General features: G+C 38.2%; 5 protein-coding genes and 1 long non-coding RNA gene across 24 annotated transcripts in view; 5 read left to right on the top strand and 1 right to left on the bottom strand.

Moving 5' to 3' along the window:
• The window catches only part of LOC110936389, a 4,797-nt gene extending 921 nt beyond the window's left edge, over positions 1-3,876 (top strand). For 5 of the 8 annotated variants that reach the window (XR_004891045.1, XR_004891044.1, XR_004891042.1 and 2 more), the window contains 4 exons: positions 1-122; positions 345-416; positions 2,733-2,825; positions 3,104-3,876. The exon at positions 1-122 is cut by the window's left edge and continues 229 nt beyond it. This is a non-coding gene — a long non-coding RNA (uncharacterized LOC110936389). Of the gene's footprint in view, positions 123-344; positions 417-2,459; positions 2,619-2,732; positions 2,826-3,103 lie in introns of all 8 variants that reach the window. The other 3 variants (XR_002589961.2, XR_002589957.2, XR_004891043.1) reach the window with 2 other exon arrangements.
• Positions 3,877-17,515: 13,639 nt separating this feature from the next.
• Positions 17,516-21,291, top strand: LOC110936390 (V-type proton ATPase 16 kDa proteolipid subunit). Its single transcript, XM_022178769.2, has 3 exons — positions 17,516-17,835; positions 18,742-19,027; positions 20,879-21,291. Exons 1-3 carry the CDS (start codon positions 17,757-17,759, stop codon positions 21,009-21,011), a joined length of 498 nt encoding a protein of 165 aa, XP_022034461.1. The 5' UTR covers positions 17,516-17,756; the 3' UTR covers positions 21,012-21,291.
• Positions 21,292-23,590: 2,299 nt separating this feature from the next.
• Positions 23,591-34,359, top strand: LOC110936391 (protein ACCUMULATION AND REPLICATION OF CHLOROPLASTS 6, chloroplastic). Of its 4 annotated transcripts, none has more exons than XM_035988885.1 (7): positions 23,624-24,173; positions 25,026-25,250; positions 25,759-26,019; positions 27,270-28,206; positions 28,305-28,438; positions 29,179-29,474; positions 34,106-34,359. In XM_035988885.1, the coding sequence occupies exons 1-6, from the start codon at positions 23,649-23,651 to the stop codon at positions 29,467-29,469; spliced, it is 2,373 nt and encodes a 790-aa protein (XP_035844778.1). In that variant the 5' UTR covers positions 23,624-23,648; the 3' UTR covers positions 29,470-29,474; positions 34,106-34,359. The 4 variants fall into 4 exon arrangements, 3 of the variants coding, with proteins under 3 accessions (XP_022034462.1, XP_035844778.1, XP_035844779.1); XM_035988886.1 differs by lacking the exon at positions 34,106-34,359 and adding an exon at positions 32,402-32,752; XM_022178770.2 differs by lacking the exon at positions 34,106-34,359 and having other exon boundaries at positions 23,591-24,173; positions 29,179-29,608.
• On the bottom strand, positions 30,622-37,046 carry LOC110936392 (kinesin-like protein KIN-7C). The gene is made up of 13 exons (XM_022178772.2): positions 36,863-37,046; positions 36,222-36,311; positions 36,038-36,138; positions 35,479-35,592; positions 35,330-35,411; positions 35,078-35,145; positions 34,925-34,990; positions 34,702-34,826; positions 34,303-34,633; positions 34,097-34,201; positions 32,235-32,999; positions 31,366-31,616; positions 30,622-31,258 (listed from the first exon to the last, which is right to left on the bottom strand). The coding sequence occupies exons 1-13, from the start codon at positions 37,044-37,046 to the stop codon at positions 30,931-30,933; spliced, it is 2,610 nt and encodes an 869-aa protein (XP_022034464.2). The 3' UTR covers positions 30,622-30,930.
• A 5,455-nt stretch (positions 37,047-42,501) lies between these two features.
• On the top strand, positions 42,502-48,934 carry LOC110936393 (coatomer subunit alpha-1). Its single transcript, XM_035988884.1, has 4 exons — positions 42,502-42,954; positions 44,521-45,015; positions 45,363-48,355; positions 48,643-48,934. The coding sequence occupies exons 1-3, from the start codon at positions 42,747-42,749 to the stop codon at positions 48,308-48,310; spliced, it is 3,651 nt and encodes a 1,216-aa protein (XP_035844777.1). The 5' UTR covers positions 42,502-42,746; the 3' UTR covers positions 48,311-48,355; positions 48,643-48,934.
• Positions 48,935-51,043: 2,109 nt separating this feature from the next.
• LOC110936394 (coatomer subunit alpha-1) lies at positions 51,044-60,238 on the top strand. 9 transcript variants are annotated; one of them, XM_022178774.2, is made up of 8 exons: positions 51,044-51,254; positions 51,365-51,449; positions 51,547-51,608; positions 51,697-51,770; positions 51,984-52,213; positions 52,959-53,453; positions 54,832-57,823; positions 59,924-60,238. In XM_022178774.2, the coding sequence occupies exons 5-7, from the start codon at positions 52,006-52,008 to the stop codon at positions 57,777-57,779; spliced, it is 3,651 nt and encodes a 1,216-aa protein (XP_022034466.1). In that variant the 5' UTR covers positions 51,044-51,254; positions 51,365-51,449; positions 51,547-51,608; positions 51,697-51,770; positions 51,984-52,005; the 3' UTR covers positions 57,780-57,823; positions 59,924-60,238. The 9 variants fall into 9 exon arrangements, with proteins under 9 accessions (XP_022034466.1, XP_022034469.1, XP_022034470.1 ...); XM_022178777.2 differs by having other exon boundaries at positions 51,051-51,254; positions 51,697-51,749; XM_022178778.2 differs by lacking the exon at positions 51,697-51,770 and having other exon boundaries at positions 51,051-51,254.
• The last annotated feature ends 10,449 nt before the right edge of the window (positions 60,239-70,687 follow it).

Below are 70,687 nucleotides of genomic sequence, written 5' to 3'. Positions count from 1 at the left end.
CTCTTTTTTTTTTTGTTGTTGAAAAGGAATTTTACATTCTATTTTTGATATGTTTGCAGCCACCAGGAACAATATATGCTTTGAAGATTCTGAGCTTCAACAGCTAATGCAGGAATGAACATGTATGTACTGCTTTAATATGTTTTTAGTTCTCAACTTCGTTAGAAGTGAAGTGGAATTTATAAGTGTAGTCCACATCCCAAATTATAATGTTTCACTATAAATTATTCAGAGAAATCGGATTGTGTGTTAAAAATATCAATATCTCATATTTATATCTATTTGATTAAAATATATTATCTTAGACTTAAATTGTATACATCCTTTTGTTTCTTGTACTACAGGTAAGAATAAAGAGGCTTATTAGAAAAACTTTTAACATGATACAAAAACTTGCTGGCAATGAGAATAGAGAGGTTAGTAAAGATTTTGTTTTCTTTATTTGTTAAGGTGTATATCTAGAACTCTATGAAATAACTATGTGACTATAGGAGGTTCTTGGAGAAATTTGGCAAGGATACCATATAATTTAAGTATTCTCAAGCTGCCTAATTGTAGCTAAAACGTCCTTCACAAAATCACATTAGCTTATTTATCATATTTCTACGATTTAGGTTCATAAGCAAAAAAAAATGTTTTGAAGATGGCCCTCCAGTTTTTATTTCGCTTTGAGCCGACAAAATGGTTGAGTTGGCCCTACCGATCCAGAATCCGATTAAGGTTTGGGCGCGAACTCTTAAAGTGGCGTGATGCGTGTGTAGTGTGTATATAATTTAGATATACTATTAAGCCCTTTTTACACCTTTAGCCAAGTTTTAAATTTATAAAACACGATATTTACTAACACTAAACACACATATGGGCAAGTGCACCCATCGTGGACGTAGTATAGTGTTGGTAAGATACCGAGGTCGTCCAAGGACACAAGAGCTTTTAGTACCGGTTTATCCTCAACGTCTAATCAAATCAAAAAGTTAGAAAAATGTTTTAAACTAAGAAAATAAAAACTAACTAAATGCTGAAAAATAAAAATAAAATAAAAAACAGATAGACAAGATGAATCACTTGGATCCGACTCGTGTATTAGTATAACCTTTGATTATTTTCGCACTTTTGCACTTGTTTAAGAGATTATCTTAGTTATTGTAGTAGGCCCCTCTTTTGAAGGCGACGTTACCCTCAACCCAGTAGTTTGAGTCAGCAAGGATACAATCCTAAAGGGTTGGATTATTGGAAGATAATGAATTAAGTTATTAATGCAAATTATGGTAGGCCCCGCTTTTGGCGGTGACGTTACCCTCGGCTAAGTAGTCTGAGTCAGCAGGGATACAGTCCTAAATAGCCGGGTTATAGTATTAATAGTAGTTAACTTATGAGGGGGTCAAAGAGTTTGGATCCCCGCCATCCAATGGGCATTGAAGGAGATCCTACTAAATTTGACCCAGGTCCCTTGCAGGACCTCTAAACGCTGAACAAGGGCAAGACCCTTACCAAACCGTTCCCTTAACCCCCGACCAGGTAGCCAACATACCTCCATATAGACCGTGGAGATATGAATGGTGAAAATCTTTTATTTTATATAGACAGTAAAATAATGCCAAGACACCACGGACAAACGATAAGGAAAGATCACCTTCAACATAAGCAACTAGTTATTAAAGTCATTAATACAAAACCAAATAAAAAGTGCAAAAGATTAAAAATAAAAAAGTATTATACTAAACACTTGTCTTCACAAAGTGATGTAAGAGACTTAGGCAAACATGGCCTTGATTGTCAAGAACTCTTACTATCAATCTTGGATCCCGAGACGACTCACACACTCTACGATGGACAATGGATGATGGTGGTGGATGATGGTGTTATGGTGGTGGTGGGTGGTGGATGAAGTGTGAGAGAGGTGGTGTGCCAAGGGATGGATTGGAATGAAACCAAGCACTCCTATTTATAGGCTGAACAGAAGGCTGGGCACGGCCCCGTGTCCGCTGGACACGCCCCCGTGCCCGTCTGACACGCCCCCGTGCCCGTCTGACACTCTCTCTCTTCATTAATTGTAATTCGCAATTACAATTAATGCGCCTGCTCTACTTTCACCACGCCCCCGTGCTTACTGAACACGGCCCCGTGGTGGGCAATAGAAGCTTCTATAGGTTTGTCTTTTCTGCTGCTTCTTGGGCACGGCCCCGTGCTGGCTGAGCACGGGGCGTGTTCAGGCTTCTGTTTTCTCTTTTTTGCTTGGGAGGATCCCTTTGAGGGTTCGGGCAGTCTACTTTTATTCCTTTTCTTGTATTTATGTTAGAATTAGCTGTCTTTTTGCTTCTTTTGTGAATTTGAGCTCATTTCATCCTGAAAATACAAAAGGAAGACAAAAACACTCTTTTTCCAACATTAGTACTTAAAAAGGGTTAGTTTTATGCCTTATTTGATGTAATTTATATGTTGCATTTTACACACATCAGGCGGCGGCGGCGGTTCCATAGGCTTGGAGGGTGGTGGCGACCACCTCAGTCAGATCCAAGTGTTCTTTGGGTATCAACTCAATACACATATCAAACCCATACCCTGTGATGCTAAAGTTGTTATGTCATGAAAAGAGTGTATTTGTGAACCAACTAGAGGTAGTTTAATGATAATTGTTTGGTTTTCTTGGTGATTTCTATGGATAACATAATAAATAGAATTACTCGTTTAGTATAACTTTCTAAAGATGAATTATTGACGTTGTGATGCAGCGAGGAGATAAATCGCAGGGGAACAAGGAGGGTTAAAGGCCATATTGAAGAGAGGAACGTTTTCAGTAGGTGGTCATCGAAGTGTTTTTGAAGGTAATGACTAAATGGTATGGTTTTTTTTTTCTTTTTCCCAAGTTTTGGAGTTAAAATGGTTGTGAATGAAGGTGGTGTTGTTTGGTATACCCTGTTTTTGACTGATTATAGACTTGGTCATAGATAGGAAAACGTGATAGTCTTATGTATTTGAACTTTGAAGGGTATCAGCTTTTGAAACACGTAACCTTTTCTTAGATTAGTATTGGCATACCTGTATATTTTGCTTAAAAGAAAAAAATGTGGTTTTTTATTTGGGGTTTTCTATTTTATTTCAGCTGTTTAGTTTCGGGATCAAAAAGAACCATTAGAGACATGGTAACAGGTCCATACATTTTTGACTGAATACACAATCATGATTGGCTTTGAAATTGGTAACATCATCAAGCATGATACCTTGCCCAGGTGTTGATTTTATAAAGACGACCATGAATGAAGAGGAGCTCAATTTTTCGGATCATCCAACACCCCTCCGTCATCAGTCGTGACCTGTTTCCACCAATCATCACCCCTCCACGTTGTTTCTTTTCAATTTTATTTAGGCATTTTTTATGGTTTTTTAGTCCATGATTCCATGTTACGTCAGCGGGTCGGTTACCTTCAAATAAATCTACTTTTGTTAAGTGTTATGAATGAAAGAGGTGGTGGTGAATTTATTTATGAAATTATCTTGGTTATTTTCTGCTTGGATCAATCAGTCAGTTGTCTCTGCTATCTCGATTATGGTAATTCGAGAAGGTGTTCTTAGACACCGAGTTTTAGTGTTGGTGGTGAGTTTGTATCTAGCAAATAATATTGCAGCCCTATTTTGTAGACTGGTGAATTATGTAACCCAATTGAAGAAATCTTTGAATCCTCAAGTTGAAAGCCAGGTTTACAATACATTGTTAACAAGTAGTCAAATTGTAAGGTAACAAGTTAGATTGAAAGGGCCACATTTGCATCTTGCCCTTTGTAAAAAGTGAAACGGCATGTTATATTTCGTAGACAACTATAATTAATGTACGATAACGACTTAGATAATTGACTGAATGATATATTAAATTTACTACTATCCGAATGATAAATTAAATTTATTCATTAGTTATGATATCATTCAGACTTTATTAGTTATGATATCATCCAACTTTTAGCGGGTGTCGGTACTCAATGATACCGTAATAAATCAAATCAATTTCAACCGAAACTCCGCCGCAACAAGCGAAAGGGATATCACTAGTTCTATATAATACCAAAAGAAATGTGAATAGTAATATATTTATTTGTTTTTTATGGTTTTAATAAATTAATAATTAACAATTACAATACTATAATAACATTCTTTTTTATAATTAATTTATGTTTCTAACCCTAAACTTTAGGTGATTTATCATATGACCCCTGAACTCTAATAGTTATTTTTATATACGATTTACGCATTCCTCTGAACTTCAATAGACTAATCAAACGGAAGATTAATAATAATTCTTTTTTCGATAAACAATTTACGTTTTGATCTCCGAACTTTTAATACAGTTATCATACGGCCCTTGAATTTTAGTATAATTAAAATTAACTTTTAACTCTAGATATATTTACTTAATAATGTTAGGGGCCGTTTGGCAACTTCTGAATGATTAAGCGCTGAACCAGTAAGAAGTAAGAGGTCTGAATCATTAAGTGTTGAATCAGTAAGAGGTCTGAACCATGAAGAACCAGTATAATGCTTAACCGTTTAGAAACAAATGTCTGACCAATTCAGATTAGATGTCTTAACCATTCAGACTCAGTATAATGCTTAACCATTCAGAGGCAAACGTCTGAACCATTCAGACATTTGCTCATGAAACAAACAGCCTGAACCATTAAGTGTTGAACAAGTAAAATGTCTGAACCATTAAGAGACTCATTAAGAGATAAACAAACAGCCCCTTAGTTGTTTATTTTACCGTCATTGTCATTTAGATTAAAACTTACATGGTCTATACTAACCCTTTAATACAACATATAATAAATATAATTAGTTTTGATTTAACTCATCCATCCAATCTCAAGATTAAAGGCACAAAATCATTCCTACCCTTTTTACAAAAACAAAAAGTCATATATATATAGGGTCAGGATTTAGAGAAAACGGTGAAAAGTGTGAGAACGGTGAGAACGATTATGGATCGTCCGATCAAAACAATCCATGGACTAGATTGTGCGGTGGCGTTTTCATAAATAACATCAATATTATTAGGTGGGACGCGCTTCATTAAGGGTAAAAGGGTCTTTTTACCCTTCATATTCAAAACGCCATACAAAAAATAAAATGCCATTAAAAACAAAACGCCAAAAATTAAAAATCAAACACATTGAATATTAGAGGAAGATGAAACAACACAAATAACTGAATTACAGTTATTAACATTTATCAGAAAAAATTCCCTCCTAAATTACGCGCCAAAAACATCATTATATAAACAAACGTAAAAACAAAGCTTCAATAATCACTTCAATCTATCCATTTTCTGCAAAAAAAAAACATCTTTAACCAAAAACGCCAAATTAAACAAAACGCCAAAAATGGCAACAATCGTTTCGTGGAGATACACTCTTGGAATCAGGCGATACGTCATCCATTTTGACAACAGAAGGAGGGTGTATGTTAAGACGCTCAGGGCTATTCTGAAGATGGAAGAAGAGATACAGAGGCAAATCCTATCCATTGGCATTGTTAGGACCTGAGGCTCTTATAACTGTGCTTGTTTGCATAATTTAAACATTAAGTGCAACGGAAATGAACACAAACTTTGTAAGCACAATTTAGGAAGAAGATAGTTTTGATAAACACATGCTTTTCATAGAGTCGAATGATTACAATACAAAGCAAAAGATTTACAGAGCATGCTTACAAACTAAGCTCCCCCTCAGCTTGATGCTCCAAGGTTGATTGCACAAGATGAAAGGATTGGACTAGAGGAGAAGAATCCACTTAGTCAATCAAATGTAATAGTACATGGTGCTGTTACATTTATAGGCAAACCAAACCACTGAAGCATCTTAGCTGACGTTACCATGAAAGCGACATCTAACAAACTAACAGACTCCATCCACTGATCTATAACAACTGATGTCTAACTACTGATTACATAGACACTGTTATAACTAACTACTGACTCACTTTCCACTTTTGTATGCTAAGCACTGATGTTGAGCATCAGTGCTTTCTTTAAAGGGTGATCAGGCCTTGAACGAGCAGTACTTTAGTTCTTCATCAGTGCTTGGAATCCATCAGTAAATTGAGTTTCAGTCTTTAACCTTCATCAGTACTTTAGTAACAGTTGTCTTATTGAGTAGTGCTTTGAAGTCTGTTAGTTGCCAAATAACCACAGTCAAGGGGAAAGCTTAATGCAAACAGCTGATTATGATGAATCCACTGTTGTGAACCAGTTTTGGCTTTCATTATTTGTTCCTCTGGTAGGGTTCAATCCCAACAATCTCCCCCTGGAACAGATAATGCCAAAACTCTTCATTATTCTGGATTTTTATTTCTCATCAGAAGTTCCCTAACTTGTTCTTTAAATTGAATCTCAAAATCCTGAGAACTTGTGTCACCCTCATCCCTACACAGTGTAAGCTCAAGGAGATCTTGTAGATCTTCAACACCCAGGCCTAGTGCTTCATCCCTTGATATGTGCTTAACTTCTCCATTGGATCTGATCAGGGTCAATGCATGGGTCTTTTGATCAGAGATCCATTTTAGTACTTTTGAACCCAATGGGTTTCTTGGGAGAGGTTTATTCACTGATGAGTTTGGAGATATTGGCCTTGTGAAGACTTGTGAACTTTCAGCAGACATTTGTTTGAAAGCCATTTTTATGACATCATTTGCTGCAACTATATCTTCTGCAGTCTCTTTTTCAATCAGCTCTTATCTCTTCTTTTGATCTATCTCAATGGCTGTCATATCTGCTGAAGTGTTTGGTGATGCAGGTTCGTTTACTACCTTTTTGACAAGGTTTTGAAGTTTTGCTGAGTTGTCTTCATTTAAATCTATTTTCTTGATGGCTTCTGTGAAGTACTCAGTTTCCTTTTCTTTTTCTTCTTCATTTGTCAACAGTTTCCCTTTTTCTTGGTTTATCACAATGATAGGGGTATCTGCTGATGTGAACAGTGGTTTAGGATCGATGACCTATTTTGGCTCTTTGTGTTCAGGCTTTTTTGGTAAATTAGAATCTGTCACTTTTCTTCTTTTCAGCCTTTCATAAGCCTCATCTGTATACTGCTTTGTCCATTTTGCTATGGCTTTAGCAGTATCCACATTTGCATCCACTAACTCCTGTTTCTTTTTCTTGTATTCTGAAGTGAGTTTATCAATGGCCTGTTTGTATTTGCTCCAGTTTGGAGCTGTTCTTTTCTTACTAGGATCATCCTTGATTCTCTTGATCCTGTTTCCCTCATGCTTTAGTGCAATGAGTGGCCATTTACTGAATTGTTCCTCTTTAGCTGAATAGAATTTTTCTTTCATGATGAATTCAAGAAACTCCTTTCTCATTACCTTTTGTAGGGCAGCATCAGGTGGCATATTTGACATGTCTTTGCTCAGGTCTTTTGCATAATCTTCCATTTGTTTGACTTCAGTGAGCAAAAACTCCATTCTTTCAGAAATGGCATTATCACCTTGATCTTTGCATTCAATTCTAGCTCTTATATATGCTTGCCTGGCTTTGAGTTTTAGATACTCACTCATGCTTAATGGATTCCTGAAGCCAATGAGAGAAGGAAATCTTCTTTCCCAGGGATCATTTATTGTATAAAATTGTTTCATCTCATCCTTTACAGCTTCCAATTCCAGTGGATATTTCTCAGCAACAGATTTAATTCTAGTGGAGGATATTTGAGTGTGTGGTTGTGGTTGTGGATTGGTGACATTGTAAGGTGTGGAGGATAAAGGAATAGGTGCTGGTATATCATCAGCATTCTTCTGCAATTTCCTTTTCCTTGTGTAAAGCTTTTTGGGTGAATTGGATTTTGGTTGTGATGTAGAAATGTTGAGAGCAGTTGTGGATGGTTGACTAACAGCTGTTGGAACAACTAGTGTTTCAACCTCTGTTGGTTTTAGTGGTGGTGATGTGATTATAGATGATGATGACGGTAAAACAGTGGTTTTGTTGGTGTGTGGTGAAGTGGTGATTGTTGATACAGGGGCTTCAGTCTGGCTATCTTTTTCTGTTTCAATATAAATACCATCCTCAATTCCCTTCTTCTTCCACTTGATTTTCTCCCCCTTTTTGGCATTATCTGGAAAGGGTTCACTCATGAAGAGGACAATGGGAGGAACTTTTCCAGTGGTACTTTGGATGTGAGCCTTGATAGCTTTGATGTCTGCCTGAGTATCTTTAAATCTTGACTCCACCATGTTTGTCAGCATTTGTACATGTATTGCATGCTGCTGATCAGCCATTTGTTTTTGTTTTTCAAGCAGGGGTTGAAATACATTCCATAGCTCATTTGCAGTAGGTGCAGGTTGTGCAGGTGCTTGAGCTGGAACAGTAGTGGATTGTGCTTTTTGAGCTTTTAACAGCTGTTGTACCATATCCTTTATTTCAGCAACTGATGTTTCAAGATTTTCAACTCTGTCCGTCAATTCCTGATATTTTAAATCATCACCCAAGTTAATGGGATCATCTGATTTCCCACTAGCAGTGGTTGTACCAATGTGTGACTTAGGAAATGAATCCCAAAAGTCATTCATTGATTCCCCTTGTTCTTGGTACTGGGGTCTTCTTCCTTCAGCACTTGATAGCCTTTTAAAGGTACCAGTGGGCATAACAAACTCACTGGTGGTTCTCAGAGGTGCTATGGAAGGAATTGCCTTCAAGGGAGTCTTATGAATGTAATCACTGTCCAAATGTAAACCAGTGGGTTCAACATTTGTAGTGGTTGCTCCACTTGAACTACTATCAGGAATTACTTGTAATCCCTGCAGTGTAACCTCCTCAGTTGTTGCTGGGATAGCAGAGGTATAAACATCAGACCCAGTCACTTGTTGGAGCATACTCTCAGTGATAGGTGTTTGAGAGGAACTGGTTTGTGTTTGTGTTATATCAACTGCATGCAACAAAGGTATTATGGATTGTGGTAATGTGAGGGGTGAAGATAAAGGTGTTGAAAGAGATATGTCCTTGGGATCAGGACTGAGGAAGATGGATCCAATTGAATCCAGAGCTTCATATTGTGGGGTCCCTGTGTTTACAACCTGATCCTTTTGTGAGGATGCAGGAGGAGTTTGAGGCAAAGGTGGAGATCTTTCTTCCATCTGCTGTGAGGAAGTAGCAGCAGTGGTTATAGGTGACATTTGTGTTGTCACTGGCAGTGGCTCTGGGATCTCATCTTCCAGAGGTGCATTTGTTTTGGGTTTGGGGGGCTTTCTGGATGTTTTCTTTTTGGTCTTTTTGGTAATGGCAGGTGTGGGTTTCAAAGCAGTGGTTGTGCTGCTATGATCACTTAGAGCAGTGGTCTTTTTGGTGTTTTTGGTAATAAAAGGATACTACACCCAAGCGCGTGCGAGCGTTACAACTTACCATCCAATCAAGTCTTCCTACTCAGATACGAGATGCTCAGGTTGAAGCATTGAAACCAGAGAACGTCAGGGCTGAATCCTTACGAGGATCGAGGAAACGGTTACAACGAAAGAAAGACGGCGCCTACTACGTGATAGGGCGTATTTGGGCCCCACTCTATGGAAACTTAAGCGAGCTTGTGATGGATGAAGCGCATAAGTCTCGTTACTCAGTACATCCTGGTTCGGATAAGATGTACCACGACCTGAAGACTACGTACTGGTGGCCTAGCATGAAAGCCCACATAGCAACCTACGTTAGCAAGTGCTTGACTTGTGCGAGAGTCAAGACTGAATATCAGAAACCATCGGGCCTACTCCAACAACCAGAGATACCACAATGGAAATGGGAGCAAATTTCCATGGATTCCTTTACTGGCCTGCCTAGATCTCAACGTGAACACTATTTGGGTGATAGTGGATCGATTGACTAAGTCTGCACATTTCCTGGCTATCAAAGAGATGGATAAGTTCTCTACTTTAGCAGACGTGTACTTAAAGGAAGTAGTATCGAGGCATGGAGTGCCAACCTCTATTATATTAGATCGTGATGCACGTTTTTACTTCCGAACTGTGGCAAGCAATGCACAAGTCCTTTGGCTCACGTTTAGATATGATCACAGCTTATCATCCACAGACGGATGGGCAGTCTGAACGCACCATCCAAACCCTTGAAGACATGCTTAGGGCATGTGTAATTGATTTCAGCAACGGCTGGGAAAAGCATCTGCCATTAGTAGAATTTTCGTATAATAACAGCTACCACACCAGCATCCAAGCCGCTCCGTTTGAGGCATTGTACGGATGTAAATGTCGATCACCTCTTTGTTGGGCAGAGGTTGGCGACAGCCAGATCACTGGCCCAGAACTTGTGGTAGACACAACAGAAAGTATTTCCCAGATACGGCAACGAATGGCGGCAGCTCGTGACCGTCAGAAAAGCTACGCTGATAAGCGCAGGAAACCACTCGAGTTCCAGGTTGGGGATCGAGTGCTACTCAAAGTCTCACCTTGGAAGGGTGTTGTTCGTTTTGGCAAACGAGGCAAACTTAACCCACGATACGTTGGACCTTTCAAAATCATAGAGAAGATAGGCAAAGTGGCCTACAAACTGAACCTACCAGCAGAACTCAGCAGAGTTCACAACATTTTCCACGTGTCGAATCTGAAGAAGTGTCTGTCAGATGAGACCCTCATAGTTCCTTTGAAGGAGCTCACTATCGACGATCAGCTGCGATTCGTCGAGGAACCAGTAGAGATTACTGACCGAGATGTTAAGATTCTCAAGCACACCAGAATACCTCTCGTTCGAGTTCGTTGGAACTCCCGTCGTGGCCCAGAGTTCACCTGGGAATGCGAAGACCAGATGAAACACAAGTATCCCCAATTGTTCGAGAACAGTACAACCACTACTGAGGCTGAAGCTACTGCGGAATTTCGGGATGAAATTCCAAACCAACGGGGGTAGGATGTGACACCCCAGGAAAACCATACAACTTAACTAGCTTCCTCAGTGAGTACGTGCTAAATTTTGGGACGAAATTTCTTTCAACTTGGGGATGATGTGACAACTCGTATTTCAGAACCTATCTTTGTGCTTAGTGTAACGTGTTTGAACATTACGTGATTATGTGAACGTTGGTGATTAATGAAATGTTATGTTGTTATGTTAAGTGAGTGTGTGTTATATGTTTATGAAATGTGATTGCACAATGTGAACCCGATTGCACAAGCCCATTCGGGCTACACTTATTGTACTCGCAACCAAAGGGCAGCCCACGAATGGGTTCGGCCCACTCCCTTGTTGCGCATAACACTATGGGGAAAGAGTATACTCCTCATAACTTGCAAAACACAACACACACACAAACCCTACTCTCTCTTCATTCTCTCTCGAAGCCGACGGCAACAACATCCCTTTCTCCCGAAGCTTTCTTGTTCGGATCATTCTTGTCCTACCTTCGAATCGGTTAGTGTCTAATGGTTTTTGTTTTATTAGATGATATTGTGATTGATATGTTCTCATACAAGGATTTATGGATGTTAAATGATTGATTGTGATATGAATGAATGAGGTTAGAATTCATAAATTGGCTCACATGTGTACTTGATGATATTCATATTATTCGGATTGCATGATCTAGATCTAGAACTGAATAGATATAATCGGCTGTTATGGTTCAATAATCGAAGTGTTTGCATGATGGTTAGGATTTCATGTTGATATAAAAGTTCACTAATCTGATGATCCGGATTGAAAGTTTGATTATTGTTCATGACTATGATAAGTTAGGGTTTATGTGAATTGGTTGTAACCACCTTGTTTTGATCGAACAAAGGGTTAGATGGAAACTGTTTGATTGTTTTGACCAAGTAAATGCAGAATAGGAAACTGTTAGAATAGTGGTAACCAAATTGCATGATTTTAGGAAACACAAACGGTTCGCGTAAGACTAGTCGCACAAGTGCAAGCACACAAGCTCTTGAATCACACAAGAGCTCAATCGCACAAGTGTCTGGTCGCACAATACAATCGCACAAGTCATAGGGTGCAACTGATAAAACACTGGGTACAGCACCACATTGCATGATCGCACAAGACCTTGTGGATCGCACAAGACGGTGCCGATCGCACAAGGCTTGGGCTACACACACTATTTGGACATTATTATGTTGTCGGGCCTCAAAGCCCAATCCCAATCGCACAAGGACTGGTCAGTCGCACAAGTCCATCTGGACCGCACAAGTGATCCTTGTTTATCCGGTTGGGCCGTATGCTTTTTGGGCTTCTGTTACCAACTCGCACAAGATGATGGGCTCGCACAAGCTCGATGGCACAATCATCTGAGTCGCACAAGCTAGGCCCTTTATACACTTGACTGCTAATGTGTTATACGTGTTTGCCATGATCAATACGTGTTCGTAACCTGTTAGGCTATGTGTAAAACTTATGTGCACTACTTGAAACCAAAACCTGACTTGTATGGTAACCATGTTAGGACGTGGTTGACCACATATAGCTCAAGTAACCTTTTCGTGTATCTGCCGAGCAAACCAAGGTGAGTTCACACTCCTAAGGCATGGGATTCCCGGTGGGTTGGGAATGGGATTGAATAGCTAAGACAGAACTTGTACTTACACCATTACTAGACTACTTACCACTGTCCTCAGATTGGGAAGGACACCAGCGCTAAACCTACGTACTCGCTACGTACCACTGTCCTCGGATTGGGAAGGACACCAGCGCCAAACCTACGTATACACTATGTACCTCTGTCCTCGGATTGGGAAGGACGCCAGCGCTAAACCTACGTATTCTCATACGTACCTTTGTCCTCGGATTGGGAAGGACACCTATGCTAAACCTATGTTTTCAATACGTACCTCTGTCCTCGGATTGGGAAGGACACTTACAGATACATCTAGTCTAGTGGTTTACAACATGGGGTAGCCCCCGCCATTCATGGTTTGGAAAATATGGAAAGTTGATTTAACCTATTGATGAAAACAACTCATAGTTCTTGAAAAACTACTTTACAACGTACACCTCCTGTGAACTCGCTCAACTTTGTTGTTGACTCTCTGTTACATGCCTTGCAGGTCGTTAGGTATCTTTGGAGCTTGCATGGGAGTGTGCAGAGTCGTTGTGGGACATGGACAGCTGTGTGCCATGCTAAACATTTGAAACATTTAAACTTATGATTTGGTTTTAGACATTATGCTTCCGCCTGCAACTTAAACTATGTTTTGTTTGGACACCAATTGTATTGTTTTGGATTTTATAAACTACTTACATGCTTGTTCAATATGATTGGTGGCTTGATCCTGGTCAGTCACGCCTCCAAGCAGTGATACTCCGCATGTGGATTTTGGGGGTGTGACAACTGCCACCCGCCACCCACCGTCACCACCACCCTCCGTCGAGCACCACCACTGCCACCACCACCAACCATCGCCACCGCCACCCATCGCCACCGCCGACCACCACCGAGCGCCGCCACCTACCTCCGTCGCCGCCGCCACCCATCGCCGATTATAATCCTTCGTCTTATCCTGCCTACCAAACAACACAAGGTGACGATTCATTCCATTCCCATATGGTAACCAAACAAGACCATGGAACGATAATGATCCATTTCATTTCCTTGTCTATTCCATTCCTTCGTCCATTCCAATACCCCATACCAAACAAACTCTTAAGTAGTGTTTGGTATGCAGGAATGAGAGGTGGAATGAAATGGACTATTACGGGAGAATGAAAAAAACATGTGTTTGGTTGGTCAAGATAATGGAATAATCTATTATATAAGGTATTCCATTCCCTCAAATTCATTCCATCCACCACCCTTGTTTTTTTCCATTCCATTCCCTCTCACCCTTCTTCATCAACATCCTTCCCACCACTGTCACCACGCGCCGCCAACAACCGCCACCTCAACCATCCCCAAACATGTGTTTGGTTGATCAATGTAATGGAATAATCTATTACATAAGGCAATCCATTCCCTTAAATTCATTCCATCCACCACCCCTGTTTTTTTCCATTCCATTCCCTCTCACCCTTCTTCATCAACATCCCGTCCACCACTATCATTACCCGCCACCGACAACTGCCACCTCCACCAGTGTCACCCCCCACCCCCTCCATCACCGACCACCGCCACCACTGTCAACACCCGCCACCCCGCGTCGCCTCCACCAGCCACCGCCTTCGTCACCTTCCGCCACTAAACACCGGCGCCACCACCGCCTGCCACCACCACCAACCACCACTGCCCATTGCCGCCGCCACCCACCACCGTCACCTACGCTAACCACTGCCACCTGTTGTCACACTCTAACCGATGGCGGAAACATCGGAATGAGACGAAAATGAAATTGCTCGAGACTTTATAACACTATTGTGACAATATTTAACTCAAAACCGATTTCATTCATTTCATAATAATTGTCAATTACAACATGCGAAACCAACGTACAACATTTAAAAGGAAACTACAACATTGTTCAAGACAAATACAACAACATAATAATCAAAAGTACAACAACAATTCTAGTAGTCTAAGTGTGTATCTAAACCATCCCTACTAGATTTCGTCAAAATCAGCATCATCAACCTGCAACATGTTTAAAAGTATAGTTCAATACAAAAATGTATTGGCGAGTACATAAGTTTGATACATAGCATAAGTATAAAATGAATTAAACGAATCCACATGGCAAACTTAGTTATCAAGATTAACGTATGGCATGCGAATATTCAAGTCAATCCACTTATTATCGCAAGTTTAAAAGACTTAAGATGACTACAAGACTACGGGCGGTGCGTTACTCCTATAGCGCTATACATGTTAAGGGGAGGCTCGTATGAAGTTAATGACAATTTTATCACATAAGAATACTCTAGAAACATGAATCAAGTATAACGTATTCGCATGCATGATTGGATTGTTTATGATTGTATAAAATGTAAGTGTAACTGTGTAGGTTAATAAGTAAACATATTGCACCCAAAAGTGTTAAAGAAAAAAAAGGGTGTTGGAGTATCCTCACAGTTTTGCAAATCTTCGTTTGATAAATCGCGAGTCATTGAGTAGAGGATGAGAGCGTTGGGACACCGAGGTTACCTTACAGGTGGGTAAACGAAGGTGTGAGTTGTTGGAGTTGAATAGAGGATTTGGATTCGGAATTAAAAGTTTGTAATCATATAAGTATCGAAGTATGTTTAAAACAGAAAGTATATCTCGTCTAGGCACTCGTCACGACACTAAGTTCACTCTGAATTCACGGGTCCTGATTTGCCCATTAGAATCTGTGACGAGGAACGTAGAAACTGAAATAAACAGAAAACCGAACATCACAACTCATTCGTGCGAAAGGACCGTTCGCACGAAACAGAAAGGTACCCTTCGTACGAGAGGGAGTCCCCTTCGTACGAATGGCTTCTGTTTGTGTGGACAGAACTTTTTTTGAAGGTTTTAACTATTAAACAGTTACGTTCTGAGTCCAGTTGTGTTATTTAGGTATATTATATAGTATAGTAACAGTCCTAAAGTGATATAGATCACAGAAGTCATGCATGGAGGTAATAACCTCGTTATAGTTCACCAAAGCACAAGTTAGTAAACCAAGTTGACAAACCGGTTGGTCATGAATACATAATGTAAATAACAGAATGTAAGAGACATAAATTAAATACCAAACAACCAAACAAGGACAACCCAGGTGTGCCGTCTCAACATGGAAGGTATGAACCAAGTGTTGGAGGCTGGACAAGGTTAACTTATTCTTGGTCTAGGAGATTGTTTGGGTGTTCGTTTGCAAGTTTAAGTGATGCGGTGGAACTAGATTAGAAGCCAAGGCTTCCACGGTTCACACTTTGTTATCACAGAATCGTCTTTATCAAGAATAGGGATCTGAATAACATACAACATTTAGAAAATGTTGGAACGAGGTGAAACAGACCCTTCACACGAAAGGGGTGACCTTTCGTGCGAATGGCTCTGCTTCGGGATGAAAACGGTTCGGTTTTGTTTGAACAGTTCACCCTCTTGGCTGGAATCGAACTCAACACTAACCCACATCTATAGACTTAGATTGTCAGCTCGGTGGGTCCGTGATTCGGCCAATTTGATATCAAAAAGTTTGTTTTATAAAAGTTTGAAAGATAAAGCTTCAATCTTTAGCTTGGTCCTTATTATATTTGAGAGTTGTCATCAGATTGCCAAGTGACTTGGCAATCTGTGAAACCAAGTTGTTAAGACTAAAGAAATGTGGAAAAGATAGTAAAAAGTAGAAGAATATAAGAGAAAAGTAAGGTTTGTGAGCTTAGAACTCACTTAGGACAGTTCTCGAAGTATTTGATTGCAAGTGCACGATTTCAGTATTTGAAAGAGAACTCGTGGAAGGTGAGAAATGAGGGTGTGGGTTCGTATTTATAGGCTTAGGAGGAGTTTGGGACGACTGGGTTTCGGGCGAAAGGGGCCCTTCGTGCGAAAGGGGAGCCCTTCGCACGAAAGGGTCTGTTCCCTTTGCTCGAAGATGCAAGTTTGCCATTTTTGTGAGTTTTGCCGGTTTCAAGCATTTTAAACGTGTAAGTGCGATGCATAAGTGTAATGTATGAATAAATGTATGTATAAACTGCTTTTGCATGTATAGACAAGTATGAGTTTGCGTATAGTTGTATCGAGTTCGCATGTATAATGAATGTATAACAAGTATTGCGTAACAAGTATGTATGAAATAAGTATAACACAATGTATAAAAGACCGAGTTTTATTATGACTCAAGTCTCGGATTACAATGCTTGGGAATGAAAGACGAATACAAGAGAATACGAGTTCCCATAAATAGAAATACAACAAACTTTCTAAATAAGGAAAGTTCCAAAAAGTGAGGTGTTACACATGTCGTCACTGCCACCCGCCTGCCACCACCACCGCCCGACACCGATACCCACTGTTGTCGTCACCCTCCACCACCGCCGACCACGACTACCACCCTCCACCAGCGCCGACCACGGCTACCACCCGCCACCATCACTGACCACCGCCACCGCCCCCATGCCACCGACACCCCACCACCATCACCGCCACCTATTGTCGATTTTATTCCTTTATCTTTTATTGCCTACCAAACAACACAAGATAATGATTCATTCCATTCCCGCATGGTAACCAAACAAGATCATGGAATGGTAATGATCTATTTCATTCATTTGTCAATTCCATTACCTCATCCGTTCCATTATCTTGCCCATTCCATTACCCCATACCAAACAGACCCTTAGACTTTAATTAAAATAATTGAAACATTTTTGAATTATTTATACGATGATGACCCAAGCGTTACACACCTGGTTTTGGGGTCTTAAATCCATGAAATCTTATATATACATGAAATCAATATTCAATCCATATATTTATTAAGGAACAAGAAGAATTGCAAAAAAAAAAAAATGATAAAAATCATAAACTTTTTTTAAAAATATATGGTTTATAAAGTTGTAAGGATTTGAATGGGAATAATTTTTGAGAAGTTAAAATAAACCACAATAAAATTTTACCATATAAAGTTATAAACGAAAAAATTATCTTGTTTTCACATATAACACATGAATGACATGATATCTAAACAAATCATATGAGACTTGGACAATCATGTGAATCACACACTTTTTTATAGTTAAAGATAAAATATACAAATAAAAAAATATTTTTAAAGAGTGATTAAGCATGTGTTTTGTCAAAAGGCAGATTGGATTGATATCCGAATAATAATAAAACATCAAAACCTCGCATCCATTCAATCTGTGTTGAGATCAAAACCCTAATCAACAACCGACGATGTCTTCGACGTTCTCCGGCGACGAAACTGCTCCGTTTTTCGGCTTCCTCGGCGCCGCTGCTGCGTTGGTCTTCTCTTGTAAGTCAAATCGATCTTCTAATCCCCTAATTTTCATTTGACCTGTTGAAATCGTCGTCGTTTAGCACTGATCTGTTAGCGTAGATATATCCTTATATAAATTCGTATGGAAACACAAGGATACACTCACGCCATCATACGAGCCGTATACGGATTGTATGAGGTGTTGTGCTGACACATCCGGGCTAAAATGTTTATACGGCCGTATGAGTTGGTTTTCTCATGAATCATACGGGCAGTATGAGGTGTTATTTTAGGTGTTTGCAGTCTGGTTCGGCTGGTTTTGACGAAATTACTTGACCGAACCGATAAGTACATCTTTTTTTTTGTTAGTTAAACGGTAAACCGAAATGGCTGGATTGGTTGGGTTGGTCGGACCGGCCTAGTCGGTCAAAACAGTTTGGATTTGGCGGTTTGCCGGATTGGGCTATTTTTTTAGTAAAATGGTAGGTTTGGAAAAGAACAATCCTTTTACCTTTTGAGTATTAAAGCGTTTACGAAACAGAAAAGTGAAAATGAAAAATGAAACGGAATCAGTTAAATTAACGATATATGTATTAAATTATACATCATAAAATATAAAATACTTATACTAATTGTAACTGTTTGATTCCTATAAATGAAAAAATCTATTATATTTTTATTAACATTATATAGATTAAAAGAAATATTTGTTAATTAAATATGTAATATTTCGGCCAGACAGTTTTGGCGGCTGGTTCCAAACCGTAAACCGGACCGAACCGGCTGCTTTAAATTGGTTTGGGTGGTTTCAACAGTTTTTGAACACCTGTAGGCTGTAGGTGTTATCTTGACACACAAGTGACCGACAAAGTCATAGGGCCCATATGACCATTGTATGACGATGGGTGTGGTCTGTTGTTGATTATTGTAATACACATGTAGGTATGGGAGCAGCCTATGGGACGGCAAAGAGTGGCGTTGGAGTGGCTTCAATGGGAGTGATGAGGCCAGAGTTGGTAATGAAGTCAATTGTGCCGGTGGTTATGGCTGGAGTGTTGGGTATTTACGGTCTGATTATTGCCGTGATTATTAGTACTGGGATTAACCCTAAGGCCAAGTCTTATTATCTGTTTGACGGATACGCTCATCTTTCTTCTGGTCTTGCTTGTGGTCTGGCTGGTCTTTCTGCTGGTATGGCCATTGGAATCGTCGGTGATGCTGGTGTTAGGTAACTGTCTGATCTCTGTTTCTGTACTAGAATTTGGTTGCATTGTTTCATCCGACAAATGAGAAGTTAGTTTCCAAATTTGCTGTTTTTACTGGTTTGGTTGTTTGAAATGTTATTTTTTTTTTCACATTCATTAGTTTGTATTTAAAAATTCATAACCACATGTTACAAAAATGAAGAAAAATATATATAATAAAGCTTAAGCGGACGGTTCCAAATTTTAAACCGGACCGAACTGTCAAAACCGTGAAACCCTCAAAACTGAACCGCGAATCAAACCACCGGCCGAACCCGACGACTTGCTTTGGTTTGGGGAGTTCGGTCTGTTTCACTGTTTTGGACACCCCTAGATCTAATTGTTTATCAATATTGTCTTAAATGGTTAAAGATTAGGTTCTGCGTAGTTGCTTGCTTTAGAATAGTTAAGCGGACCTCTTTTCTCGATCGACTTATAACAATGTCTTTTTTCGTGGATGGATTTGTTTTTCTGAGGATTTGAGTTATTTGATCAGTGCAGAAAAAAGGTTATAGCCATACACTGATTGATGAATAGTATAAAACCACCATCCATGCAAAACCAGAAGGGAGCTAGCTAGCTTGCTCTTAACAAACTAACCTACGTCAATTACTTTCAAGTTATCTTAGGCGCTGTTTATCCTGATACTTCAAATATCAGCCATCAGGAACCTTATATGCATAATGACCATAGTAGTCAAAGTCGCAAGGTGCAAAGGGCTCGTGTGTCACCTAGGCATAAGGCACAGATAAAGCGAACACCTGAGGCAAGGAACACAATACTTAAAAAAAACTAGAAGACAATTTTGAAAAATATAAGCAAAGGTTATCGTAATTGCATATAAGTAAACGAGTGAGGCTCCTGTAAGAAGGACCTTTTTCATAAGAAGTGTGGGAAGGCATAGGAATTGACATTTAGGCATCATGTTTTGGACTTAGGCAATGATGTTTTGGGTTGTTTCGGCAAGAAAAACACCAAACATAACAATTTAAAACACAATGCAATGTATTGTAGGCATGAAATTTAAAACACAACTAAAACACACTGCTTAACACTTAAAACACACTACTTAACGTTCTTGGCATGATGTTTTAAGTTTTAAGCCTAGAATTCATTGCATTGTGTCTTAAATTGTTATGTTTGGTGTTTTTCTTGCCAAAACAACCCAAAACATCATGCCTAAGTCCAAAACATGATGCCTACATGTCAATTCCTATGCCTTCTCACACTTCTCACATAAAAAAATGTCTTTTTTACAAGAACTAGGACTAAGTATATAAACAGTTAAACACCCTTTGATTCTATGAATATACATAGAATTCAACTCTATGCATCGAATGATACATAGCTACAACATAAATATAAGCAAAAGAGTAATGATAGTTCAACTTCAAACGAAAATTGGGATTAACTCCGATAAAAGCCAAACATGGGCATTTTGTATCTCTTATTGGTTAGCTCTTGTACTGGCATGACGGGCGAGTCATTGGGGTTGGGTAATAGGTCAAAACAGGGTCGGGTTGAAACAGATAGTTTTCTAGTACAGGTCAAAACATGTTGGTGGGTTGGGTTGGGCTACCTGCTAACATTTCTCTGTATGTTAAAAAATTATAAATAATTAATGCATACATTATTTAACAATAACATTACACGTACACCTTGAATTCAACCCATTTGATCTTTCCCTTTAGCTGCCATTTTTCATTTGGCTTGCTTGAGAATCACGATAAAACACAACCCAAATCGATTCATTTACATGTCATGGGATTTATTGTTTCTTTTCTTACTGAGCATGGGAGTGTGATTAATCTAATGTAATTGTGTTGTAAATCCAGGGCTAATGCACAACAACCTAAACTTTTCGTTGGAATGATCTTGATTCTCATTTTTGCTGAAGCTTTGGCCCTCTACGGTCTTATTGTTGGCATCATTCTTTCTTCTCGAGCTGGTCAATCCAGAGCAGATTAGAATCGTTGATCGTGGGTCTCACTCACGAGTGCCTTAAATTGATCAATATTCTTCTCCTCTTGTTAGAGGTATGGTTTGTTTTACCTTTCTTTGGTGTAGCTTGTAGACTAGATTCTTGTACTCCCTTCAATAAAGTCATTTTGATGCTATTTTTTTTTTTTTTGCAAAAATAAGTCTTGGGACATGTCGAGATCTGGAAATCATGGATTGCGGTTTATTTGTATTGTACAAGTTATAATAACATTTTATTTTCAAAGTAGTTGTTTTGCCTATTATGTTACGCATATTGTTTGCAAGTAATTTCTTTTGGTTGATTTTAGATATGGGTGTGAATTTATGACATGACCCGTACCTAGCACAAAATTCAACAGGTTTGGGTTTTAGTTTAAACGTGTTCGTATTGGTGTCGGATTGAAACCGCGAAGTTCAAGGGTAGACCCTTTCAACCTGTGAATATTTTAAATATATTTTTTAAATTGTTTTCATGTCATACATTTTAAAATTTAAACGTAATATTTTATATACATGTGTAATTTTTTGTTCTTAAGTTGCAATCTTGGACTTTTAATATGCAAAAACTACAAACAGATTGGATTAAGTGGGTCACGTTCGTGCCAACCCGCAAATACGCATATCTTGTTTGGGTTCATGTGCCTGACATGATTTTTGGCGTGTGTTGTGTGCCTGCGTTCGGGTTGGACTCGCCAACCTACGAACACAACCTTACTAGGATTTCCAAAATTATGATGATGCAACATTTTTCAGGATCAGGAATGGCAATGAGTCAAGATTTGTCTGATTTCACTCGTTTTATATTAAGAACTTCCTGTTCTAGCAGGTTTTATTTTCACCGCTTAGAGGTGACAATAAACACCCATTTGTGGTTTGGTGGTTCAAGTTTCTGCTGCTTGGTTGTCGGCCTTCCAGAGATGAGATGGCGGATTTTAACCGTTGGATTTGGATGTGTGTTTCAATTTTAAGTATGTTTTAAAAGGGAGAAAAAAAGTTAAATAAATCCTGAAGAATGCCTTTAATATTATGATGTTAACTTGCTACATCCTACAAACCAGAAATCATACAATATTTGGCCAGTTTAAGGACCTATAAGCACAAACACCAAGAAAGAGGTTGCTTGTTGCTAGATGCATTTGCCGATTCATATACGTGAGTATCAGGAAGCAAACATGCGATGGGATGCACATTGGTACATATGAACATCGAGATGCAACATGCACCTACATACATAGACGGTAGACCTAAAGTTAGTCTATAAGATGTATAGCCGTATTTACTATTTAGTAGTTGATTAGTTTGTCGTTAAAAGAACATATAGACCTAAAGTTAGGAAAAGAACTTGTATTTGTCGACACACACATCCTATGCATCAAGTATGTTTATGCATTTCTGTACGTTTATGCGTTCGGATGTGTGTGAGCATTCATTTGCGAAGTGTATTCACATAGGTAGATGTATCAAATCACAAACTTATTTACACGAAAAAAATAATAGGCCATGTTCATGTAATCATGTTAACCTATTAAACTTGTTTAATTAAACACGTTGAATTTACTAACCCATTTATGATCGGTTTAACCTGTTTTTTACAACCTACTATCCAAGTAACACATTTACTACTTAATTATTACATGCCAACCAGTCAACCTTTTTTCGACACATCTAAATAAATTAGTAGTCATGTTCTGGTTACACAATTTTAAGTGTGAGCAGGTTATCATTGATGGTATTCCAAAAATAAAAAAATACAGGCCGTTTTAAGTTGAACAAAGCTGCAAATTCGTAACATGTTAGTCCACTAAGCCACCAACCTGACGATTGTTTCATTTTGTTACATTATGCTTATTGTAAATTCTTATTAAATAGGGGTGTGCAAAGTCGGTTTGGTTTGGTTATGGAGGTTAAATCATAACTATAACTGATGGTTGGTCGTCGGTTATGGATCAGTTTCAATCTGGATCGGTTTCGACTATGTTCGGTTAGTTGTCCAATGTATTTTTTTTTTTTTTTGCTTTGTTCAATTTGGAAATGGTTCGATTATGTTTTTCTATGCTTGGTTATACATGTAAATATGCATAGTTTATATCAACAACATAATCGGAAACAAGTTATTCAAAATGAAGAACATATATAAAGATTCATAAAATATAAAATATGAAACAAACTATAAATCTCGAACGATCTTTATTAGTTTTTAGAAACAAAAAATATAACTTATAAAAATAATAACGAGTAGACGTGAATTTAAAGTAAAAACAAATGTTTCAAGCTATCAAAAAATAAAAAAACACAACGTTTACCAACTTGAAGATTACTTATGGAAGATTGCTTAACTATAACCATAGCCAGCGACTCAGATATAGCCATACACCTAACCATAACTGATCAATTGGTCGACTTTCAATCAATTTCTTTCATTAACGGTTCAATTTTTGCACCCTCCTAAGTCCTTAATTACATTAAAAAAGAAAAAAAAGAAAGAAATCTAAAAATAACAAAAACTAATAAAAAAAAAAAGGAAATAATAAAACAAAACCTTGGACAAAAAAAAAAATCTACTCTCATTTCCCACTACAAATTAACCATCTTCTGTATATCAACAAACACAGACACAGCTCTCCAATGGAGTCTCTCAGCCACCTGAGAACCACCGTCTGCGTACCATTAACCACCCCATTCCCCCCATCAACCACCACCAAAAAATACTCAAAACCTAACGCCGTCAGCAGCACTAACGGCTCTATCTCCGGCAACTTCTCCGCCAGCAAATGGGCCAACCGCCTCCTCTCCGACTTTCAATTCCTCCCTACAACCGCCACCACTCCAGACCTACCGGACCTTACCACGCCGCCGTATCCTCCACCACTCTCCACCACCACCGCCCGCTACGTTCCCATGCCGATTGACTTCTACCGAGTGCTCGGAGCGCAGCCGCACTTCCTAGGGGACGGAATTAGGCGGTGTTATGAAGCTAGGGTTTTGAAACCGCCGTTGTATGGTTATAGTGATGATGCGTTGGTTAGTAGGAGGCAGATTCTGCTAGCGGCGTGTGAAACCCTAGCGGATTTGAGTTCGAGACGTGAGTATAATTTGGGGCTTGTGGATGATGAGTTTGGTACGGTTGTTACTGATGTTCCCTGGGAGAATGTAATGCTCTCATCTTATTATATTCTGTTTAGTTTACAGCTGTAGGCTTGTAGCATTGTAAATTAGGGATGTTCAAAGTGCTGGCTCGAAAGCGGCTCGTTTGTAATTGAGCCGAGCTGGCTCGGTTAGTAAACGACCCTAGCCTGTCGAGCTCAACGTTCAACGTTTCGGTCTGTAAGCGAGCTGAGCCTGAGCCAGAGCCAAGGCAAGCTTGGCTTGTTGGACTTGTTTAGCTGTCTCACTTAAAATAAACACCATATTTTAATACATATAAATTATAAATTATGTAGTTTATAAATTCTGCTGTATGTCGTAAATATATTATCTTTTATATATATATATACACCAACTAGGGTAGAAACCTGTGTAGACGTGTAGTACACGAGTTGAATAAAAAAAATAAAAAATAGTCAGTAATGAAGAATTGGGAATTATTGACTTTTCCAATTAACCTTTTAGGAAATAGTATATCATCATCATTGTTTTCGGTAAATCTCACCAATAGCAAAGCTAAGGTAGGGTCTGAGGAGGGTAAGATGTAGACAACCTTACCTCTACCCCGTAGGAATAGAGAGGCTGCTTCTGGTGAGACCCACGACTCGATAGTAGTTTTGCATCAAGCTTTGGACCTAAGGCACATAACACTTGGCAATCGCGACAAAGACCGATTGGTGCATGTACCCCTTGTCTTTCGGCTATCAACGCCACCACATGATGCATGATTAACCTTCCGTCGCTTTTAACGTTCATTTTCACGAAATTAGTAAAACAACTATAAAATTAGTGAAGAGGAAGACTGTGATTTGACATTTTGACTTACTAGCCCTGATTATAGCTACTAAATCTTTTAAGGTTCCTGGAGCCTTGTGTGTGTTACAAGAAGCTGGAGAGGATGAACTGGTTCTTCAAATCGGTGAGAATTTGTTGAAAGAAAGGCTACCCAAATCATTCAAGCAGGATGTCGTGTTGGCTATGGCATTGTCCTATATCGAAATCTCAAGGGACACGATGGCGATGTTGCCTCCTGATTATATCAAGGGTTGTGAATTGCTGGAGAGAGCGCTTAAGTTATTGCAGGTAAGACCTGTAATAAAATCTTCAATGTTTGTTTTTAGTATCCAAATTAAAAGACAAATATCTAGGTTGTTTGGATTCTTGAAATCATATGAAAAATGATGTGCGTATAAATGGCTAGTTTTTTTATTGTTGATGCATATTTGTCTATACGTTTGACTGAGTGCCATGCGTTTGAATGATTTCAAACGAATGAGACATTCGTTTAAGGGTGTCAATCGAATGTCCCAATCGATTAAACCTCCAAGTCAATAGGAATGGCCTATATATGTGTGCCATTCATTTGAACTCATTAAGTTTTTGATAAGTTTTGTTTGAGAGGAGAAATCCAGTGCTTTAAGATGTAAAACCTTTCGGTATGAATAGAATCTGTGTTGACTAATGTTATGCTGCTGAAATTTTTACCGAATTTGTTTATCTTTATTAAACTTCTGTCTTGTTCCCAATCTAACACTAATCATAGGATTTCGATCCTTAACACATTTTTTTATTTATTGTCTATCCCGTTCAGGAAGAAGGTGCAAGCAGCCTTGCACCCGATTTGCAAAAACAAATTGATGAAACATTAGAAGAGATAAACCCGCGTTATGTGCTGGAGCTTTTGGCTTTACCTCTTGATGATGAGTACCGATCAAGAAGGACAGAGGGTCTTCAAGGTGTGCGCAATATTTTGTGGGCTGTTGGAGGCGGTGGTGCTGCTGCTATTGCTGGCGGGTTTACACGTGAAGATTTCATGAGTGAGGCCTTCTTACGAATGACAGCAGCGGAGCAAGTAAGTAATTTGACTTTTTAATAAGATCCGTGCTGTTTCGACTCTTGGTTAAAAAAAGCGCGCCTTAAGCGCAAAGCGCATCCAGGCGCAGGTCCTTGCGCCTTATGTAACACAAAGTGACATCTGTACATGAAGCGCAACTGAGGCGCACTTTTTAGGGTAAAAATCGACCTGAGGCGCATGCTTTTTGTACACGGCTTGTTTTTTGTGCAGCTGAGTGTTGTACAGCAGGCTTTTTATGTTGTACATTTATGTTTTTTTTTTTCATTTTAAAACATATATAAAGCTTAATTATAGCTAAATCATAGGTATTGGATGCTAAACACTTATGGGGTATATAAAATAAATTATATAATCACTTTGCGCCTTGCGTACGAAAAGCTCACCGCTTTTGCGCTTTGCACTTCGGTTTAGGACCTCGTCGCTTTTGTGCGATTCCCGCTTTTTTAAACCAAGTTTCAACTATTTTTTTCCACATTGTTAGAGGTAGCAAATTCTAGGGTTACGTTGATGTCAAACCAATCAGGTTAAAAGTCACCTGGAGTGTATTTTAAATACTTAAAACCTCAGAAATCATTTATCATAAAGTTAAATTATTATATACCTTGTAATGAAAGGTTGGTGGCATAGGTCACGGACAAAAAGACAAAGCACCCCGTAAGGTTTCAAACTTGACAAGAACAGCCTCTAAAGTTTCGAAACTGACATTTACATCCCCTACATTTCTAAAATAACTTTATAAAATTCATTTTCACCCCCTTAAGTTCTAACTTTTCAAAGCCCCGTCTGGTCAAATATAATATGATTTCCTTCTTATTTCTGCGTATGTTTTAGGTTGGTTTACGTTAACTGTGTTCAGAAACGAGTCAGGTCAAATATAATACGTTTCCATCGACGTTATAAATTTGAGTTATTGTATGTTTTGATGCCCGCTAAGTCTTGATGCAAAGGTAAGGGTGGTGTAGTGGTTAGGTGGAACCCTCACTAAACGAACCAACTAGGGTTCGATTCTGTTTCTTTTGTAACCGCAATGCTTTAGATCGGTTACGTCAAAACACGCGTTTTCATATGGTTAACGTACCACATAATGTACCACCAGCTATAAACAACTAGGCGCCGCTGCCGCAACGCCCGGCCTATGCCAACAATCTAGTTGTTACCATATTAGACTCACCATCTTTTTTGTAAATGATGTAAAAGTGTTGGACAGAGGCTGTTCCTGATTTTGTTTCTACCTTTATATTTTTTAGGTTGAACTCTTTACCGCCACTCCACATAACATACCAGCAGAAAGTTTTGAAGTTTATGGAGTTGCGTTGGCATTTGTTGCTCAAGCTTTCACGGGTAAAAACCCGCGTCTTATTAAAGAAGCCGACGGCTTGTTTCAACAGCTTCAACAAATCAAAGTAACAGCCTTAGGCAATTTAACCTCAACATACAACACGACAGAAAACCGTGAGGCTGACTTTGCATTTGCATTAGAAAGGGGTCTTTGTTCACTTCTTGTAGGCGAGGTTGACGAATGCCGTTCATGGTTAGGCTTAAACAATGAAAACTCACCATACCGGGAACCATCTATCGCTGCTTTTGTTATAGAAAATTCTAAAAACGACCCCGACAACAATCTCCTTCCGGGTCTTTGTATGTTGTTGGAAACATGGCTCGTTGAGGTTGTGTTTCCTAGGTTTCGAGAAACAACAGACGTCCAGTTTAAACTCGGTGATTATTACGATGATCCTGTTGTATTGCGATATTTAGAACGGCTAGAAGGCGTTGGCGGTTCACCTTTGGCTGCCGCCGCTGCGATTGCTAAAATCGGTGCGGAAGCTACCGCGGTTCTTGATAGCGTTAAAATAGGGGCACTTCAGGCGCTACAGAAGGTTTTTCCTCTTGGTGAGACAGAGAGTGTTAAACGTCAGAATAACAGTGAGTTTGATGATTCGTTTGTGGCGGAGACTGATGATTTAATTTCTGAGGAAAATGATAACGGGAATCAAGGTAATCAAGAACGCGAAATAATTACTTATCAGATAAAAGATGCGGCTGTGAAGATCATGTGTGCGGGTGTGGTGGTTGGATTGATGACTTTGGCTGGCTTGAAATTTATACCGTCCAAAAGAGGCTCTACTAGTACTACTGCTCGTAAAGAAGTTGATTCGGCTCTGGCTTCAGACGTCACCAATGTGGGTATGATCTAAAATGACATTTTCATGTGTAATTCAAACACCTGTAATAAACAATTATATAATAATTTATGTGTAAATACGCTTCGTTCTTCCTTGCAGAGGATTCTAGGGTTGAGGATGCTGAAGACATTCCTAAAATGGATGCAAGATTAGCCGAAGGTCTAGTTCGTAAGTGGCAGAGCATAAAATCCCAAGCCCTTGGACCTGAGCATTGCCACTCAAAATTATCAGAGGTAAGGTCTTCCAATTTTATTCGGTTTGGGCGGTTCAGTCGGTTTCAACGGTGTATGACACTCCTAATATAGATGCATCAGGAAACTCATACGCCATTGGTCTATGATGTTGCATCATTTGACTTTGTACATAGGTTATGGAAATTGTTTTGATTGTATATCAACAATCTTAATACTGTAACTACCATTCACTAAAGACAAACTAGTGACCTTGTTGATTTCAATCAATATCATCAACTCATTTGTAATAATGATAGTGAACGAGTAAATTATATAATTTTATTGTTTTTCCGCATCTGGATCCAAAAGGTTTGAAATCTTGCCATTTTCATCTGGCTCGTTAACTGCATCCATTTTTCTCTGTTAAGTCAGCGATATTTCCGTCTTTTTTGTTAACTTAAGGGGCAATTTGGTCTTTTTCACTTTATGTAAACTCGCTGCAGATGTGTGAAAAAGACCGAATTGTTCTTTAAGTTAACAAAAAAGACGGAAATACCTCTGACTTAACGGAGAAAATTTGATGGAGTTAACAAGCCGGATGAAAATGGCAAGATTTCAAACCTTTTGGATCCAGATGCGAAAGAACAAACCTTTGGACGAAAGTCACAAAACTGGCCAAACCTCAGGGAAGAAAATGGCATTTTACTCATTTTTTTTATTTGATTCTTTTGAGATAAAACACACCCCATTTATAATGGGTCAAAATTCATAACTCTTAACTGACAGTTAGAAATATGCAGGTATTAGATGGTGAAATGCACAAGATCTGGCTTCAACGGGCAACCGAAATTGCTCAACGTGGTTGGTTTTGGGACTACACGCTTTTAAACATTACCATTGACAGTGTTACCGTTTCACTCGATGGGCGCTTAGCTGTTGTGGAAGCAACCCTTGAAGAGTCTGCCAAGTTGATTGATTTGACCCACCCGGAAAACAATGACTCCTATAATTTAACTTACACCACACGTTATGAGATGTCGTGTGCCAAGTCATCATGGAAAATCACAAAGGGGGCTGTCCTCAAATCATAACAGATGTAATTCTTTCTCACCTTTTCTGTATTTATCTGTTATTAGATTACTCAGCAGTTGAATGATATGTTTCTCCACCATTTCGATCATGAGTGTATCTGGGGCTGCTCATAAAAAATATAATACGAGTTTTTTTATAGATAATGTACTGCAAACAAACCGAAGCAACACGAACAAGACCTTATTCGTGTTCGTTTGTTAACCAAAATATATGTGTTCGTGAACGGTTTATGAACACTTACCGAACAAGATTTTATGTTCGTGTTCGTTAATTAATTTTAGGCAACTAATGTTCATGAACACAGATGGAAACAAACGAACAACAAAAGTTCATGAACATAATATATGATGCATGGATACTTATTAAGTATTTTATTTGTCGTAATTTTGAAGTATTTAAATAAATTATTAAAACTAATAACACTAATGAACTATTGAATACAAACGAACACGTTACTGAACGTTCACGAACATAAACGAACGAACACGGACTTTGTTCATGTTCGTTCATTTAACTAAATGAACGAAATTTCTCCGTGTTCGTTCATTTATTAAACGAACGAACGAACACAAAAGAACTCCCGCCATACGCTTCACGAACTGTTCGGTTTGTTTGCAGCCCTAGGCATTTGGATTTGCATTTTGGAAAACTATTATTCTGATTTTTTTAATGCAATAACCAACTTTTTGATATTTGGAAACAAGAACATATTCAATATCAAATATCAAATGATTCACTTTTAAAGCGCAAATCCAAACGTACTTGTAATACTGGAGCCTGGAGAATTAACATGCTGTAAGTACAATATTTATTCCATTAAGTTCAAATAGAAAATACAAACATGACTTAGTTATGATCCGTTTGGTAATGGATAAAATTTTACCTTAAATATATAACTGACTAACTGGCTGGTTAATGCTTGTTGATGCAATATCGCGTGCAATCAAATGGCTCAAGAACGATTGATTAATCAAAGATGATAAAAAGAACCGCAAAGGTTCAAGAACATTGTTCTTTTATTCAATTCAATCAAAAACTCACTAAAATATAAACCCTAGATCCTAATTTATAATGAATAAAAAAGAGATAAACTAGGAAATTGAAATCCCCACAAAATAGGCAACTAAATAAAAAGACTAAAATTCAAATAATAAAATATTAAAATTGTTTGTGCTTGTATCCGGATGCTCCTGCATCACTTGTACTCTAATATGATTACATAATGGATTTAAATGTAAAAAATTGGATACATGTGAAATATAACTATAGATGATTTTGTTTTTGTTCTAAAGAATTAAGGTTACTTGAGTTTGGTTAGAGGGTATGGACTTGATACTTTGACGGTATTTGGGTACGTTTGGTTCAAGGGTATGAGTTTGATGAAACGAGGTTGATACCCGTAAAATCAGGAATCCTTCATACCCATCTAAACAGTTAGGTTTAGGTACCTAAACGCCAGTTTAGTATCTTAGCAAGGAGAGGCTGTTTCTCCAGGTAGAGAGAAGGCTCTGTGATTCTTGTTTGGTAGCAACAGTCAAACCAAACAACTCCTTTGGCGTTTTGTCTGGTTCGATGAGCCCAACGAGCTTTGCAACTATCTCGGCACTGTTTCTAATATGCTCAATGTCATCTGTTTTTGTCCATAATAATTGAGACAGTTGGAATCTCCTGTTTCGGGATTCCAAATCAATGGCCCACTTTGCGAACATCTCTCGTCTTTCAGCTGAAGTGAATTTCTTCAAAAGCTTCCTGCTTAACATCGCCCTCTCAAGATTCAGTGCCCGTGCACTGTTAATTATCAATAAACGAGACAGTTAGCCATTTGAAGAGAAATGGGTTCGTATAATTTAATTAAGAGAGTGTGAGCTCTTAGCGAGCCGATCTCGAAATATCACCTTGCAACTTGATCTAGAGTTTTCTTGAGGAACGCTAGACGTCTAAGCTCGACTTCAATGTAGACGGAATCTGATGGATCGCCTTTAATAAGCAAGAAAAAGTAGGTCCTGTGAAGCAATGGTATGTTGCATTCATTCCAGAGTTCGATTATCTTCTTTCTTTGATCCTCAAACACCAAACTCCACTCTTTCCCAGAATCAAAACCCTCTAATTCATCTCCTGATTCAATGGTTTCGGGTGTAGCCTTCACCTGACATGAAAACGATAAGTTGTATCAGAGAGTCAAATGGGTCGAAAGTTGCCTAAAATATTTTATAACCGTATATGGCACATTAATTATTTATAAACAAAAAGATTTGTACAAAAAGTGTTCCAAATCAACCCATTAACTCAACCCGTATAGGAAGTTGCCCGTTTTATGAGACTACGCAGCGGTAAAATATCAGATATCGGTCAAGGATCAATATTTGAGATATAGGTTATCGCGGTGGGATATCCGTAATTTTAATATCATGTAGAATTTATATATATAACAATTTAACACTAACAATTCAGTTTACTCTCTTACCATTAACAAATTAACCTTTTGCAACTTGCAAAACGCTAACAATTGTAGCAAGTAGGAACTGACTAAGACTTAAAACACTAACAATTAACAATTAAGACTTGAATCACTAATAGCAGCAATAAGAAGAAAGACAAATGGTAGAACTAAGAAGAAAGGTACTAATATCGGGAAAATCGGTGAATGTTGCCGATGATACCGATACCGACATCTTGGCCGAAATTTTACATGGGGACCGATAACCGATATATCACCAATATATCACCGATATTAACTACATAGCTATGAGAGCAACATGCTTACCATGACCTTTTCGTGTGTGTTCGATGATGGAGAAGAGATGAAAATATCCCCATCAGTATCCTGCATTTCTTTCTCGTCAACACCTGTGATCGTCCTTTGAGAATCTTGTCGACATAATTTCTTAATATCCGACTCTGATTTTGATTCAACCACCACATTCTTTTCAGATACATGAGACGACGATGATAATACATCACCTTCAATAACAGCTGAGCAACTACTGCTTCTTGTTATACTTGGAGTTTTTGTTTCCGAAACATCTTCAAGAGCCGAACGAGGAGATTTGTCTACACGTGAATTTCCAAAATCACCCTCGTTTTGGTTTTGGTTTTGATCTTGATCATGGATATCATCAACATCATCTGCTTCATCTTTCTCAATACATACTTCTACTTCTTTGCAACTATCTATTGAATTTGTCCTTTCTCTAGCTTTTTGGGAAGTCTTGTCCCATTCCTGGGTCGGGTCTGGCCCGAAATACTGGTTCATAAACTCACGTGGGGTGATATTATCAAAAACATAGTGGTCTTCATTTGGATTACGCAGTTTATGGTTCTTTGGGAAACTATAAGTGTTGACTGAAGCAGTTGGGGGAAGTGGAGCGTTGACTTTGACTTTTACGTTGACTGCCACATCAGATGTGTCTGATGTGTAATGTCCGTCCCATGAACTGCCACGTAAGTGCCCGGATGCAGAACCTCCATCCCATGAACTGCCACGTAAGTGCACGGATGCAGATCCTCCGTCCCATGAACTAGAATCGGTCTACATAAAAATAAGAAATCAAAGATTAGATTACATGCAGTTATGTTGCGTGTTAGAGCCACTAAGTTGAGTACTTTTTAACCATCCCCGTTTGAACCAGTCAGTTATAGGTCGGACTGATTGAACCCATGAACCAGATTGGTTCTTGGACCTGATTTCAATTTTTTTTCCAACATCTCATTTACTACCTGAGGCCCTATATTTTATTTATTACAAGCTTCATATTTTATTAACATTGCATATCCACACCAAAAAAGAAAGTAGTTTTATATTTTGTTTTTCAACAAATTGTTGACCAATTGGTTTACTATTCATAATTCATAATTTGTTATGTACGACCCGCTTGCGGTATGCGCATATAATGTATATATGTGTGGGCCATCGGGGGGTAAAAGTGAAAGTGCACACTAACTTCGTGAAAATAACGTTAAAAGCTGAGGACGGTTAATTTTGCATCATGTGGTGGCGTTGATAGCTGAGAGACAAAAGGGTACATTCACTAATCGGTCTTTGTCCCTTATGTGCCTTATGTCCAAGGCTTGATGCAAAACTACTATCGAGCCGGGGGTCTCACTGGAAGCAGCCTCTCTATTCCTACGGGGTAGAGGTAAGGCTGTCTACATCTTACCCTCCTCAGACCCTACCTTTGCTTTGCTATTGGTGGGATTAACTGAGTATGATGATGATGATGATGAATTCATAATTTGTTATGTCTGGTTATGAAAACATTGACTAGAACCATCTTAGTAGAGACCGTGTCAATTTGGGTTATTTTTATGTTCATGTGTATTCTTCTAAATCATTTTTTATTAAAAAAACAGACTTTTATTAGAATCATATAGTTTTTCATTTTGTATATTACATATTTTTTTTTTATAAAAAAACAGACTTTTATTAGAATCATATAGTTTTTCATTTTTTATATTACATATTAATAATTTAAAAAGAACCACCTTTTGAGACAAATATTGTGTTTTATGTGCACGCTAATTTGTATCTTACCAAAAACTTACCCAGTTTATTATAATCAACCCAATTTTTTACCACCCCTAAAAGTTACGGTTATTAGCTTTACAAGAAAGATAATATTAACATACCCATTGCAGCGAATTTTGATCGACTCCAGCTGCTCTTAATAATTCATCAAGCCGAGATCGAGCCAGATCACGTTCCTGAGTCAACTCTTTTATCTCTTGCTCCATCTGGCAGGCGGTAAAAGAAATGTATCAATTTTATTTGACGGTTAGAGCAACAATTAAGCAATGTAACCGTCTAGGACACAAAACAAGAATTAGTTACTGACCTTTTGTATTTGGAGTTCCTTTTCTTTGATTATAGCCTCGGAATCATTTGTTGTGCCAGACATGTTTTTCAACTCGTGTTCCAGTCGAGCCATTTCTCGTTGCAACTGCTTCACCAATACTTTCTCGGACATGACTACATTAACCTGGGCACTTGTCCTGACTTCCTTGGCGCAAACCGCAAACAAAAGTGTGTTTCTTGACTGCTCAAGATGAGCGTGTGCGGGGCTGAGTGTGCATACTATGGCTGTTTTCGCATTTCCTCCAAGAGAGTTTTGTAGTATTCTTGTTAGCTTTGAGTCTCTATATGGTATATGACCGTTTGGCTCTTTGCTACATCCAGAAAATATAATACGTTCATTAATTTGAGAACATGAAAATGAAGCTATAGAGGTACACACCTTAATTTGCGGATAACTGTGCCTAGTGTTAGTAAACTGCGGTTTATGTGGCCGCCTTCTTTCAGTCGTTTACCCACTGAATTGGTTTGCGAAGCACGTTCACTTCCTGCTAGATCGACAAAATTCTACAAAAAACACATTCTTTTGTTTTTTTTCATTTTATTGTCGAGAATTTATATACAAAATAAATTAAATATATCGTATTTATAGTAAGCGTCTGTACCACAGTAGCTGCAAGAATGCTTGCACTGCCAACCCCCGAGACTTCACTGGGAGAACTTTCAATTGTCTGAAAAATATAACAATGAATCATCATGATCCAAAAATCTTTTAAGTTTATTCGTGTTGGTAAGTAGTTGGATTATCAAAAGCTTACCAGTCGAATAATCTGGTGAGATCTCGAGCTCATTTCATTCATTGATGTTTCCCCGATTTTTCTTTGAGCTGTAGATGTAATTCCAAATGAATTATCAGTATATGCTTTTTACCCATTATGGGTAAACAGGTCAGCCCGCTATGGGTAAATGGGTCAACCCTTGTATTCAAAACGTTAGTTACAAGTTAAATTCAACAGGATTTTTTTTTGAGTCAGCCCAGTTCGATTGACCCGACCCGTAAAAAAATTCACCTTCACAGACGGCAAGGAGCTCCATTAGATGGGTCCAGTCCTCCAAATGGATCTCTGTGAGTTTATCTACTATTGTTCCTTTCTGTTTGCATAAAAAACCACTGAATTAACTTCAAAAATGTTTGTATAATTGATAAGATAGTACTCACCTCTGGATCATCAAGGAGTCTAAGTGGAGTGGCGTCTGCACTGAGAAGGTCTCTAACGCATTCATTGTATATTTCAATGGCGGAAAATTTCAAAACAAATTCTCTATCGTCTTGCTGGAACCAAAAACATAGCTATAATCAATGAGTCATACTCACGGGTGGACAGGGCGAACCTGACACGAACCTAAAATTCGTGTCAGACATATGAACCCGAACACACTGTGTGTTGACAAGAACATGATCCGTTGAACACAAATTATATTCCATATTGATAATCCACAATTACAGATTTACATAAAAATATACAAATGTATAATAAAATGATTATGTTTATATTATAAAACTTAGTTATTAACCCTTAAACCCATCATGTTGACGACCTGAACATGCCCTGTTTAGCTAAACGTGTTTGCGGGTTCAACCCAAAACCGAAGAACCAATTTAAACATAACTCAAACCCGTTAATGTCATGCAAATTTTTTAATTCCCATAAGATTTAAGTTCTGAATGCAACGATCTTTAAACAGACATATTTTTGTTTTGGAGTTAAATTACCTACCTGGTTAATGTGGTCAAATATGTCTGAAATTGCATATTGAGTGATGCCAGTCATGGTGTATGTCTTCCCACTGCTTGTCTGCCCATATGCGAATACACTTGCTGAAGAAATAATTTAATTTGCAACATGACATATGATATGGTTTTGTATCACAAGCCAAAATTCCAATGCTTATAAGACTCACAGTTAAAACCATTGAGAGCTGAAAGAGCAATTCTTTTGACTCCCTCCTCGTACACTTGTCTTGTTGTACTGTCACAACCGTATACTCGATCTGGTTCCAAAACAACCGCCATAGCGAAGATATCAAAAAATATAAATATACGCTTAATTAGCCCAATGCTCAACGGGTATTGCATAGATACCAACTCAGGTTACAAGTTTACGAATAACCTCATTTTAAACACCGAAAAATGGTCACGTTACACCAGCTCTCGCGCACTTTCATGTGGTTGCATATTTAGTAGGAATGTTCACAGTCTGGTTTGGCAGGCTTGGACGAAAATTATCGACTGATTCGTCAGTAGTTTCAGGAGGAAACGACAAACCAAACCAGTCGAAATTGTAAGTTTAAAAACTTTCAAAATGATGATGATGATTTATAGATATAACACATACATAAATGCATATTCTAAAAGTAATATTAATAAGGTTAAATGGCTGGGTTGGTTTATATGGTTGGTTCCAAGTTTCAAACCGGTGACCCCACCGTTGAGCACTTGAGCTCGAAGTCTCGAACTGTATAATCTTAAACCGCTGAACCGGTCGAATTGTTTTGGTTTTGGACACTTGAGCCAGTTTCACAATGAGATGTATATTGCTTACCAAATGTGTAGGCATTTGGGTACATTGATCGCTCGGTTAAGGCCTTAACGTTCTTGTATATGATGGTGTTGTTGCTCACACATTCCCAATCAGAAACATCATTCTTCGCGATTTCTTTTGCGTTCAAAGGCCTCACCCTCACCGTCACAAATATCTTCTCTTCTTGTCCATCGCCGGGATCCATCTCGTCTCCACTTATCGACATTGTTGTATTTCGTTATCGAAGATTTTGAAAATCATATGCTGTCCCTCTCTTCACAAGGACAGAGAGGGAAGAAAGCTTAAAAGCCTTTGATTTTCTCTATATCTGCAAAGAAATCATAAATGTTACAAGTTATATGATCATCATCAATCAGTTAACACAAAACAACTTTGAGGGGCATGTTTGGCTGGACTGAACAAGGTTACGGAATGGGTTATTAACTTATTATCATTCTGTTGTCTTGTTTGGATTGGGGTGGCGATCTCTAACACGACTTAAAACACGAAATAGGGTTTTGGGCTGCTATGTTTAACCCATTTAATAAACATGACGTGTTTGAGTTAACCCATAAGTTGAGCCCTGGTCCAGTTTAAAAAGCTCGTGGATCGAAGCTCGCTCGAAATTGACTCATCGATAAACGAGCTGAGCTGACACAACCTATAAATAAGCCGAGCTTGAGCCAAACGAGGATCTAAGGCAGGCTCACTCTGTTCATAAGTTATACCTTAATTTTCCGTATAAATAAAGCCCACATAATATGATACATGGCCTCTAGAGACCATAATATTAATTTTAATATATTTTTTTACTTAAATATTAAAGTAAATGTGAAATGTGGTTTTAATTTAAACGAGCTTAGGTTTTAACTAGGGGTGCAAACGAGCCGAGCCGAGCCCGAGCTTGACCAGGCTCGAGCTCGAGCTCGATTAACTTTATGTGAGTTTGTTTTCAAGTCTCGAGCTCGCTCGGGCTCGGCTCGTTTATTATCTATTAATTAATAATTTTAAGTAAAAATAATATAAATAATAGACTTTTTAGGCTCGTGAGCTCGATAAGTGAAGCTCGGGCTCGAGCTCGTTTACTAAATAAGCTTATTTTTAGGTTCGAGGTCGGCTTGTAAACAAGTTTGAATAAGCACGGCTCGACTCGGCTCGTTTACACTAAGGCTCGATAAGGCTTGACGAGCCTAACGAGCTTCACATGCGAGGCTCGAGCTCGGGCTCGATAAACAGACGAGCTTTATTTTAGGCTCAAGCTCGGCTCGGGCTCGATAAGGCTCGGCTCATTTCGAGCTTTTTCTCGAGCCGATCTCGAGTAGCTCGCGAGCCGCTCGACTCGTTTGCACCCCTAGTTTTAACTCATTTAGAATTAGAATAACGAGCCAAGCCAAGCCGACTCATTTAGCTTTGAGCATGAGCCCTGGCTGAAGCTGGCTCGGCTTGCTCGTTAAACAACCTACCCTATGCGTATCAACATCGGAATCCCTTCTCTTTTTATGATTACGAACTGGATGAAGTTAAACTTATAATCAAGAATATGATAAACCTCAAGCTCCATTCCCATGTTAACAATTTGAAAACCATAAGACACCAAAATAATTGAAATCCATAGCGTAATTTCATCCGAAACTAACAATCAGCGATGCAATAAACGCTAATCAGGGATCATGAATTTAAATCCAGAATTAAAATCAAGTGTCGGTTAGGTGACGAAATAATAAGAAATTTAATAAAAAAATACCTCTTGGGGATAGAACCACGAGGTTAGAGCAAATTATGCTAAAATACAATGTAAATCGCTAAAATAAGAGAAAAAAATAGAGTCAGTTGACGTGATTCTAGAGAGAGAAGTGCAAGAATGGAAGATATTAATTTGTGGTTGTTTAAGGTGAAGGAATGGAAGATATTAATTTGTGGTTGTTTAAGGTGAAGGAACGAAAGCAACGGATAACCAATAAAGAATTTAGTTTGAAAATAAACCGCCAACTTCAACGATAAGTGAATAAGAAATTTAAATTTGAAAGAAGAAATTGTTGGGAACGGATTATTATTTTTAACTATTTTTTTTTTTTTGAAATCGCGCGTTGCGGTGAAACCGAGCAAATGATAATATAAAACAAACGTGATTTGAAAATAAAGCATGTTGTTTAGAAAGTCTGACCATTAGAACAGTTTAGTTTATCATCGTACCGTTTTACTTTTATAATATCAAATAAATACTTTATTTTGAGTACAACTTCGTTTTTAACAAAATTTATAACGGAATATCAGGGAAAAATTAAGCATAACTACGTACTTAAGTTTTAGAAAAAAGTTACAAACGTAAATAATTAAAGAAGTATTAAATTAATCGATAAATAACATATGTTCTAAAAAAGAAAAACAACTACTAAAAAATGGTAATGGAAATATATGGTTTTAAAAAAAGAAAAAAATTAAAAATATATCATCAAAATTAAATATAATAATAAAGTATTATAATATATTAAATAAAAAAAATAATAAAAAGCTATATATTATTATAAAAATAAAGTTACTATTCATCGCCTTTCGTTACCTATATATATAATTTTTATCCAGCCCATCTATAAACCCTCCACACACCCCTTCATTAGCAACCCAATCACCTCCGCCGCTCCTATGGGCCTTCAAATCAACCAGCCTTCCACCGACCCCATAGGCCTAACTGTGGCGGCCCAATCACCTGCATTCCCATCTCAGCCCAACTCGTCTATCCCTCTCTCAAAAAGCCACATCCTCCCACCACCAGGCCCAATCCACTCTACCGAGCCCGGATGTGGTCGGGTGTGCTTTTAAAATGATGGTTATTTTTAGGTTGTTTTATGCACTAGTTCAAGTTTTAATATTTAAAAAAACACGATATGATACTATCACACTACAACTCACATTGGTGTAATTTAGTGATGGTAAGATACCAAGGTCGTCTAAGGATATACGAGTTTTAGTACCGAGTCGTCGTTAACGTCTAACCAAGTCCAAAAGTTGAGTTTTAGAAAGAATAAATAAAAGAAAAAGAAAAGAAAATAATTGGCTCAAGAGGAAAATAAAAAGGCAGAAATCAATGATAGGAAAATGGGTATTTAGGCTCAACTTATCTCTTGACGCCTTGTTAGCTAGATCGGACCATGGGGTCGCAAGGGCTCGATTGTCAGACGAGGAACTATGGGTGTCAATGGGTATTATTGTGCAATATCTGGTTCAGTTTCCTAGCACGCTCGATCCTTCCAATTTGAATTAGCAGGGAACGCCACTCGAGGCCGAAATATAGTATTAACTAATTAGATAGTTTAAGGAGTTTATATTACTAGTTTTTATTAGTCTGTCGGTGAGTCTCAATTCCCTTAAGCTAGTCACTTTTATATAAACTAAGTCCTTTACACTTTGGTATTAGCTCCGCGTATAGGCATAGACATGTTTTCGCATCCAAAACATTTAACCTAGTCAAGTGCATCAACATGTTTTCGCTCTACATAGACATAGAAAACATGAACGACACAAATCAATGGCGACGTAAGATTGTTGGTAGATTTTAAGGATTAGGTGGAAACTCTAATGATCCAAATCAATGTGACACTATTATTTCACTCACTTTCAATAAACTATTTAATTAGATAAAGTCATTAACACACACACACACACCTTGCTTACCCATGATCTTCCTTAGTTAGCTTGACATCAAGGGGATAAGTTTCTCCCAAACACCCTCAAGAATCTAGCCAATAAAGGCCATGGAAGAAGATATGATCAAACTTGTAAAGATTATATAAATCATAAAAAGCTTGATTACACTCATGATTCTTGAGTTCTTCCTAATAATTACAATGACTAGAGAGAATGGGGTAGACGAAAAGTGTATCGTGGAGAAGGGGGGAGAGAACGAGCAAGGAAGAATGGTGGATTGAAGCTCTTTTTATAGGCAGGCTGTCACAGCCCCATACCACACCCTGGACAGGAGCCGCGATCAGTTACAAGTGGTATCGGTGTTTATTAAATTCGCAGCGGAAAAAGTTTCGTCAGGATCGTAGTTAGGAAAATTTCAGAGTTTGTAAAACACCACATTTTTTAATGTTAAACAACCTGAATAAAACCCATATTACAAACAAAGGTTTTAATAGGTTTAAACCCTATTTTGACAAAACATAATTCCCTTTCTTTAATCTGGTGACATAGCCACTTTGTTTAAGCCTTCAGTGCTTCATAACATGTTCCTTTACTTTCACAGTAAATTACCTGAAACGCGTATAAAAATATTTGATCAGCAGGAAATACTGGTGAGTTCATTCATTGGTATAAAACACATTCTTATAATTACAACATTTAGAGTTTTTACATTTGTTTATCTTACCAAACTACTATTGGCTAACTCATTGTCCAATAGTAAAAAAAAACTCTTTTAGATAGTATTTGTCACTCGGTGGCAGTTCCTGTGATTGTGGTCATATCACTCATTGGCTAACCCATTGTCCAATAGTGATGCATAACAAGTAATGTATACAAAACCCCACATACTAACAGTAGTTTCCTAGTAAGAATACAAATACTTAATCACTATAATATAAGTAACAATCGGAAAACATTTAGGGTTTTGAAAGAATTTGATAAAAAGAGAATGACTCACTTTGCAGATTTAGGGTTTATTACTATAGCCTCCTGGTGCTAAGCCTGAGTTCCTAATAAAAACACAACGCAACACGTATCAGTGCATCAACCCAAATCATACTTTAACGATACATCACGAGATCAAAACCCCAACGTAGTTAACAAAGTATAGCCTTATCCAGGTAGCACTTTGACATCCGTTGCTGGGTTTCAGATCGATCGGACAGGGTATCAAATCAGTAATTAGGGTTAAAACACTTACAACGTGGCAGAGTTTCGCAGTTTAGGGGGGTATTGTTGCAAAGAAAGGCAGAACGAGAGATCAGAAGATCATGAAATTCAATCGTAAATGTGCAGAAACTTCAGTCCCAAGCTGCTGCATTTATAGCCCAACTGGGCTTCTCTCGCACGTCGCGGAGGGAGACTAGGATTCTCCCGCATGTCGCCGGGAGGGTCGGCCTAGCTTAGACTGCCATGTGTCCAATGTAGGTCTGACACGTGTCCCTGGCCGCCTTTTTCGTCCAATCGCACGTTTTCCTCGATTTCTGTGCTGATACTTATCGCGTATGCTTGGTCTTGATCCCAATTGGTTCGGTTTTTAATTGTGAATCTAATAAGGGTACTTTTGTGCGGGTTGGTTCATTAACCATCAAGTTTTCTTAACCGCTAAGTTCTCTGATTGAGTATACAAGTTTCATCATGCGCACTTTTGGTTTTGATTACGGGTTGTCGTTGGGAATATGTTTTTGAGGGTTGTTATATCCTCCCCTATCTTGTTTTAAATCTCGTCCTCGAGATTTAGGTTATGATGTCATTTTCGAGTTATACTACCATAGCAAGTTACCGCATGAAATTTACCATCCGAACAATATCCATACCATTATACTAATACATTCGTTTTTATTTCGTTTAGTTGACTATTATACCGAATACTAGTACCATAACATAATAACGATACTGAAATGAACCAAACCGTTACCAACCCGGAACAAGTTCCACTAGTTACAATCAAACCAGCTACGTAATCATCATACGAAGTTGACTCATAACACTAATTTTCATTTCAAGTTCATCAAAATCAACTTTTTACACAACTCATCTTCTCAGATCCAACACTGTTTTTTCACACACACACACACACTGTATCCACCTATATTTCATTTTCATCCTCAGATCTACGGTAAACAACAACAACTTCCTCTAGGTTTTCATTCATCACAACACGATTCAATTTCAATTGATCGATTGATTAATTAGGGTTTGAGACGAAGAGTAATCGAAGATGTTGACGAAGTTTGAGACCAAGAGTAATCGAGTAAAAGGCCTGAGTTTCCACAGTAAGAGGCCGTGGATTTTAGCGAGTCTTCACAGTGGTGTGATTCAGCTATGGGACTACCGTATGGGCACTCTCATTGATCGGTTTGACGAACATGACGGCCCTGTTCGTGGCGTGCATTTTCATCAGTCGCAGCCTCTGTTTGTTTCTGGAGGTTTGTTACGTTTGAATTGATTGTGATTTCAGGTTTTTAGGTTATTGTTAGATGATTTGTTAGATGTAGTTGTATGATTTGTGTAAACTAGTGTTTTAAGTTTGTGTTACTGGAATGATTTGAATGGATTGTGATTTTAGGTTTTTTTGTTAGTGTTAGGTGATCTGTTAGATTTGGTGGTATGATTTGTGTAAAGTAGTGTTTTAAGTTTGTGTTTTTGGAATGATTTGAATTGGTTGTGATTTTAGGTTTTTTGTTAGTGTTAGATGATTTGTTAGATTTAGTTGTGTGATTTGCGTAAATTAGTGCTTTAAGTTTGTGTTATTGGAATGATTTGGATCTGGAAGGGTTTGATGCAATGCATATGAGAAAGTGGTGTTTATAGGTGAAATTAAATTAGTTTTGGAAAGTTGGAGTGGTTTTGTTATGTTTTCTGTATGCATAGTGTGCCTCACCATGTAAAGAAAATTTAGGAATACGTTTTTGTTCTTAATGTTCATGGTAAGAGTTTCTAGAGACGTACGATTAAGGTTGAGGACTTTTATTAGGGGAGGGTACATATGATTTGTGCTATGCAGTCAATAGCGTGCTATAGCGGTGCTATAGCGCTTAGCGGACATACGATGTCATGGCGGTTCAAATAGCGGTGCTAAAGGCTGCTATTCTGAAACCCGTATAGCGGTCGTAGCACTGCTTTTAGCGGTTTTTGTATTTCAGCCCGAAAGCCCACATTAATCAACTATTTGTTTAAAATAAACCCAAAGATAAAGGCCCAAACCCAAAATTAAACCTAAATGTAGGCCTAAAGTCTTCTTCGCTGGACGCTGGTTGCCCGATTCTTCATCGTTCAACAAAATAAAACCTAAATCTAGAAATCGTTGGACTTCCACTTCCTAAATCCTAAATCGCTGGAGTCTGGACTCTCGTGGCTGGACTTCCTAAATCGAATTTTGATATTACTATTAATAATTTTCAAATATATATATATAAATACATAAATTATGCATGATATAAAAATTACCACTATACCACCGCTATAGCACCACTATAACCTATATATCGTATAGCGGACCTTGACCGCTATTTGATTTTAGACCACTATAACTGCATAGGATTTGTGTTAGTGTTATTGGAATGAGTTAATCGATTTAGTTATATGATTCGACAGATAATTGTTTGAAGTTTCTGTTATTGGAATGATTTGGAACTGGAATGATTTGATGCAATGCATATGGGCAAGCGCTGTTTATAGCTGAAATTAAGTAATGTTTTGAATTTTAGGTTTTTGTTACTGTCAGAAGATTTGATTTAGTTATCTGATTCATAGATATTATTGTTTTAAGTTTGTGTCATGGGAATGATTTGGATCTACAAGGATTTGATGCAATGCATACGCGCAAGTGCTGTTTATAGCTGAAATTAAGTTATATTTGGACAGTTGGAGTCAATTTGTTATGTTTTCTGTATGCATATATATAAACAGTTGTTCTTCATATTGTTAGTGCCTGACTGTCTAAAGAATATTAAGGTATACCTTCCATTTTCAATGTGTAATTGTACATGCAGGAGATGATTACAAGATCAAAGTATGGAATTACAAGCTGCATCGGTGTTTGTTTACGCTGCTTGGCCACCTTGATTATATTCGGACGGTTCAGTTTCACCATGAGAACCCCTGGATTGTTAGTGCTAGTGATGATCAAACTATCCGGATATGGAATTGGCAGTCTCGTACTTGTATATCTGTTTTGACTGGACACAACCATTATGTGATGTGTGCTTTGTTCCATCCAAAGGAGGACCTTGTGGTATCAGCATCATTAGACCAGACTGTTCGAGTTTGGGATATTGGTGCCCTAAAGAAGAAAACAGCTTCCCCTGCTGATGATATCCTTCGGCTGAGTCAGATGAATACAGATTTCTTTGGAGGGGTTGATGCTGTTGTGAAGTATGTATTAGAGGGCCATGATCGAGGAGTCAACTGGGCATCGTTTCATCCCACTCTTCCTCTTATTGTTTCAGGAGCTGACGATCGCCAAGTGAAGATCTGGCGAATGAATGGTATGTGTTTCATTATCTAATCTTTTGTTGGTCCTGTAATATGTCCCTTATGATAAACCTTGCTATGTTGGCTATTGAAAAGAAGGCTAAGGTAATTTGTGTGTTCAGTCAGTCAGTAAATGTATCCCACTCAAATGTTTATCTTTTTTTTTATTTATGTGAAACCAACATTATTTTTGTGTGGTGTCTCTTTCTTGGAACTGGCTTGGCAAACATGCTAGTTCAGCTGTTTCTCTGCATTAGAGTGAAACCTTAATGAAATTTTCATCTGCTCTTGTGCAGTACGGACGTTATTACCAACATGCCACAGCGTTTTGTTGCTGAATCTAATTTACTTTGTTTTTCAGATACAAAAGCTTGGGAAGTAGACACATTGAGAGGTCACATGAATAATGTATCATGTGTTCTATTCCATGCAAGACAAGACATCATAGTATCTAACTCGGAGGATAAAAGCATACGTGTTTGGGATGCTACAAAAAGAACCGGCCTTCAAACATTCCGCCGTGAGCATGACAGATTCTGGATTCTCGGTTGTCATCCTGAGATGAACCTGTTGGCAGCTGGCCATGACAGCGGTATGATTGTTTTCAAGCTAGAAAGAGAACGCCCTGCTTTCTCTGTTAGTGGTGAATCATTGTACTATGTAAAAGACCGTTTTCTACGGTTTTACGAGTACACTTCTCAAAAAGACACTCAAATATTACCTATCCGCAGGCCTGGCTCCGTTAGCTTGAACCAGGGCCCAAGAACCCTCTCTTACAGCCCAACTGAAAATGCGATACTAATATGTTCCGATGTGGATGGCGGATCTTATGAATTGTACATCATCCCTAAAGATAGTATTACTAGAGGTGATACAGTTCAAGAGGCGAAACGTGGCGTCGGTGGGTCGGCGGTTTTTGTGGCCCGAAATAGATTTGCAGTCCTCGAGAAGAGCACCAATCAAGTGTTGGTCAAAAACATAAAAAATGAGATTGTGAAGAAGAGTGCCCTTCCTTCTCCAGTCGATGCTATATTCTATGCTGGTACAGGTAACTTGTTATGTAGGGCAGAAGATAGAGTTTTTATCTTTGATCTTCAACAACGGTTGGTTCTCGGGGACCTACAAACTTCATTTGTAAGGTACGTTGTTTGGTCAAGCGATATGGAGAGTGTTGCCTTGCTTAGTAAGCATTCAATAGTTATAGCTGATAAAAAACTGGTGCACCGGTGCACCCTTCATGAGACAATCAGAGTGAAAAGCGGTTCATGGGATGATAATGGCGTGTTCATATACACAACGTTAACCCATATTAAATACTGTTTGCCTAATGGAGACAGTGGAATCATTAAAACCCTTGATAATCCGGTTTATATCACAAAAATATTTGGAAACACACTCTTTTGTTTGGACCGTGATGGGAAAAACCGGCCAATAGTTATTGATTCAACTGAATACGTCTTTAAGTTATCTTTACTGAAAAAGAGATATGACCATGTAATGAGCATGATAAGAAACTCTGAGCTTTGTGGGCAAGCCATGATTGCATATTTGCAACAAAAAGGTTTCCCTGAAGTTGCCCTCCATTTCGTAAGAGATGAGAGAACCCGTTTCAATTTAGCACTCGAAAGTGGAAACATCCAGATAGCTGTTGCCTCTGCTAAAGAGATAGATGAGAAAGATCATTGGTATAGATTAGGGGTTGAGGCCCTTCGTCAGGGTAATTCTGGCATCGTTGAATATGCATATCAGAGGACGAAAAACTTTGAGAGGCTATCTTTTCTGTATTTGATAACAGGAAACTTGGATAAGCTGTCTAAAATGATGAAGATTGCTGAGGTGAAAAACGATGTTATGGGGCAGTTCCATAATGCTTTGTATTTGGGTGATGTTCAAGAACGAATCAAGATTTTGATCAATGCTGGCCATCTACCACTAGCATATGCTACAGCTAAGACCCATGGGTTGAATGAGATTGTTGAAGATCTTGCTGATAAACTTAACGGTAATGTTCCTAATTTGCCCAGTGGTAGGTCTTCTTCTCTTTTGTTCCCCCCAACACCGGTCTTGTGCGGTGGGGACTGGCCATTGTTGAGGACCATGAAAGGGATATTTGAGGGTGGTCTTGATAACGCTGGAAAAGGTGGAAACGAAGAGTATGAAGATGCTGCTGATGCTGATTGGGGTGAGGAGTTGGATATTGTGGATGTGGAGAATATTCAAAATGGTGATGTCAGCATGGTGCTGGATGATGAAGAAGCACCTGAAGATAATGAAGAGGGAGGTTGGGATCTTGAGGATCTCGAACTTCCTCCGGATGTTGAAACCCCAAAAGCCACCACTAGTCGTTCTGCTGTATTTGTAACACCGACTGCTGGTATGCCTGTGAGTCAGATATGGGTGCAGAAGTCATCTCTTGCTGCTGAGCATGCAGCAGCTGGCAACTTTGACACCGCCATGCGGTTACTGAGCCGCCAGCTTGGTATAAAGAATTTCACACCGCTGAAGTCCTTGTTCATTGATCTTCACACGGGAAGTCATTCTTACTTGCGTGCGTTCTCATCGGCTCCCATAATCTCATTGGCCATCGAGAGGGGTTGGAGTGAGTCAGCAAGTCCTAATGTCCGGGCCCCGCCTGCACTCGTGTTCAGTTTCTCTCAGTTAGAAGAAAAACTCAAGGCCGGTTACAAAGCCACAACCACAGGGAAGTTCACCGAAGCTTTACGCCTCTTTTTAAGTATTCTCCATACCATCCCCCTGATTGTTGTCGAGTCAAGAAGAGAAGTGGATGAAGTTAAAGAGCTGATTATTATCGTGAAAGAATATGTTTTGGGCTTACAGATGGAACTTAAAAGGAGGGAACTGAAAGACAACCCTGTTCGTCAACAAGAACTGGCGGCTTATTTCACTCACTGCAACCTTCAGCTACCGCACTTGAGACTTGCCTTGATGAATGCTATGACTGTGTGTTACAAGGCTGGTAATCTGATAACAGCATCAAACTTTGCCCGGAGGCTTTTGGAGACCAACCCGACTGCAGAAAACCAAACCAAAACCGCCCGTTCTGTTATGCAGGCTGCTGAGAGGAACATGAAAGATTCCACACAGTTGAATTATGACTTTAGAAACCCGTTTGTTGTTTGTGGGGCAACTTATGTTCCTATTTATCGCGGACAAAAGGATGTGTTATGCCCTTACTGCAATTCACACTTTGTTCTTTCCCATGAAGGCCAGCTTTGTACTGTTTGTGACCTTGCTGTGGTCGGATCAGATGCTTCCGGCTTACTTTGTTCTCCAGCTCAGATCAGATAATTTTGTTAAAGTTTCTTCACAGTCTTGCCAGTTTCAGTTCTTTAGGTGATCTTCTTTCTCTTGCTGGATTCTTTCTTTCTTTCGGAATTATTTTATGGTTATCATCAGCAGACTAATTTTGCTTGAAAAAAAAGAATTATCCTTAGAAATCTTTAACATATTCCATATAACTGTCTATATTAAATAAAAGATATAGAAAATCCTCAACAAAAACCTTAATTGCCTCTAGTTCTAAGCAGTGATGTCACTCTTGGTCTTCTTATAAGTGTGATTATTTGAGAGCATTTGTTTAACAGACTTGTTTTTGGCTGACCTGTGTTAATTCCTTACAGTTTAAACGTGTCTGGATTCCCGAGTAGAGCAAAAGATTTTTGTCTCGTAGCTGATGTTTTATGCTGCTGCTTTATCAGGGGGGCCATCACATTAGACTGTAGATTAGATTTCGGTTATGGATTTAGTTTCTGGAATATTCAGATATGAGTAATGTTTGTTTTCTTGGAATCTGTTGAAGTTGGGTGGTGTTTAAAGATGTGGGCATGGCATTCACAGCGGTGTCGATTTGGGAATGGTGGTTGTATGTAGTCGCTTTTGCAATAATATTTCAGGACTTGATATTTTTACTTAGGTTTTTCAATCCCTTTGATTTTTTTTTTGTTTCTAGGTATTAATCTGGTCATGGCTTTTAAAGTTGGGTTTAGGCCATAGTTGAATCCTGTTAGGTGTAAAACGAGCATATATATCCAACTTATTAAGCCTTCAATGTATACGTAACATACCAGCTGTAACTATTTAATTCAATAAAGAGTTACATGCATTAAAATATATTTAGGGCTGCAAACGAACCAAACGTTCGGCGAACAGTTCGTGAACCGTTCAGCGGGAAGTTCGTTTGTGTTCGTTCATTTATTAAACAAACGAACACGAACAAGAAATTTCGTTCGTTTAGTTAAATGAACAAACATGAACAGAGGTCATGTTTGTTCGTTTATGTTCGTGAACGTTCGGTAACATGTTCGTTTGTGTTCGATAGTTCATTAGTGTTTTTAGTTTTTATATTTATTTAAATACTTCAAAATTCCGACAAATTAAATATCTAATAAGTGTCAGTGTCAATGTATTATATGTTCTGTTCATGAACGATTGTTTGTGTTCGTTTGTATTCATGAACATTAGTTTGTGCTCATTTGTGTTCGTCAACGTTCGTTTTTGTTCGAGTTGCCTAAAATTAACAAACAAACACAAACGAACACGAACAAGTTCATTTCCTTAACAAACGAATACGAACATAAAATCTCGTTCGATAAGTGTTCGTGAACGGTTCGCAAACACATATATTTCTTAACAAACGAACACGAACTACGTCTTGTTCGTGTTCGTTCGGTTCGTTTGCAGCCCTAAAAATATTGTATGTGTTAAGAGTGTTTCTTACTCAACTCCTTCCACTTAAACTTTATTCAGAACATAACACATACACCAATTCAGATCATCACACCTACACCATCATCTTCATCATCATACTCAGTAAATCCCATCAATAGCAAAGCTAAGGTATGGTATGAGGAGGGTAAGATGTAGACAACCTTACCTCTATCCATTAGGAATAGAGAGACTACTTTTAGTGAGACCTAGTAAAAAGCACATTGATTCGGAACATCACACCTACACTAATAACTAGTAACAACACATTGATATTATATATAAAGATTCAAAATGGTCAAATCTTTTACCTTCAAGCTCATTTGCTCGGGAAGGTGCATTGCTTTTGATAGGGAAAACTTCACAATGTGAAAAAAAAAACAGAAAAAGCCAACGAGCCAACAAAGGGGGATTGTCAAAGACAGTTGACTCTAGAGTAATCCCTAAGCCTCATAACCAATGGACCTGATGATGAGAAACGACACGTAAACCGACATGAGATCAATATGTGCTATTTGTAGCTCTTTGTTATAAGTTGCCATTATTTTACCGTTTACTATTTCTTACGGTCTAAGCATTATGTTATGGATAATTTAAATATGTATGAATAAACGATAAGATCTAGAAGTTTAATACGAACTAGAAAGTTGAATCACCATGATTCCTTATTAAAGGGGGATTTTATGATTCTCCTGTTGTGAAAGATGATTAACGAGTTGTAGGCATGTATAAGTACATGGAGATGAACACGCCGAGTACATGGAGATGAACACAAATATATGAAGATAGGACTTGTCAAAAAGTACGTTGTATGTCTGTCATACTAAAAAATTCCACCCACATCATACTTCAAACGAGTTGAGTTATATCTATCTAACATTTTTTGTATTCTTTTCTCTAGTAAATTATATATGTACAAAAAAAAATATCGTTGGGACTGTAACAAACCGATCCAAAACTGGTTAAGTTCCCGCTACGTATCGAGACCGAACTGATTCTGACCAAACACCGTTGAAAACGAGTTGTATTCAAGATATAGTGGTTTTTTTTTTTGTATCATAAGCTATAGCGAGTACCGGTAACATGCTAGCGTCGCGTGAACAAACAACATTGATATCGGTATCAATGCTATCGGAATCGTTACCGATACTCGTTCTATGGTTTTCCATCGATGTATAACACACACGATATCTTTTAAGCATATATTTTTTTTGGTTCTCTTTTAGGTGCTATACTGAGTGTCGACAATATGCTAATATCATAATAAACCGAACCAATACCGATAAATAAAGAAATTATACTAGCTACAATCAAATCAGGTAGACAGGTACGTAATCGTCACGTTTCCATCTTAATGAAGTTGACTCTTTTAACACTATTTTTCATTTCTAGTTCATCAAATTCAACATTTTACACAACTCATCTTCTCATATCTCATACTGGATCCATATACCGTCTCATTAATCTCCAGCCGATCGATCCACCGACTCACTTCTTGAATTTAGGTCATTTCATTCTCAGATCTAAGGTAACTGCATTACAATTAGGTTTTTGTTCATCATGAATTCACGATATAATTGAATTACGAGTCACATGATCCAGTTGATCGATAGATTATCTTATTGATTGATTGATTAGGTCGGGAACGGTATTAATCTTCACACGATCGATCGATCGACCGATTCAGTTCTCGAATTTAGGTCATTTCATTCTCAGATCTAAGGTAACCGTCACATTTAGGTTTTTGTTCATCGTAAGTTTACGATATGATATGATTGAATTGCGAGTTACATGATCTAGTTAATTGATTGATTAATTAGGTCACCTGATCGATCGATTGATTCAGTTTTCGATTTTAGGTCATTTCATCCTCAGATCTAAGGTAACCGTCACATTTAGGTTTGTGTTTATTACGAATTCATGAAATGATTGAATTGCAAGTTACATGATCTGCTTATTTGATTGATTAGGTCGGGGACGGTATTAATCTTTACTTGATCGATCCACCGACCGACTCAGTTAGGTAATTATCATCAGATCTAAGGTAATTATCACATTTAGGTTTTTGTTTATTACGAATTCACAATGTAATAAGAATTGCGAGTTAGATGATCTGGTTCGTTGATTGATTGTTTGATTAGGTCGGTTACGGCATTAATTTCATTTTCAGATCTAAGTTAACTACATCACATGTTTATTACAAATTTAGGAAATGATTGAATTGCGCGTTACATGATCTGGTTTGTTGATTGATTAGGTCGGGGCGGGAGGTAGCGAAAATGTTGACGAAGTTTGAGACGAAGAGTAACAGAGTGAAAGGTCTGAGTTTTCACAGTAAGAGGCCATGGATTTTAGCGAGTCTTCACAGTGGTGTTATCCAGCTATGGGACTACCGGATGGGTACTCTCATTGATCGGTTTGAGGAACATGATGGCCCCGTTCGTGGCGTGCACTTTCATCAATCACAGCCTCTTTTCGTTTCCGGAGGTTTGTTACATTTGAATTGCATTGATGTTAATGAATTGCTCGCGAATTTTAGGTTTTTGTTAGTGTTAATCGATTTATTCTGGATATAATGTGCATCAGTGATAATTGGATTTTGCAGCTTGTTTTTTGTGTGGCTCATTATCTCGATTTAGTTATCTGGTTTATCAAATTAGTGTTTTAAGTTTGTGCCATGGGAATTTTTTGGATCTGGAAGGATTTGTTGCAAAGCATATCATGTTTTAAAAAGCAGGCGCCTAGGCACAGGTGCTGTTGCCATTGTGTAGGAAAGGCGAGTGATGTACAAAAGGCGCAGCTGAGGTGCGCTTTTTGTAAGGGGTTGGATTTGTGCTTCAGGATGTTTTACAACCAGATTTTTAGGCTGTACATAGGTATTTAGATAGTAAACCATGTATAGAACTTGTTTTTGTCAAAGTTTTGGGTAAATGATGCTACAAACCTATGAGAAATATATAAAAAGTTTCTATAATAAATTGCGCCTCGGTTTTAGACCATGTTGCCTCGGTGCGCTTCCCACTATTCAAACCAAGATGCATATGAGCAAGTGTTGTTTATAGCCGAAATTACATTATGTTGGAAAGTTGGAGTCATTTTGTTCTGTTTTCTCTATAATAAACAGTTATCATTGTCTTTTCTTCATACTGGTTAGTTTAAAGCCCATACACGTGTCTGAGTGTCTAAGAATATTTAATAATACTTTGCATTCCCAATGTAATTGTACATGCAGGAGATGATTACAAAATTAAAGTATGGAATTACAAGCTGCATCGGTGTTTGTTTACGCTGCTTGGCCACCTTGATTATATTCGGACGGTTCAGTTTCACCATGAGAACCCCTGGATTGTTAGTGCTAGTGATGATCAAACTATTCGGATATGGAATTGGCAATCTCGTACTTGTATATCTGTTTTGACTGGACACAACCATTATGTGATGTGTGCTTTGTTCCATCCAAAGGAGGACCTTGTGGTATCAGCATCATTAGATCAGACTGTTCGAGTATGGGATATTGGTGCCCTAAAGAAGAAATCAGTTTCACCTGCTGATGATATCCTTCGGCTGAGTCAGATGAATACAGATTTTTTTGGAGGGGTTGATGCTGTTGTGAAGTATGTATTAGAGGGCCATGATCGAGGAGTCAATTGGGCATCATTCCATCCCACTCTTCCTCTTATTGTTTCAGGAGCTGACGATCGCCAAGTGAAGATCTGGCGAATGAATGGTATGTGTTTCATTATCTAATCCTTTGTTGGTCATTCATTATGTTCCTTATGATAAATCTTGCTATGCTGGCTTGTAAAGAAAGGCAGGCTAAGGTAGTTTGTAATGTTTACTTTTATTTAACAACTATGGTTATGGTGATCTTATGTGGACTAGTTAAAGTTGGAGATTTTTGCTGAACACGCTTCATAAAAAACTATTGGTATGCTTTCATGCGTCAGCCTCACCAAATAGCCTTTGGCCCAGTGTTATCAGATGTCTAAGACACCATAGGCTGTGAGTTCAAGTCTCCTTAGGGGTAACTGTTTGTTGACTAGTGAGGCCCTTTGCTACAGTGTATGAAAGTTCTATTTCGCTTACCTATAACGGTATTTACAAAATCTAAAACACTTACATATGCCATAGTTGCAAATAATACTTAATAGTAAACAGCGCTGTGTTGCAAATTATTATAAATAGGAGGGCTTGAAATTTGAATGGACGGTGCTTCTTATACTCGCATGCAATTTTGTTTCTCACACATGTTTATATGTATAGTTTTTACTTAAGAGGTGGCAGGCCTCCTGTTTGAACGGCAATCACCTTTGTTTAATTGTTTCTATTAACAGAGGGAAGAAAGTTGACATTCTTTTGAAACTAGGTGTTGTAACTTGGTACCTCATGTGTTTTTATCTTATTTTTCAGCCTCCAGTCTTTTATAAATCAAATGTGCTTTGGTGCACCACAGTTGCCATACCGGTTACCATCTCTTATGCATAGTTGTCAATTTTCTTAAACCAAGATTGAGAATTACTATACCAATTTCCAACATGAATAGTTTGATGTTAATTGAATTGCAGACTTGCTTCAACTTTTTCTGGAACAACTACTTTAAATGCATAAATGTAAACTGGAAAATTAAACGTTGAAGTGATGTGTAGACACAAAAATGCTGATCAGGAGTATGTTTCTGTCCAGTTAGTGACTTAGTTCATTATAGCTTTAGCAAATGCCAACAAAAAGACCTTTGTGCCCATGTGGATGCTAAAGAGTCTTTGTTAAGATACTCATCCACAAAAACAACACACATTAGGTATGAAATCTAAATTAATCTTTTATAGAACACTACGCAACTCAGTTTGCCAATGTAAGTGTGATTTTCGGGTGCAATGGTAAATCATAGAGGTGTTTCTCCTGAGTATTCATGTGAAACCAATATTTTTTTTCTATGGTGTTTCTCGTTCTTGGACATGGCATGGACCAACATGCTAGTTCAACTGTTTCTCTGCATAAGAGTGAAAAACGTGAATGAAGTTTTAGTCCGTTCTTGTGTGGTGCATTATTACCAAGATGCCGCATGATTTTTTGTTGAATCTGATTTACTTACTTTTGTCTTTCAGATACAAAAGCTTGGGAAGTAGACACATTGAGAGGTCACATGAATAACGTATCATGTGTTCTTTTCCATGCAAGACAAGACATCATAGTATCTAACTCGGAGGATAAAAGTATACGTGTTTGGGATGCTACAAAAAGAACCGGTCTTCAAACTTTCCGTCGTGAGCATGACAGGTTCTGGATTCTCGGTTGTCATCCCGAGATGAACCTGTTGGCAGCTGGCCATGACAGCGGTATGATTGTTTTCAAGCTAGAAAGAGAACGCCCTGCTTTCGCTGTTAGTGGTGAATCTTTGTACTATGTAAAAGACCGTTTTCTACGGTTTTACGAGTACACTTCTCAAAAAGACACTCAAATATTACCTATTCGCAGGCCAGGTTCAGTCAGCTTGAACCAGGGCCCAAGAACCCTCTCTTACAGCCCAACTGAAAACGCGATACTAATATGTTCAGATGTGGATGGCGGATCTTATGAACTGTACATCATCCCTAAAGATAGTATTACTAGAGGTGATACAGTTCAAGAGGCGAAACGTGGTGTCGGTGGGTCAGCGGTTTTTGTGGCCCGAAATAGATTTGCAGTTCTTGAGAAGAGCACCAATCAAGTGTTGGTCAAAAACTTAAAAAATGAGATTGTGAAGAAGAGTGCCCTTCCTTCTCCCGTCGATGCTATATTCTACGCTGGTACAGGTAACTTGTTATGTAGGGCAGAAGACAGAGTTTTCATCTTTGATCTCCAACAACGGTTGGTTCTCGGGGACCTACAAACTTCTTTTGTCAGGTACGTTGTTTGGTCAAGCGATATGGAGAGTGTTGCCTTGCTTAGTAAGCATTCAATAGTTATAGCTGATAAAAAACTGGTTCACCTGTGCACCCTTCATGAGACAATCAGAGTGAAAAGCGGTTCATGGGATGATAATGGCGTGTTCATATACACCACGTTAACCCATATTAAATACTGTTTGCCTAATGGAGACAGTGGAATCATTAAAACCCTTGATAATCCGGTTTACATCACAAAAATATTTGGAAACACACTCTTTTGTTTGGATCGTGATGGGAAAAACCGGCCAATAGTTATTGATTCAACTGAATACGTCTTTAAGTTATCTTTACTGAAAAAGAGATATGACCATGTAATGAGCATGATAAGAAACTCCGAGCTGTGTGGGCAAGCCATGATTGCGTATTTACAACAAAAAGGTTTCCCTGAAGTTGCCCTCCATTTCGTGAGAGATGAGAGAACCCGTTTCAATCTAGCACTAGAAAGTGGAAACATCCAGATAGCTGTTGCTTCTGCTAAAGAGATTGATGAGAAAGATCACTGGTATAGATTAGGGGTTGAGGCCCTTCGTCAGGGTAATTCTGGCATTGTTGAATATGCATATCAGAGGACGAAAAACTTTGAGAGGCTATCTTTTCTGTATTTGATAACAGGAAACTTGGATAAGTTGTCTAAAATGATGAAGATTGCTGAGGTGAAAAACGATGTTATGGGGCAGTTCCATAATGCTTTGTATTTGGGTGATGTTCAAGAACGGATCAAGATTTTGATCAACGCTGGCCATCTACCACTAGCATATGCTACAGCTAAGACCCATGGGTTGAATGAGATTGTTGAAGATCTTGCTGATAAACTTAACGGTAATGTTCCTAATTTGCCCAGTGGTAGGTCTTCTTCTCTTTTGTTCCCCCCAACACCGGTCTTGTGCGGTGGGGACTGGCCATTGTTGAGGACCATGAAAGGGATATTTGAGGGTGGTCTTGATAACGCTGGAAAAGGTGGAAACGAAGAGTATGAAGATGCTGCTGATGCTGATTGGGGTGAGGAGTTGGATATTGTGGATGTGGAGAATATTCAAAATGGTGATGTCAGCATGGTGCTGGATGATGAAGAAGCACCTGAAGATAATGAAGAGGGAGGTTGGGATCTTGAGGATCTCGAACTTCCTCCGGATGTTGAAACCCCAAAAGCCACCACTAGTCGTTCTGCTGTATTTGTAACACCGACTGCTGGTATGCCTGTGAGTCAGATATGGGTGCAGAAGTCATCTCTTGCTGCTGAGCATGCAGCAGCTGGCAACTTTGACACCGCCATGCGGTTACTGAGCCGCCAGCTTGGTATAAAGAATTTCACACCGCTGAAGTCCTTGTTCATTGATCTTCACACGGGAAGTCATTCTTACTTGCGTGCGTTCTCATCGGCTCCCATAATCTCATTGGCCATCGAGAGGGGTTGGAGTGAGTCAGCAAGTCCTAATGTCCGGGCCCCGCCTGCACTCGTGTTCAGTTTCTCTCAGTTGGAAGAAAAACTCAAGGCCGGTTACAAAGCCACAACCACAGGGAAGTTTACTGAAGCCTTACGCCTCTTCTTAAGCATTCTCCATACCATCCCACTGATTGTTGTCGAGTCAAGACGAGAAGTGGATGAAGTTAAAGAGCTGATTATTATCGTGAAAGAATATGTTTTGGGCTTACAGATGGAACTTAAAAGGAGGGAACTGAAAGACAACCCGGTTCGTCAACAAGAACTGGCGGCTTATTTCACGCACTGCAACCTTCAGCTACCGCACTTGAGACTTGCCTTGATGAATGCTATGACTGTGTGTTACAAGGCTGGTAATCTGATCACAGCATCAAACTTTGCCCGGAGGCTTTTGGAGACCAACCCAACTGCAGAAAGCCAAACCAAAACCGCTCGTTCTGTTATGCAGGCTGCTGAGAGGAACATGAAAGATTCCACACAATTGAATTATGACTTTAGAAACCCGTTTGTTGTTTGCGGAGCAACTTATGTCCCTATATATCGGGGACAGAAGGATGTGTTATGCCCGTACTGTAATTCACACTTTGTTCTTTCCCAGGAAGGCCAGCTTTGTACTGTTTGTGACCTTGCTGTGGTTGGATCAGATGCTTCAGGCTTACTGTGTTCTCCATCTCAGATCAGATAATTTTTCAAAGTTTCTTTACAGTCTTGCCAGTCTCAGTTGTTTAGGTAATGTTCTCTCTTGCTGGGTTTATTTTAGGAATATCTTTTAAAAGTATCATCAGCAACTAATTTGCTTGAAAGACATTTTATCCTTGTGGTTTCAGTATTAAAGTATAATATATATATATATTCTATAGAGAAAAATTTCCGGATAGTCCCTGTGGTTTGACTAGTTGTTACTTGGATAGTCCCTAAAGTGGATGGAGGTTAGTTTTATCAGTTAAGTGGGTGTGAAATGACAAAATTGCCCTTACTAATAAACTGATAATTAAACACTAAATGAAATAAATGAAAAGTTGTGGGTTCCATCTAATTATTTAATCTTGGACAAAGAGGTGGGACCCGCCTTCCACTTCTTTTTCATCCTAAAACCACCACCAGCCACCACCATGACCCCATCTCCTAAAACCACCACTTGCCACCGCCTCTTAAAACCACCACTTAAACCACCATCTCCACCGTCACCCTTTCTCCACCACCTCTGTTTCAACACCACCCTGAAATTAACCATAACACTCTTCATTTTCCCCTCAAAATCCCACAAAAACCAACCAAAATCTAGACCCAATTGTCACACTTTCCACATATTAAAATCGATAGAACTGGTGTGTGTCTAACTTGAAATACCATTTATTTATTAATTGTATATATGCTAAGAAGTAGCAGCTCCATAAGTTGGTTTTTATGATGTGAAAAGAACATATGACCATGTCATTCCTCACTAATTCAATATGGAGGAAACTAGTTATAGAGTTGAAGTCCAGCTTACATTTCTCAAATCTCCAATTACGATTCTCACCATTTGCAATTACCAAACACCAGAGTCTTCTTAAAAATTAACCGTTGATCTAGATTCAAGTTCTAGTCAAGATTAAATATGGTATTATCGTACAAAAAATAACACGATTCAGAGATCCAATAGTTACCTGATTTGAATTAAACCAGATCAAAGAAGTGAGGGTGCTGGTTGCAAGTAGTTGTAAACGAGTCAAGAGGCGGCAGTACGACGGGTTCGTAACAAGGATGGTTCATGGCGGAGCAATGGCGGTAATTGGTTACTGTTCAAGCCGGCGTGTACCCAACTGTTGGGTTATCGTAGAAATTCGGGTCGGCGGAAGTGTAACCTGTTTAACGAGGAAACGAAGGATTTAGTGTCGGGCATATGTATCGCAAAATTATGGGTTTGTTAAGGTTGAGGGTTTGAGAAAGTCCAGAGGAGGAGTCCGATGACGGCGCCGGAGAACAAAATAAAAGCATCGGAAGCGATGGAGAGCGACGACTGCTATGCACCGCCGTTGTTTCTGGCGATCTGACTTGAAAACGGAGACCGGTAAACCTCAGGGGACTTCATTTCGTTGTTGCGGTAGAGTAAATGTGAGGGGTGGTTGTATAAAGGTAGAGAGGGCGACTTTAATTGTGTTGGAAGGTGGGGCCCCGTGTGTGTCGTGTCTAACAATGGTTCATGGTAGGTGTTTCCGGTGATGTTAACAGGTGGTGTGGGTGGGTAAGGGGTTGGGGATGAAGTGGTGTGGGTGTGTGGAGGGATGGGGATGAAGATGATGTCAAAAGAGATGGTGCCATTATTTATGTGCTCAACTTTTTTTTTCTTTAAATTTTTATCTTTTATCATTAAGGGTAATTTAGTCATTTCACAGTCTTAATTGGACAAAATAACGGCCATCCATTCTAGGGACTATTTGAGTAACAACCAAGCAAACCACAGGGAAGAAGAATGTAATTTTAGAAAGTTAGGGACTAAAGGTGAAATTTGGACAAACCACAGGGACTATCTGGGTATTTTTCTCTATTTTATATAAGATTTATTAAATATATGATATAAAAAATCCTCAGAAAAAACCTTAATTACCTCTAGTTCTAAATTTAAAATTACTTGATGGTAGAGGTGGCAAATTGCTTGATGGTTGGGTTGGGTCGGGTTCTTTTTCAGATCTGTTTTTTCTCTTTAATTCTCTCCATTTGGGTCGGGTTCTTTCTCTGAAATTTCTTGGTAGTATTTTATATAGGTTTTGTATCTTTTGGCAGGATGAACATTTGTCAAACTAATTTGTTTTTGTTGATCGTGATTTCTGTTTTGACGTTTTACAGTTTAAACGTGTCTGGATTCCTGAGTAAAGAGAGAAGATTTTTGCCACTAGCTGATATTTATGCTTCTATATCAGAGACTCAGGGAGCCCATCACATTAAACTGTAGATTAGATTTCGGTTTTGGGTTTAGTTTCTGGAGGTTCTATATTCAGATATTTGAAATATTTTTGTTTTCTTGGAATATGTTATAATCGAGTTTCGTATAAAGACAGAGACAGTTATGTGGCGAGGAATTCAGAAAATGGTGTCGATTTGTTAAGTGGTGGTTGTATGTAGTCGTTTTTGCAATAATATTTCAGGACTTGATATTTTTACTTAGGTTTTTCAATCCCTTTGATATTTTGTTTCTAGGTATTATTTGGTCTTGGCTTTTAAAGTTGGGTTTAGATCATAGCAAAATCCTGTTAGGTGTAATCAAGCCGAAATGGAGTCTGTCTAAGCTAAATTCGTTTAACCCAAGGGAGTAAGAGCTTGTCTTGTGTGTAAATTTATAACCCCGTTGAGCTTTCAACAAACTGGCTCATATATTAGAGTGCTGTTGTCTACCTATGTTAGGAGTATAAATGATAGAAAATGGAGTTATAATTATAACCATTGTAATCTATCTGAGTTTTGTATTATACTGAAAATCTGATCATAATGTTATACCTAGGGCCAAAAGTAAATTATTATGAATGTTACAACAGTCCACATAAAAGGATTTTTTCGATAGATGGTGGAGTTATAAGAAATGATTTGGTTTTGGGGTTTTGTTTGAATCCCTTTTGATATGTGGTTAGTCCTCTTGTTCCACGTGAAGGCGACCATCGACAACTAGGGCTGCTGGTTTCATTGGTGTTGAAGGGAGACCGGTGACCGATCGATTTTCCAGCTAGGGGTTTGGTGATGGTTATTTTGGGTTTGGTGATGGTTATTTTTCTGTTAAGGATGGTTTTAGGGTTTACATTGGCTCTCCGGCGAGATTTTGGCAACCCTATCTTTGTCTGCGTGCTACCATCTTGGGTAAATATGCGACATCTAAGGTACATTCAAGCAAACCAGGTTCGTTCCTCCGGTCTCTTTTGACATTTTCGGTTACACTAAACGTTGCCACGGAGTCATGGCAGAAAGTCCAAGTCCGCTTGTGACCCAAGCGGACCACCCACAAACCAAATTGATTTTTAAATAACACCGAAAACGTAAAGGAAACTGAAAGATCAACTCCCGTCTCTTGTCAAGAGACGTAAGGTTCGACCTATTCTTCGCTTGAAGATATGTAATAGTTTACACTACTTATATATAGATCCATATATCTTAAACAGTTAAACCTATTATTTAAGAATCATAACAATCAAACGGTTTGCGAATGAGCAATGTCAATTCTCCTAGAGTTGCGTAGAATATGATAGAACCGGAAAACAAATTTCATGTCTCTCACATTGGTTTCTTTGTGTGAATCATTCTCCTCTCCTCAAACCATGCTATATTTTTAATCACTTGTTAGGATGGAATGCCACAAGTTGATTCAAGTAAAGAACAAAAATCTAATAAACAATACGTCACAAACGTTTATGTTAGACCGAAATACGTTTTTTTTTTAAATTTACAAATGCTCATCTATATGCTATATAATAAAATAAACATATTCATTCATTGGAACTATCTATCCCGTTTGCGGTATGCGCATATAATGTATATATGTATGGGCCATCGGGGGGCAAAAGTGAAAGTGCACTAGTATTAACGTTATTTTACTAATTTCGTGAAAATAACGTTAAAAGCTGAGGCCGGTTAATCATGCATCATGTGGTGGTGTTGATAGCTGAAAGACAAAAGAGTACATGCACTAATCGGTCTTTTTCCTGATTGCTGAGTGTTATGTGTCTTATGTCCAAGGCTTGATGCAAAATTACTATCGAGTCGGGGGTCTCACTGGAGGCAGCCTCTCTATTCCTACGTGGTAGAGGTAAGACTGTCTACGTCTTACCCTCCTCAGACCCTATCTTTGTTTTGCTATTGGTGGGATTTACTGAGTATGATGATGATGATTCATTGGAACTATCTATTTTTTTCCTGCTTTTCTCTCTTACTTATACTATAAAGGGGCAATTTCATATATACCCCTACAAACTTGCAAAATATCGTATATATCCCTGCAAAATTACAAATATCATATATATGCTCTTACGGAGTAGTTGAAATATCATATATACCCAATTTATTAAAAACAACTTAATAAAAGACAATTTTGCCCTTATTTTTCTAAAACTTTGAAATCTCTTATATGACCTTTAACTTGAAATATTATATTTACTCATTTCTAACTTAATTTATTTAGGTTAAATATTATATATATGTAGAATACTATTGTTTATGGGAAAAATAATAAAAATAAAAACGGGTTAATAATAAATTTAAGTTCAAAATGTCTTATATAAAAATATAAAGTTAAAAGATTAGCATATATGAAAACTTAGAAGTTTACAAAATCAGGGTAAGATGATTATTTATTACATTATTTTTAATAAATTAGGTATGTTTGATATTTTAACTTTTTTTGTAAGAGCATATATGATATTTTTGGTTTTAGTTGAGCATATATGAAATTTGTCAAGTTCGTAAAGGTATATATGAAATTAATCCTATTAATCAAATATGTAAAACAAGATATATATGTGTTTGTTTAAATTTTTTAAAGGATTATCTTTGTTTAATTTGAAAGGATATCAATTCTTTTTTAAATTAGTTTTTTTTATAAATTTAATCTCTACGATATGTCACGAGTAATTGGTGGGCTCTGCGGGTCAAGCTAACGATCACTATCCATTCGAAATTCCTAAGTTGTTCAAATTTCTATCTAGTAGAACACTAACTGGAACGGTTACTATAACACTCTACGATACAGGAAGACTACACGTATTGTTTGCACTTAACATTCGATCTATAACACGAGTCGTCTGAGACTAGTAATCGAAAGCAAACAAAACTCGTTAGCCACTCATGGAGGAGTTTTCCTCAACATTCTCGAAATTCTTCTACATGGGCTGGTTCTTTGGTGTCTATGACACCTTACCTTATCTTAGTTATTGGATCCTATACAAGACAACAAATTACGTAAGAATGAGAAATTGAGAAGTGTCATTGGCTTGAAGGGTATTCTAGTCATTTCTCAAGTGAACAACTTTCCCCCTTGATTTTCAAACGGCTATAACCTTTTTCATACGCTAATATTTTTTTTTAAAGATAGCGTATTAACGTGCATTTCATTCTCTTTAATTCGAGCAGTCTATTACCATAGTTTCTTTAAAAAAAATTTCATGATTTTGAATACTAATTACGTGATTTTGAATACTCGTTACGTGATTACACATTCAACATAAATCATTATGTGATTACACATTCAATATGATTTGTTATAACTAATGTTATTACAATTATGCTTATAATGTAATCACTCAGGCCCTGTTTGGTGAATCAGAGCCTCTGACCGAATAAGAGGCTCCACTCCTCTAAATGGTTTAGCGACTCCTCAACTCTGAATGGTTAAGAACTTGAAATCCCATTCAGATGCCATTCAGATGTCGAACCAAACACCAAAACTTTTGACCGAATCAGAACCAACCTCTGATTGATTCCATTCAGATGCCATTCGGATGCAAAAAAAAACAGGGCCTCAATGTGGTTTCACATAAAATATACTATAATGAAATCACGTAATCACGAAATAGGTATTCATAATAACGTAGTCACGTAATAAATACATAGTCAACTATTGTTACGTAATTACGTAATAACTTACTACGGTTCCACATACTATAATGAAATCACGTAATGGGTATTCGAAATCACATAGTCATGTGCGAGGTATTTAAAATCACGTAATCACGTAATTGGTATTCAAAATCACGTAATCGCGTAATTGGTATTCAAAATCATGTAAATTGTTTTAAGAAAACTATAGCAATAGGCTGCTCGAATGAAAGAGAATGAAATGCTCGTTAATACGGTGTATTTTTTTTTTAAATATTAACGTATGAAAAAGTTATAGCGGTTTGAAAATCGAGGAGAGGAGGAGTTCAAGTGGGAAAGGACCAGAATACCCTTTCTTTGTTTGTTTCTTCAATTGTTTGAACCTCATATTTACGAAAATGCTACCGCCTAGTTTTGAGATATTGATCTTGGGAGATCAATGGTTAAGTTTATCTCCTACATTTCGTACAATAAATCTCTCTTGTACATGATAAGTTATCTCATTATCAAAGTGACAAAAGATAAAAACAAAAATTATAAACTTAACGAGTAATTATCTATACTATATTATAATGCATGAGGGAGTGGTATTTTAAGATACCCAAAAAATAAGAACTTTTTCCCCACTTTATTTATAGAAAGACCCCTAAAATTAGGGTAGTTTAGTCTTTTAATCACTATTTATTTTTAGCCCCTAAACTTATTACACTTAAATCCCTAAGGTTTTAACAAAATTATAGATCATTAGTTACAATTCACACATCCACAACAAACTTATATTTTTTTACGTATTCTTAACATATCTTATAAACTATACTGTTTCAAAAAAAAATCCAAAGATAGCATGACGACCTACACATTTTTGTCGACGTTTCGGTAGTTTTCTTGTTCAATATCGACGCACGGATTAAAAGGTACAAGTCGATAATGATTTAATGTATAAGTAATTAATACTTGTGATCTAATGCACCTAATCAACAAAGATGGGCTCCAACTATGCAAAAAAAAAAAAAAAAAAAAAAGAATTAAAAGTACCGTAACAAAAAATGAAGATATTACGTGTCACATTTTATTTTATTAAAACTGCCTAATATTTGTACTTAGATATATTTTATAAAAGCTTAAAACTAACTACAACAAACTTCCTAAATAAAGGAGTGACAAATCTAAAATTAAACCCTAATGCACTTCTATAGTTACTACTATAAATACATAGCAGGACACCCATATATCTATTGCTAAACAAAGTTAAAAAATGGATCCAGTTCTGAATTCAATTGTTGCGAAAAACCAAGCATGCGAGATTGAAAATTCTAAGGTCGGTTCTGTTATATCGCAACAATGAATAATTGTTTTCTTTTATTTAGTTTTATGTGAATGTTAACTTATTTGATTTTTCAGATTCAGTTGCATGATGAACATGCCAATTTAAACAACCCATTTGTCGAACAAGCTTCTAAGGTATTGATTTTGTTGGTTTTTAAGTATTATTTTTGCATATATCTTTCATTTTAGCATGTTCGTTATGTTATTATATGTGTGTTTTATTGTAGGATGATGGTGATAAAAGTGTTGATATTATTTCTTATGGTGCAATGTTTAGTCCATACAAGTCTAATCTTCAACGTGAATTTAGTGAAGAGGTAATTTTAAGGTTTATTTATTTTTTTTAACTTTTGTATTCATGTAACACCTCGAAAAATTTCGTCCAATAATGTCTTGACACGTGTCATAAGGTTCCGGTATGTGAAAACAAACTTTAGAGGGACTAAAAGTGACAAACAGTGAAAACTATGGAACGTAAGGGTCCAAAGTGTCAACAATGGATAAATAGACTCTATGAGAACCCTACATAATGTTTATAACCTTAAACGGATGGTTCATGGATCATACGAAGCGAAAAATGCACAAAAGTGAGGAATTACAAACTATAGGGGCCAAAAGTGTCAACATGTTGAAATTATACCTCTGAGTGAACTTCTGGCAGACCCGAAGCCTTGTAACGCTAAAATATACTCACTAGAATATGTGGTAAAAATTTCGTGAAGTTTCGATAACGTATGAGAAAGTTATGGCCAAAACCGTACTTGAGGGGTTAAAAGCGTCAACGTCGAATTTCATGGGTTTTCGGTTGAGCGCAAAGTTATCCGATGACATTACCATGTTGGTAAATGTCCCAAGGTTCTTAAAAACCAAGTTTGAGGGTTTACGGGTCAAAATAAGTAGCCGAAACATCGCGTGCAAGAACAGGGACCAAATCTGCCAAGTGTGAAAGTTGTTTGGCTGACCAGCAGGCCAGGCGACCCGCCTGGACATGCCCAAGCGGGCCGCGTGAGACTATCAGATGCTGAGTTCGCGAATTAGTTGCATTCTGGTCCATTTTTGAAGTGTAAAACAGCTAATACCACCTCCTTTTGCACCAATAAACTTCCTTGCATGCCTAGGACTACAGTGAGCTATCCACAACCTCTGAATTTCTCCTTAAATCAGATCAAAAGCTCATTTTACTAAACACTTGTGTTGTAAACAAGAACTCTCAACTTGCAAGAACACTCTCAAGGCTTTCTGGAGCATTTCTGAACGACAAGGCCACCTCCTAGTGTTAACTAAGCTTCATTAGGACCTTTGTAAGCTTCTATATCAGTCTCTAATTCGTTCTTGCTTTGATTATTAGTAAAAGTCAAAACCGTTGTTCTTGTAGTTTGACTTTTCGATTAAACGAGTTTAGCTCTGTCATTTCTCAAATTGGAACCACATATATGTTGGTATTTATGTGGGAAACAAACCCTCAAAAGGGTATTCTCTGATTCCCACTTATTGCATGCTAATTGTCGAGTCAAAGGCGTTCTTAAAAAGTCAACAGAAGTTGTTTTTGCAAAAATAAGCTTAAATGGTAATGTAGATGACATGCAATTCGTTTGACCATCAAAAATAACTTATAATGAACATAAGAATGTGTTCTATCATAATCAACTCGACAATCTATAGTATAAATACGAATCGGAACCGAAAGTCTTGTAAAACGATTTTTTCGTTGACTCTCGATTCGGATCCGTGCATGCATGTTTGAGATCTGTATTGGAGTGTATTTTTAGACCACTTTTATTTTGGTTAAACTTTCTGGAATTTTTATATCTCGAGTCTATGCTTAACCGATTCATTTGCATGTTTCCGATTTATGCTTAAAGTTGACTATTTTGCCCTTTTCGATATAAAACGTGATTTTTGGAAAGGTGAAAGAGTAGAAATCTTTATTTCTAATATATAAACTTGCACCGAAAATTTGAGATCAGTTAGTGGTCCAGATTTTGAGGTATGGCCGATATCGTAAAACTATATCTTAAAGTTACATAAACGGCGCATTTCGCGTATAACCTATTTCAGGCCACGTTTTGATATAAAACTTTTTACCCACTGATGTTATATATTATTTTGGGATTTTTGATGATTTTTATTTAATTTTTGGCTGATCGTATCATAGATCGCTTAGTCGATTCGGTTAATGCCGGCTTTGACCGTTTAAGCCATAAAATGAGTTTTATACATTCTTTTGACCCGAAACCTTTTTCTACTGATTTTATATGTTAAATAAATTATTTTGAGCCTTCTGGAAATGTAAAAATCTCAGCTTTCTTATTAAAACCCGGAAACGGCTCTAAATCGCATTTTTAGCATTTTTAACGCATAGTAAGCGTTATACTCATTTTAAACATATAAGATTCATTCCTACTGATGTATTTAGTATATTTTCATATAATAACAGTAAGTATAAGTATATGAACCCAGATTTCCAGTTTCGGCATTTTTAGCCCTTGTGAAATTACTAAAATACCCCTACGGTGCATAGTTTGATTTTAAATGATAAGTTTGGTATATGGGTCATACCCTACTGTTATAATAAGTTAAATGAAGTATATTTACTGTATAAACCAGACCCGAAACTCAGATTTCTAATATGACTCTTTTATAATCTTTTAAATGACCAAAATGCCCTTCTAAGGTATAAATTGAGTTTAAAATCGTTCGGGGCATAATAGAACATAACTTACTGATATTATATCGTATTTAAAGCATATTATCTCAGGGAACTTGCATTTGACTCTTTTGGCTACCCGTAACGCCCTTTTTGCGTTCGGTTCGGTTTACGTAACTAGTTTGCGTAAATTGACCGAAACGGGTCAAACGTTATCATTTTTATCTCAAAATCCAGAATGTATTTAGTATACCCATATTATACAAGTATTCAAACTTGTTGGGTCTAAATCACATTCTATCCGGTCTTTCGCTTAATCGTGCGCTTGTACCGTATCGTCCTTAAAACTAACCGGTCAAAGCTAAGGCTTAAATAAAAGACCCGTTAGAAATCTAATAGGTTATTATAAACCTTTGTTCCAGATTAGGAGGCCCAGTAAAAGCTATCCACACTTACCAATTGTGATTCATACTTGCTCAGGTAAATACATTTTGACTTATTTTCCCTATACGGGCTTGGGGTACGGTATTTAAAATACCGCTTGATCGAGCGCACAAATCCTGCACCCTATGGGTGTACAGTCTTGAATAGTTTGTGCGACTCGTTTAAACAGTCTTGTTCTTACTTTAGGCTTTGGGGGGTTATTGACCGTGTCCCGGATATCCTTGGCATTATCTTACGAGATGGCCACGACCAGAGCACGGGGTGTAGGCGTACACCCGACGTGTATAACTCTTTAATGTGGTGTGTCATTTAATCTTTAGCCCGGACAGCAGATCCCGGGCCACCAAATGTACGAGTAACATGTAATTCGTTCACAAGTTTATATTGCATAATTATCCCAAGTTAATAAAAATATTTATGCCTTGTGCATTTAAATCAATTTTCAATCATTTTCAAAATGAGTCAGTTGATTTGTATTTACCAGTGTAAACTGACGTATTTTTCCCAAAAGGTTAAGTGCAGGTACTAAATGAACTAGGCTGGCTGTTTCCTAAGAGCGTCCACTATAGTCTCGCAAGCTCGGACGACAAATAAACTGTTGAACAATTTATCTTATTTTATTGATCCGCCTGTGGATCCGTTTCAACTACTTATGATGTTTATTATTACATTTTAAATAAAGTTGAAATGAATCTATTTCTGCTTCCGCTGTGCATTATTATATTGTGTTGTTTGTTTATGACGATGCCAACCACGTCACTGTACCCCACACCGGGCCCACCGGTGACACGTGGAGATCGGGGTGTGACAGGTTGGTATCAGAGCCAACGCTGAGTGAATTAAACACTAGTCTTTTGTGTTTGATCTCAGTTACACAATTGCACATTCCTCGATTTTCGAGTCTAGACAAAGAACTTAGGAAATGTTCAAAATTTCGTTTGTTTTATTTTTATTTATTATTAGCTTTGTCTTATATATTTTGTTGTGCAACTTGTTTAATTTTTGACAGTTTCATCATGCCGCCACGTATGCGAGGACGAGGAGGATTCGCCACATCACATGACCACGGGGCAGGACCCTCACACAGGCGAGCCCCATCAGCTTCGCACAACACTGCAGCCCATGATCTTTGGAGGTCATTCGCCGAGCCAGCCAGGCACTCGGTATCTTTGAGCACCTCGCCATCCCTACCCCACTCATTTGGGCCCCATTCTGAAAATGGGCCCCACGACTCCCATGGATCTTTCATTCCATTACACCAGTCACCTCACCACTACCCAGCACCAGTTTATCAGGGCCTGTATAACCCTGATGCCTATTTGGATGAACCAGTGGGTCATAACCCACTAGGACCTGAAGACCACTTCTCTGGTGGTAACGAGATGGAGGTCGACGAGGACACTGACCCTTCCCTGCCACCGTCCGGCACGCCTAACCATCCCATTGAGATATCGGATGGGTCACCATACAGGGGATCACCATTCAATGGTGTTGACAGCTACGAGGAGAGGTTTAAATAGCATGATTGGTTTTACACCCCCAGCCATCACAACTCTCCCATGCACCAGTCTTACCACGGTTCTCCCGTGCATTCGCAGCACCACTCTCAGCAGCAGCAGATTCAGCAGCCGCCTTTGCAGCAGGACCCATCTGAGGCCTTTTGGCGCGACGTGATTACTCCGTCGCCACCACCACCACCGGTTTTGCCTCCTCCGCCTCAGAGGCCAAGGAGGAACGCGCGTATGTCTACGCGAGGAGGGATTCGCATTGCCACCCCTCGACATTCAGGTAGCGGCCGCTACTCGCCGCTCCACGAGGAGTCAGAGATGGGAGAGTCTCAGCATCCCGTCTCAGAGGTTACTTCTGCGACTATTGCGCCACTACCGCCGCAGAACTTTGGAGAGCCCATCCCTGCGTATGCTAGCGCAGCACAGTTCAACCCTTTCGAGCCGACTTTTCCTCCCGGTTATGATTATACGGGAGATCCCTACTGGTTAGCTTCAGGCTACTACCCTCTCAATCAGGAGAGTACATTTGGAGGTCCCTGGGCTACGGGACAATCAGCTTTTGGATTCCCACCGCAGGGATACCAGCAGCCGCAGCCTCCACAGCCACCGCAGTATCAGCCACCGCCGCCGGCGCCGATGATGTCGTCACCGCAAGTCCAAGAAATCCTACAAGGGATACATGACGTGCGACGGGAATTGCAAAATGATCGCCGACACAACCGCGGTATGTTCAAGAAGATGGTTGACTTGATTAAGGGTAAGAGTAAGAAGGATTATTAAATCCTTTGTTTGTTAGCTCTTTTACTCATGTCCATGCGTGGACATTCATTCCTGTATTCTACCCCTGCGTGGGTATATTACTCTTGTTCTACCCCTGCGTGGGTATGTTGTTTCTGTTAACCCCTGCGTGGGTTTTGTCTGTTTGTTTGTTTTGTTGTTGTTATTTGGTTTAGCCTCTGCGTGGGCATGTTATTTGAATTAAAGTCTCGTTTAGGGCAAAAGTTGTACTAGTTTACTTTAATTTAAATGGTTAATTTGAATTTCTCATTTTTATTTATGTGCATGAATTTAATATTCAAATAAATGGAAAATATCAATTTTTATTTGATT

This window comes from Helianthus annuus, chromosome 4, assembly GCF_002127325.2.
Source record: "Helianthus annuus cultivar XRQ/B chromosome 4, HanXRQr2.0-SUNRISE, whole genome shotgun sequence".
NCBI classification, from domain to species: domain Eukaryota; kingdom Viridiplantae; phylum Streptophyta; class Magnoliopsida; order Asterales; family Asteraceae; genus Helianthus; species Helianthus annuus.
Note: the sequence above shows the minus strand (reverse complement) of the source record. Positions and strands in the feature narration are given on the sequence as shown.

What these genes read in the sequence shown, in the direction of transcription:
- LOC110936390 (XM_022178769.2), top strand. Translation starts at nt 17,757, where the DNA reads ATGTCTTCGACGTTCTCCGGCGACGAAACTGCTCCGTTTTTCGGCTTC. An exon ending in TGCTGCGTTGGTCTTCTCTT is followed by an intron (nt 17,836 to 18,741) that starts GTAAGTCAAATC and finishes ATACACATGTAG; the next exon opens with GTATGGGAGCAGCCTATGGG. An exon ending in GTCGGTGATGCTGGTGTTAG is followed by an intron (nt 19,028 to 20,878) that starts GTAACTGTCTGA and finishes TTGTAAATCCAG; the next exon opens with GGCTAATGCACAACAACCTA.
- LOC110936391 (XM_035988885.1), top strand. Translation starts at nt 23,649, where the DNA reads ATGGAGTCTCTCAGCCACCTGAGAACCACCGTCTGCGTACCATTAACC. An exon ending in GAGCGCTTAAGTTATTGCAG is followed by an intron (nt 25,251 to 25,758) that starts GTAAGACCTGTA and finishes TATCCCGTTCAG; the next exon opens with GAAGAAGGTGCAAGCAGCCT. An exon ending in TTCAGACGTCACCAATGTGG is followed by an intron (nt 28,207 to 28,304) that starts GTATGATCTAAA and finishes TCTTCCTTGCAG; the next exon opens with AGGATTCTAGGGTTGAGGAT.
- LOC110936392 (XM_022178772.2), bottom strand. Translation starts at nt 37,046, where the DNA reads ATGGATCCCGGCGATGGACAAGAAGAGAAGATATTTGTGACGGTGAGG. An exon ending in CCCAAATGCCTACACATTTG is followed by an intron (nt 36,312 to 36,862) that starts GTAAGCAATATA and finishes TTTTGGAACCAG; the next exon opens with ATCGAGTATACGGTTGTGAC. An exon ending in ATCAAAATTCGCTGCAATGG is followed by an intron (nt 33,000 to 34,096) that starts GTATGTTAATAT and finishes ATTTTTATGTAG; the next exon opens with ACCGATTCTAGTTCATGGGA.
- LOC110936393 (XM_035988884.1), top strand. Translation starts at nt 42,747, where the DNA reads ATGTTGACGAAGTTTGAGACCAAGAGTAATCGAGTAAAAGGCCTGAGT. An exon ending in GCCTCTGTTTGTTTCTGGAG is followed by an intron (nt 42,955 to 44,520) that starts GTTTGTTACGTT and finishes TTGTACATGCAG; the next exon opens with GAGATGATTACAAGATCAAA. An exon ending in GAAGATCTGGCGAATGAATG is followed by an intron (nt 45,016 to 45,362) that starts GTATGTGTTTCA and finishes TTTGTTTTTCAG; the next exon opens with ATACAAAAGCTTGGGAAGTA.
- LOC110936394 (XM_022178774.2), top strand. Translation starts at nt 52,006, where the DNA reads ATGTTGACGAAGTTTGAGACGAAGAGTAACAGAGTGAAAGGTCTGAGT. An exon ending in GCCTCTTTTCGTTTCCGGAG is followed by an intron (nt 52,214 to 52,958) that starts GTTTGTTACATT and finishes TTGTACATGCAG; the next exon opens with GAGATGATTACAAAATTAAA. An exon ending in GAAGATCTGGCGAATGAATG is followed by an intron (nt 53,454 to 54,831) that starts GTATGTGTTTCA and finishes TTTGTCTTTCAG; the next exon opens with ATACAAAAGCTTGGGAAGTA.